This window comes from Saccostrea cucullata, unplaced genomic scaffold (genome assembly GCF_032062105.1).
Source record: "Saccostrea cucullata isolate Sc308-1 unplaced genomic scaffold, CSIRO_AGI_Scuc_v1 ctg4233, whole genome shotgun sequence".
Lineage (NCBI taxonomy): Eukaryota > Metazoa > Mollusca > Bivalvia > Ostreida > Ostreidae > Saccostrea > Saccostrea cuccullata.
This window is the reverse complement of record NW_026936610.1, coordinates 1-72,089: the sequence shown is the minus strand read 5'-3', so window position 1 is coordinate 72,089 and position 72,089 is coordinate 1. Positions and strand designations below refer to the sequence as shown.

Sequence of the window (72,089 nt, the reverse complement as noted above, 5' to 3'; positions counted from 1 at the left end):
GGGGGGGGGGGGCTAAGTCAATATTAGTATATTTTTGGGAAAAAAAGGGGGGGGGGGGGCTAAGCCCCCTCCCCCGGTTCCTCGCCTATGATTTGCATAACATTCGATGCCAGTTGTCATAAATTATCTCACGTATAAACTGTCGTTGATGTAGAGACAAATAACTGATTGAAACTGATAATTATGTATAATAGGCACTCGACTTTTCACATGGCAATATTCATTCAGTTACAATTATCGAGTAATAAACACGCCTGACATTTGGGAAAAGAATATTGTATTTTTTATTTCTATCAAAACATGTATCATTGTGTTGTGAGGTGTGTATTTTGTATTGTTTCATCATGTTATTATTAGTAACATTAAGTTTCTTGAACATTCCAGAGTGGTAAACATTTTTTGAGAACATTCCTGAAATTTGTGTATGTCCAGAACTTTCCAGTAATATCATGTACTTACAACTTCTAGAATATTCTAGATTTCTCAATACTGTATAAATACCCTGTCAATTCGATGCATAGATATACTTTGGTCGTACAAGCATCATTGAGGTATTACTGGGACATATTTTCACTGGGACATTGTGTGCAGTAACGGACACTCTGATGTATGTATATTTAGATTCTTGCTAAGTTTGTACTTTATGTTTCATATACTTATAATATATTACTGTAAATAAATTATTGTTAAGTTTAAATTGTGTTATTGATCTCAATCTAATTAAAATTAGATCTTTGATCTGCATTTCAGGTGTAGCGATCAAACTGGAGCGGATCAAAGATCAATAACAAGAGAATTGGGGGGCTCGTCTTGCAGTTCATTGTCAGAATTTTGTTAACTAAATTGTTAAATTTGATTATAAGCCAGCAGAAATCAACATGGTATTTTCGGTCACAGACTTTCTTAATTCGCCAAGTGTTCAGGTTTTTGATACATTAAAAAAGGATGACTTGATCGCGTTAGGTTTGCATCTTGGGTTAGAGGTTAAATCTTCACAGAGAAAGCAAGACATTAGAATAAAGGTTGCAAACAAACTAGTTGAAGAAAACATCTTTGGAAAATATGATCTTCCAGATTATACACTTAAATCAGAATCTTATAATATGTCAGAATTTCAGTATCAAGTAGAGTTGGAAAAAATGAGATTTGAAGAACGAGAGCGTGAACGGAAATTTGAATTAGACAAATTAGAAGAGAGAGAGAAGAGCGAGAAAGAAGAAAGAGAAGAGCGAGAAAAGAGAAAGACAAGAGCGAGAAAGAGAGCGTGCAATGAACTTTGAATTAGAGAAATTAAAATTACAAAAACAACCAGAACCATCAGTTGTCAAAACTGAATTTGACGCAGCAAAAAATATCAGATTAGTTCCAAAATTTCAAGAAAAATCTGTAGACAAATATTTTCCCCAATTTGAAAAGGTCGCAGAGAATCTTAAATGGCCACGAAATGTTTGGTCAACAATGTTACAAAGTGTACTGGCTGGAAAAGCGGCTGAGGTATACTCTGCACTAGGGGTAGTTGAGAGTCAGACTATGAGAAGGTCAAAGCAGCAATATTAAAAGCATATGAATTAGTACCTGAAGCGTATAGACAAAAGTTCAGAAAGTATAGAAAGTTTGATAATCAAACATTTGTTGAATTTTCACGAGAGAAAGAAGATTTATTCGATCACTGGTTTAGATCCAAGAAACTTGATAAAACTTTTGCTAATTTGCCGCCAGTCATCCTGGTAGAAGAGTTTAAGGAGTGTGTTCCTCAAGATTTGAAAACACATTTAGAAGATAAGAATGTGAAAACTCTTGAAGAGGCAGCAGTCATATCTGATACTTATGCTCTGTCTCATAAAAACAATTTTGTATCAAGAACTCAGACTAGCAGTAATTCTACCAATTCAGACACATATAAAAAGAGTGGTTCAGGGTCTCAGTCTTCCACAAGTTCCCAGTCTCCATCCCAAGGTGGTTTTATGTCCGGTCCAGGACGTGTTGAAGGATCGTCTGGAATAGGGTCGCTTCCTACTTGTAGTTATTGTAAGAAAAAAGGTCATCTGATCAGTGAATGCTATAAACTTAAGAGAAAAAATGATTTTGATAAAACTCAACCACATGCTTGTGCGGCAGTTAGAGGTGATAGAGAAGCCTTAGTTTCGATTTGTTCTGACACTCCTGATGTCCAGGGTTCACAGTCCAGTTCTATTGATTCTATGGAGGATTCTAAGCCCTTTATGTCTCAGGGATTTGTTCACTCGGTGACTTCTAGCGAAATAAAACCTGTCCAGATTTTGAGAGATACTGGTGCTGCACAGACGTTATTGTTAGAGGGCGTGCTTCCTTTGTCTGAGCAGACTTCTACTGGTGGGTCAGTTTTATTACAGGGTGTGGAGCTAGGCGTCATTGATGTTCCCTTGCATAGAATTAGTTTGATTTAGTTACTGAACCTGTTGTCGTAGGTGTTCGACCTACTCTTCCCGTTCCAGGCATTTCTTTGTTGCTAGGCAACGATTTAGCTGGTGGAAAAGTTGTACCAGATCCTATAGTTTGTGAGAAAATCACTCCAGATGTCATGTGCGATGATGAAGATGATGACATTTATCCAGCCTGTGCTGTTACTAGAGCGATGGCCAGAAGACGAGAAATGGAGGCAGACCATACTCAAGCCTTTGACGAGACGAATTCCTCTGTTGATATTGATTTGAATGACACTTTCTTATCTGACCTTGATGGCACTCAAACAAGCATGGAACCACACAATATCAAGAAGCAAGAGAAGAAAGAACTTTTACCAAAATTTGGTGGTGAGGATGATGAGTTGCATCCACTAGTTAGCCAAGGCAAGGACATCCTCAGCCGAGAACGTTTACTCTCTGAACAACATAAAGACCCAGATATCATTCAACTTAGTAAGAGGGCACTTCCACCAGAAGAGGCTACTAAAGTTGGAGAATGCTTCTATATGAAAGATGGCATCCTTATGCGAAAATGGCGACCACCTGACGCTTCCCCAGATGAAGTGTGGCGTGTTGTTCACCAGATAGTGGTCCCAGCTGCTTATAGTCAGAGATGTCATGAGTTTAGCTCACGATACACCTATGGCTGGTCATTTAGGTATCAATAAGAACTTATAACAGGATTTTGAGTCATTTTTATTGGCCTAAGCTAAGAAAGGATGTTTGAAGTTTTTGCAAGTCATGCCATGTCTGTCAGATGGTAGGTAAACCAAATCAGAAGATACCATCTGCTCCTCTCCAACCCATTCCAGTTTTTGAAGAACCGTTTAGTCGAGTGTTAGTGGATTGTGTAGGACCTTTGCCTAGGACCAGAACTGGAAACCAGTATTTACTTACCATTATGTGTACATCCACTCGGTTTCCTGAAGCCATACCTCTACGGAATATAAAGGCAAAGAGCATAGTTAAGGCCCTAACCAAGTTTTTCAGTTTTGTAGGAGCACCCAAGGCAATTCAGTCCGACCAAGGCTCAAATTTTATGTCGGGGTTGTTCCAGCAAGTCATGCATGAGTTGGGTATTAGGCAGTATAGATCAACTGCTTATCATCCTGAGTCCCAGGGAGCGCTAGAACGTTTTCATCAAACCCTAAAAACAATGCTGAAGACCTATTGTTACCAGTATGAAAAAGAATGGGACGAAGGTGTTCATCTTGTGCTGTTTGCTGCACGAGAAGCAGTCCAGGAGTCTCTTGGGTTCAGTCCTTTTGAATTGGTGTTCGGACATACAGTTAGAGGTCCTTTGAAATTGTTAAAGGAAAAGTGGCTGACTGACACTAGTGATCTTAATCTTTTAGATTATGTGTCTGATTTCAAAGAAAAACTTTACAATGCTTGTAAATTAGCACAAGAAAATTTGAAGAGTTCTCAGTTGAAAATGAAAATGTGGTATGACAAAGATGCTAGAAATAGGGTGTTTAAGCCAGGTGATAAGGTTCTTGTATTTTTACCTATTCCTGGTCATCCTTTACAGGCCAGATTTTATGGCCCTTATGAAATTGAAAGCAAGATTAGTGATGTAAACTATGTAGTTAAGACACCAGGTCGACGTAAAGAGAAACGGGTTTGTCACATTAACATGTTAAAAGAGTATTTTGAAAGGTGTGACCGAAATTCTGTAAAACCAGTTTCCACTTTAGCCAATGCTAAGACTGTTCAAAATTGTATTGAAAGTGATATGAGTGTAGAAATGAATGAGAAAGATTGTAATCAGAGTGTTCGTTTGAAAAACTCAGAAATTTTGGCTGATTTTGATGCCAAACTTGGACATTTGAACATTCATCAAAAAGAACAAGTTAAAAACTTGATGAATGAGTATCATCAAATCTTTTCGGATGTTCCAAAGAAAACTAATGCAGCTTGTCATGATGTCATAGTGAGTGACGTTCTGCCTATCAAACAACATCCGTACCGTCTGAATCCAATAAAATTGCAGTACCTAAGAAGGGAAGTGCAGTACATGTTGGACAATGACATTGTTGAACCTAGTAAAAGTGATTGGAGCTCACCATGTATTCTTGTACCAAAACAAGACGGTTCGTACCGATTATGTACAGACTTTAGAAAGGTGAATTCTGTTACCAAAACTGATTCATATCCAATACCTAGAATCGATGACTGTATTGACAATATTGGAAACGCGAAATTTGTCAGTAAATTTGACCTGTTGAAAGGCTACTGGCAAGTGCCGTTAACAGAAAGAGCAAAAGAAATATCTGCTTTTGCTACACCAGATGGACTTTACCAGTATAAAGTAATGCCTTTTGGCATGAAAAACGCACCGGCTACATTCCAAAGGATGATTCACTCCCTTCTTCAAGACCTTGAGGGATGCGAGGCCTACATTGATGATGTCATCATATACAGTGACACATGGGACGAACATCTTCGAATCATGCGTGCTTTATTTGACATTTTAGCTAAAGCAAACTTAACTGTGAATCTTGAGAAGAGCGAATTTTGTCATGCTTATGTAGAGTATTTAGGTCATAAAGTAGGTCAAGGTTATGTTACACCCATAATGGCTAAAGTGGAAGCTATTGCAAAGTTCCCGATTCCTACAAACAAGAAAGAATTAATGAGGTTTTTGGGCATGGCTGGGTTTTACAGAAAATTTTGTCCAAATTTTTCCTCAGTAGTTAGTCCACTTACAAATCTTTTACAAAAGAGGGTTAACTTTGAATGGACAAAGGACTGTGAAAAATCCTTTCATAAAATCAAATCTGTCCTTATGAGCAACCCAGTTTTGTCAACTCCAGATTTTTCTAATCAATTTAAGCTTACTGTTGATGCTAGTGATGTTGGAATCGGGGCAGCTTTGTTTCAAGAACATAGTGATAATGTAGATAGAGTTGTTTTCTTATTTTTCAAAGAAACTTACAAAATGTCAACAAAACTATTCCACCATTGAAAAGGAATGCCTTGCTTTGTTGTTAGCCTTACAGCATTTTGATGTTTATTTGAATGTTACTTTGCATCCAATTCTTGTATATACGGATCACAACCCCCTGACATTTTTGCATAAATTGTCAAACAAGAATCAAAGACTGACTAGATGGAGTTTGTTGTTACAAGAATACAACATAACAATTAAGCATATCAAAGGCAAAGACAATGTTATTGCAGATGCCTTGTCAAGAGTATCGTAAACATACTAGATTTTGTACATATGTTTTACAATTTAAGTTTTTCATTGACATTCAAACTTTTTAAGGGGGGAGGTGTGTGAGGTGTGTTGTATTTGTATTGTTTCATCATGTCTATTATTAGTAACATTAAGTTTCTTGAACATTCCAGAGTGGTCAACATGTTCGGTCATTGTTTCTAGAACATTCCTGAAATTTGTGTATGTCCAGAACTTTCCAGTAATATCATGTACTTACAACTTCTAGAATATTCTAGATTTCTAATACTGTATAAATACCCTGTCAATTCGATGAATAGATATACTTTTGTCGTATGAGCACCATTGAGTTACGACTGGGACATATTTTCACTGGGACATTGTGTGCAGCAACGGACACTCTGATGTATGTATTTTTAGATTCTTGCTAAGTTTGTACTTTATGTTTCATATACTTATTATATATTACTGTAAATAAATTATTGTTAAGTTTAAATTGTGTTATTGATCTTTGCTGGCATTTAGGGTAATTCTGACCCATAACAATTGATCAAATTAACACTGTCTCATTTTTCCAACTACATGTATAAATTCTGAGTGCTGATAAGTGCGCTTGCAAAATATAAAATATCGGCAATCACAATTCGTACATTTTTTATGTTTGAGGTGCCATCTTTTTGCTGTATATATCATGTCTATGTATTTTTGCATATATATTGTTTTAAATTTTAAGGATCAGCATATTGATATATATTGTGCAAATACTTTTTGCTCTGATCCCCTATCATGTTATGTATATGTATATGTAGGACTTCCGAAGTGAAGAGCGACTGAAAAGTCCGATGGTCTGCGCCAAACCGCGATGGTTCGATACGCCAAAGTCCAACGTTGCGGAAAGCAAAAGAAAGTTTATGGCTTCATAAGTACTACTGCTCCATATTGCAATGCCGATGTAACGTTGAATATTGACCCGAGTTGAATATTGAACCAGGGATATTTTTTCTCCGTTGAAAATTGAGACATACCCGGGTTCATTTTTCAACAGCTTGATAACTTTTTTTCTTATCCCTGATGACCTCAACAAGTTGATAATTGACCCTGTTGAATATTGACCCAACCTCAGAGTTTAAACATTATTTGAAATTGGAGGTTGTTTTACGGTAATTAGCAGTATCTCTAAACATGTACTTATATTTCGGTTTCAATTTTTTCCATTTTCCAGATCTAGAGTAATAGAAATAGACATATCATCCCGTGTTTATATGTACATTTTGATCAGTGCACGATTTCAGTAATCTTCAAGCATGGAAAGTTAATTTTTTAACAATACTTTCTAAAATCTATCGCATCCATAAAAAAAATATAAAACTATGAATAGGGCATAAAACAAAAAGTCCTGGAAATCTGGTGTGAAAATAAAGATATCAATCAGCCAAACTTGTTCATGAAATTTATTAGGACCCTAGACTCAAAATCAAACTTCTAAACCAGGCATTCCTTTCTGTTGGAAATATCAGTATTCATTAATATACTAGTATATAGAAATACAGTAAAGAGTGTTAATTAAACAGGTTTTGTAACGGGTACTTGTCCTAATGCCTGCCTCATCAGGGGTCCAGTGTATTCTTGTGGTAAGCATGATCTAAAAATTATATCATAATCGCCTTAGCTTTTGTCTTTGCTATAAGCTTAATTGGTTCCGAGGTAAATTTTTCATTTGCATCTTGTGTCTGTTTTCGTTTCGTTCCAGTATTTCACCATGCGTTTTTTGTCCGTTGACTCTCGGATTAAATTTTGTAACCACAACCAATTTATTGTGGGGTCTGAATTGGCCGTTACTTTTATTTAGGATATCATTTCTGTCTGTTCCTATTATTCCTGTGATAATAGGATCTACTTCTGTATCAGAGAAGCCTCCTTTTGACAAGTGTCTTTAAAGTCTTGTAGAATAATACTGAGAGCAGTGTCATTGGTATTTCTCACATGTCTTTTGCATTTAACTTTAACGAAACCTTTGAATACTGCTGGGTTATAAGAACTATCTCTGTGTAGATATTGGAAATTGATTGTTGGTTTCATTTTTAAGATTTGATACCAAGTTAGTTTGACTCTTGAAATTTTCTTCCTTTATACACTTTTGTGTCTAAAAAAAAGTATACTGAATCAACAGAGATTTCAAAGGTGAATTTTAAGTGCGGATGACACTGATTGCCAAGTTCAAAGTGTTACGGATTTTCCCCACAACCAAAATAACCCACAGATTGGATGACCCAATTTATGCCCTGTATATTTATTCTAGGAATCGTAAATTTATTTTCAAGATATCATGGGATAATTACCAATCATCGTATGTCATTAATATATGCTTTTAAATTCATTGTATATGTTTATTTCATGAATATCGTTTCGTTGCAATGTACAAACCCGAATTTCCTCCATATACCAGCCCAATCGTAATAGAAAATGGCCGTCTGGCATTATTATTCAATCAAGGTACCCAAATCCAACTTGGTATCGTTACCAAAACAATTCCAAAACAGATCATCCCTTTTCCCCCATTTGTAATGATTGTGGTGGTCCTAGAGGTATTGGGCACGAATTGCCCTGCTACCTCTGATCACATGGTATACGTCACAGCACCTGTCGTGACGTATTCTTTTTTTTTAGACAAAATTTTGTGCAGACGATTTCTCGTAAACTTTTAGCTATTTGCCATGGATTTTTTGTACTTTTTATTATGTAAAGTATTTTTGTAAGGTTAAAGTTTCGGTGGATTTCAATGAAAATTTCAGGAATTATAGGTCATTATATGAATTTTATATAAAATTCTGTTTGTTGGAAAATTCGCTACCAGTGCCAAGTTATGGGCAATTTCCTGATTTTAAAATGCAATTTTGTCTTCGAATGTTCTCGAAAACGGCTCAAGATATTAACTGGAGACTTGTTAGAGATGATAGACCATGAGTTATAGATGTGCAATTTTGCCTTCGTTTGCGTCGTCAGTACTTCCGGTCGCTACAGGAAGTGAATTAAAAATGTACACTTTTTCAACTTTTTTTGTTTTTCAATATTTTTCTTTGATATAATTAATAGCAATTAAGACCCTACTGGAAAGGCCAAATATATAATTTATCTAAGAATTGATCAATCCACACACTAGATATTCGCATTTAAAAATCTGAAGCGTGTTCAAGATGGCGGCGGTCTCCGTAAACTCCGCCATTAAGCAAGTCGGGTTCTAGAAGGTCAGCTGAGCGTTTAGATGAACGAAACTTCTACCAAAAAGATTTATGAAATGTAAAGGATTCTTTTGATTGCTACATCGCAATTACGTTGCATTGAGTATAGTTTTTATATGAGGTTTCCTCAAACTTCTATTGAAATTGCTTTTGTCTGCATCTCATAGTAGAATACAACATGACTACAAGTGGAAATACGATGACTACAGTCTTTTGTTTTGCACCAGGGAAAACTTATCCTAAACCATGGTTATAAGTAATAGCTTTTCAAGAAACTTGCCTGACTTAATATTCACTATGTTTCTGAAGTATTACTTGACTTCTGTTCATTTTTCCACGCCTGCTTGTGACATATTAAATGAATAGAAAAGACAAAAATAAGAAAAACATTTTTAAAAAAGATAGTTTATTAAAGGTTATATGAATATTCTTGAAATAAATGCAAGTTATTGAACATAAATAGTATCACTTTCCTTGACCGTCGGAGGGCGAGTGATTTTTTTTTCAGTGAAACATTCCAGTCTTTTCATGAATGTGTAACTCATCTCCACTTTGGGGGTAAACAGGATACAAAATTCGTGGAAAATCTTACCGAATTCACAGTTTTTGTGTTACTTGGCCGTATACGATATTATATTTGTATAATGGGATATATATACTTTCTAACGCTCGAAATTCTGGTTATAAGAACATACATTTCTAATTTTCATTGAAGCTATCACATCCATTAAATAGATCAAACATCTCAAAGGAATAGCGTTAAGAACTACTTGTGACGTTTGGCACGAAATAGTGTATCATGACCCGATTTAAGTAGTAGACAAATGGCGACAATAGTGCAGAAATATAAAACATTGGCATGCCTGTATATGGTTTTGCATGGAATAAAAAGTTGAATACATATCGAAAAAAGGAAAGAAAACTGTATCATCTGTTCATCATTAATAGATTATCTATCCTAAAAATTACTGTTAAAATTCAAGTTACAAATTCCGATGTGATCATCTTGACAAAAGTTTGGCGCAAGCTGGCTGTCATTTTACAAAATTATGAAACTGAATTTTTAAAAAAATGTAATGTGTTTCAGAAAAGCAATATCGCAATATTCGATGTTAAATTTGAAGCATGTTCCTAAAGGTGTAATGGGTACAGCGCTTTATTTTCATGCTGGCGACCCGGGTTCAATCCCCCGTGTGTCCGATAAAAAGTTTTAAAATCACTTTTTTTTAGTTTGATTTTACGTTGGGGGGGGGGTCTGAATCGGACGGAAGACCTCTCGTTGCTCGCAACGAGTTTCTTTCTAGTTATTAGGGTCTTCCGTCTCAACGGAAGACCCTACTATTATTCTATTGTTTCTTTTTCACTTTTATTATTCTTTTTTTTTTATTACAATTTTTGTGCAGAAGATTTCTCGGAAATGGCTCGACCGATTTACTTGAAAATTTCAGGAAAGGTGTATCTTTATCTAAACCTTATACGTTTTTTTCATTTTTTGAAAATCACTTCCGGTCGAGAGTTATGGCCCTTAAATCAAAATTTTGAGGACCTCTTTGTCTGCGATAGAACTCAAAAACGGTTAAAGCTAGAGCGCTGAAATTTTCTGTGATAATAGAGGTTATGTTCCCATGATGCAACAAGGTTTCCAAATTTTCCGAAAATGTGTAGTATGGAAACGGCCAAGGGTTGAAAGTTAGGAAACAAATCAAGAGTGAATTTTCGAGACATTTTGTATCATATCTTTAAAAGTATAGTCATTTTGTTAAAAGATACTGAACAATATTTGTGCAAAATGTCAAGTTCTTTCAAATGATGTCAATCAAAAAGTGCTGACTCATCAAATTAGGGATAAAAAGGACCCCAAACAATTTGTTGTATAACTCTTAAACGATCGATATTTTGTGATTAATTACATAAACAAAAATGTTCCTCTTAAAAATCTTCAACTATATATTATACTGTTGACGTCATATATTACGTATTAGGGGAAAAAAAGGGGCTAGTAATATTTTTTCCAACACCGATATCTCAGTGACGGTTCAGTGGATTTTTGTCAAACTTTTAGAGATGATAGGGAACGATGTTCTCTTGAATATATTTTTATATTTTTTATCAATTTACTTCCGTTCGCTAAATATGACGTATTTTTGACGTTTTGCTGCAATGCTGGTATGTCCTATTCTGAAAAAACTACGCAAAATAGAGATTTGAAATTTTCAGGAATGATTAAATGTAATCTTGGCATGTGCACATGAGTTTTGAAATTTTAAGAAGACGTTTTAATTTTTTTCAATTTTAAATTTAAATTTTTCAAAAAATTTTTTTGGTTCCAATTTTAAAATTTCTTATACCATCAGATAGATCTTGACAAGAGCTTTCCAAAAATGTATTTGTTTTGTGTTTGAGTACAATAATAAACGATATATACGCTCAGGTGTGTTTAGGACACTTGAGTGCAAGTGTACTCTTAGAAATTTTCTTTTAAAAAATCATAACTCTTTTATTTATTGACCGATTTTCAAATTTTTTTTTTGCACCATCAAATAGATCTTTTCAAGACCTTTCCAACGGTATCTTTCTTTGTATTGTACGTGCACTAATAAAGAAAATATAAGCTCAGGTAAGTTAAACCTTCATTTTGACAGGACATGTCAAATTCATTATCAAGGACATTTGCAGATGGCCGCGCTCTTTGGTGCTCTTTGATCTTTGGTTGATATCGTTTGATTTCTGTAAAAAGTCATTTCTCTTTTATTTCTTGACCGATTTTAAAAAATTTTAATTCATTGAATCGATCTTTTTAAGAGCTTTCCAACGGTATATTTTTTTGGATTGTAAATGCAATAGTAAAGAAACTGTGAAATCAGGTATGTTAGCATATTGTTTTGACAGAACATGTCAAACTCATTATCAAGGACGCTTGCGGTCAGTGCGGCTGAATGAACTTTTCGATCTTTGGCCTACATACTTCGATTTCAAGAAATATTACACAATTTATTGGGAAATTCTCGAATAAGGTCAAAAGCGTGAGATTTTATCGATTCAATTTTTTGTAAAAAAAACTTAAATTGCTTCCAAATGAAAAAAAAGAATTTTATTTATTTTATAAGATGGAGAACATAAGACCATGTGTTTTGAGATCGTTTAAAGGTCAAATAGAGTAAAATCAAATCGATTTAAATTTTTCAAATAAAAATTAAATGGCTCTTAATTGTTTAAACATGGACTACATCCGTATTTAAAAGATCGAGAACAACATATCAGAGTTTTTTAAAATCCCACTAACTTCAAATAAAGTGAAATTTAAACGATTTTAAATTTTCAAAAAAATTTAAATTGTTTTCATATGTCAAATCAAGAACGATAATCGTATTTTGACAGATGGAAAACATCATACTACGTGTTTTGAAATCTTTCAAAGGTCAAACAGAGTGAGAATTAGACGATTAAAATTTTTCAAAAAATTTATATTGATCCCAAATGTAAAATCACTTCCGCTTACTGCCCTTTAATCAAAATTTTGAGGACATAAAGTACTACATTTGTATTTTGACAGATGTGGAACATCATACAAAGTGTTTTGAAATCTCTCAAAGGTCTAATAGAGTGAGATTTAAACGATTAAAATTTTTCAAAAAATTTAAATTGCTCCCAGATGTAAAAATGAATACTATATTTGTTTTTTGACAGATGGAGAACATTATTCAATGTGTTTTGAAATCGTTAAAAGCTCAAATAGAATGTGATTTAAACATTTTAAATTTTTCAAAAAATTTCAATTATTGCCAAATGTAAAATCAAGTGATACATCTGTATTTTGACAGATGGAAAATATCATATATGTGTTTTGAAATCATTCAAAGGTCAAATAGAGGAAAATTTAAACGATTTAAATTTTTCAAAAAATTTAAATTGCTTCCAAATGTAAAAACGTGCCATATCTGTACTCTGTTATATGGATTACAATGTGTTTTAAAATATCTCAAATTTCAAATAGAGGGAGATTTAAACGATTTAAATTTTTCAAAAAATTTAAATTGCTTCCAAATGTAAATCAAATATTATAGTTGTATTTTGAAATTTCATCCCTAACAAAAAAATACTATAGTAAACTATAGTTAACTATGTTTACTATAGTATAGTACCAAAGTTGTTTAAACTTTGGAACTTTAATTTTCAAAAAAATTTGGAACTTTGATTTACTATGGTGAAAACTTTTTTGAAAAATTTTTTGAAGAACTTTCCAACGTACTTTGATTGTACTATGGTGAAAACTTAAGCTGGAACTTTTCATTTTGACTATATGTGAAAACTTTCAAGGAACTTTGATTAAGTACTATATAAACTTTGTGGAATTATGGTTTTGATTTTCTCTTTCATTTCTTACATTTTAGGAAATTTCAAAATTTAATTAAATTTTCAAATTTTTTTAAAATCCAAATAAAATAAGAAATGAATTTTAATGAATAAATTGTCCTTGCACCTTCGATTTCGCATATTACATTATTAAATTTATGGAGAAAAAATTACTATAAAATAGAAATTCCGTCATTTAGAATCAAAATATTTGCTTTTTTAACAATAGTCAACCTGTTTTTTTCTACCGTTATATGTAAATGATTTTAAATAAATTACTTTGCATATTAAAATTGAAATCAATTGTTTAAAAATCATCCGAAACAACCCAAAATCATCATCCTTGAAACAGATTAATAATTAAAAAAATTATTTTCAAAAACATACAAAAGCTTTGTAACTTTGATTTACTTTGGTGAAAACTTTAAACTTTGAATTACTATGGAAAAAACTTTTTTTATTTACTATGGTATAAAATTTAAACTTTGATTTACTATGGTGAAAACTTTGCAACTTTGATTTACTTTGGTGAAAACTTTGGAACTTTGATTAAATATAGTAAAAACTTTGGAACTTTGATTTACTATAATGGCAAAAGCTTTGAAACTTTGATTTACTATAGTGAAAACTTTGGAACTTTGATTTACTTTGGAAAACTTTAAACTTTGATTTACTATAGTTAACTATAGTAAACTATAGTTAACTATAGTTTACTATAGTATTTTTTTGTTAGGGATTATACAAAGTGTTTTGAAATACCTCAGAGGGCGAATAAACCGAGATTTAAACGATTTAAAATTTTCAAAAAATTTAAATTTCATCCAAATAAAAAATTGAAGATGAAATCTGTATTTTGACAGATGGGGAACACCATACAATGTGTTTTGAAATATCTCAGAGGTCGAGTAAAGCAAGTTTTAAACGATTTAAATTTTTCAAAATATTTAAATTTCATCCAAATAAAAATTCGAATATGAAAACTGTATTTTGACAGATGGAGATCACAATAAAATGTGTTTTGAAATCTCACAAAGGTCAAATTGAGTGAGATTTAAACGATTTAAATTTTTCAAAAAATTTAAATTCCTTCCAAATGTAACAAAATGCATTACATGTGTATTTTGACAGATAGACAACATTAGACAATGTGTTTTGAAATCTGCTATAGCGCTTGATTTTACATTTGGAAGCAATTTAAATTTTTTGAAAAATTTAAATCGTTTAAATCTCACTGTAATTTACCTTTGGGCGATTTCAAAACATATTGTATGATGTTCTCTATCTGTCACAATACAAATGTGGTACTTGATTTTACATTTGAAAGCAATTTAAATATTTTGAAAAATTTAAATCGTTTAAAGCTCACTCTATTTGAACTCTGAGAGGTTTCAAAACATATTGTATGATGTCACAATACATATGTAGTACTTGATTTTACATTTAAAAGCAATTTGAATTTTTTGAAAAATTTAAATCGTTCAAATCTCACTCTATTTGACCTCTGAGATATTTCAAAACACATTGTGTGATGTTCTCTATCAGTCACAATACATATAGTAGTACTTGATTTTACATTTGGAAGCCATTTAATTTTTTTGAAAAATTTTAAATCGTTTAAAGCTCACTCTATTTGACCTCTGAGATGTTTCAAAACACATTGTATGATGTTCTCTATCTGTCACAATACATATGTAGTACTTGATTTTACATTTGAAAGCAATTTAAATTTTTTGAAAAATTTAAATCGTTTAAATCTCACTCTATTTGACCTCTGAGAGGTTTCAAAACACATTGTATGATGTTCTCTATCTGTCACAATACATATATAGTACTTGATTTTACATTTGAAAGCCATTTAAATTTTTTGAAAAATTTAAATCGTTTAAATCTCACTCTATTTGACCTCTGAGAGGTTTCAAAACACATTGTATGATGTTCTCTATCTGTCACAATACATATGTAGTACTTGATTTTACATTTGGAAGCCATTTCAATTTTTTGAAAAATTTAAATCTTTTAGATCTCACTCTATTTGACACTTGAGAGGTTTCAAAACACATTGTATGATGTTCCCTATATCTCTCAATACAAATATAGTACTTGATTTTACATTTGGAAGCAATTGAAATTTTTTGAAAAAGTTAAATTGTTTAAATCTCACTCAATTTGAACTCTGAGAGGTTTCAAAACACATTGTATGATGTTCTCTATCTGTCACAATACATATGTAGTACTTGATTTTACATTTGAAAGCAATTTAAATTTTTTGAAAAATTTAAATCGTTTAAATCTCACTTCATTTAACATTTGAGAGATTTCAAAACACATTGTATGATGTTCTCAATCTCTCACAATACAAATATAGTGCTTAATTTTAAATTTGGAAGCAATTTAAATTTTTTGAAAAATTTCAATCGTTTAAATCTCACTCAATTTGACCTCTGAGAGGTTTCAAAACACATTATATAATGTTCTCTGTCTGTCGCAATACATATTTAGTACTTGATTTTACATTCAGAAGCAATTTAATTTTTTTGAAAAATTTAAATCGTTTAAATTTCACTCTATTTGACCTCTGAGAGGTTTTAAAACACATTGTATGATGATCTCTATCTGTCACAATACATATGTAGTACTTGATTTTACATTTGAAAGCAATTTAAATTTTTTGAAAAATTTAAATCGTTTAAATCTCACTTCATTTAACATTTGAGAGATTTCAAAACACATTGTATGATGTTCTCCATCTATCAAAATACAAATATAGTACTAAATTTTACATTTGGAAGCCATTTAAATTTTTTCAAAAATTTAAATCGTTTAAATTTCACTCTATTTGACTCTTGAGAGGTTTCAAAACACATTGTATGAGGTTATTTATCTCTCACAATACAAATATAATGCTTGATTTTACATTTGGAAGCAATTTAAATTTTTTGAAAAATTTAAATCGTTTAAATCTCACTTTAATTAACATTTGAGCGATTTAAAAACACATTGTTGGATGATTTCTATCTGTCACAAAACAAATTTAGCCATCGATTTTTAGAAAAATTTAATTGTGATAATTTATTTGACCTCTGAGAGATTTTGAAACATATCGTTTTATGTTCTCCATCTGTCCAAATACAGATTTCAGAAACGACTTGAGCTAGAGCGCTGAAATTTTCAGTGATGATAGAGGACATGTCCCCATGTTACTGGGAGTTTGGATAGTTTCCGGAAGTACCTAGTATGGAAGCTCGGTAGGGGTCAAAATTTAGGATACAAATTATGAGTGATTTTTTAAGACATTTTTAATGATATCTTTTAAAAAAGGGTTATTTTGTTAAAACATACTGAACAACATTTGTGCAGAATAAAAAGATCTTTAATATGATACCATAAAACCATTAAACCATGTGCTGACTCATCACATTAAGGGCCAAAAGGGGCTAATTTTTTTTTTCGATTAATCTTTTACAGTCAATATTTTGTTATACATTACTGAAGCAAAAATGTTTATCTCAACAATCTACAACTGTATATTATGAATTAAATGTCGTATATTACATAATTAGGGGCCACGAGGGGCCAGAAGGCTAAAACTTTGACGCTTTATATCTCGAAAATGAGAAATATTTTGACAAGTAATATTGAACAAAAGATGTTCAAAATCATGTTCTGAACAATATGCAAGCTTTTATTTTTCGCTAAACGTCCCCATTTGGGAGTTGAAGGGTTGGCCCCTAAATATTTCTTTTGCAAATAACTCGAAAACAAAAAAAAAATCCCTGAACAGTTGTTGAACAAAAAGTTTTCAAAATCCCGAGAGCTTTAAGATGAAATCCAAAAAAAGGGCTGGGCACTCAAATTAGGGGCCAAAAGGGGCCAAAAGTATTTTTTCGATAACTCTTTTACAGTCAATATTTTGTTATACATTACTGAAGCAAAAATGTTTATCTCAACAATCTACAACTGTAAATTATGATTTTAATATCGTATATTACATAATTAGGGGCTACAAGGGGCCAAAATGCTAAATCTTTGATGCTTTATATCTCGAAAGTGAGAAATATTTTGACAAGTAATATTGAACAAAAGATGTTCAAAATCATGTTCTGAACAATATGCAACCTTTCATTTTTCGCTAAACGTCCATATAAGGGAGTTGAAGGGTTGGCCTCTAAATATTTCTTTTGCGAATAACTCGAAAATGAAAAATAATCTCTGAATATTTGTTAAACAAAAAGTGTTCAAAATCCTAAGAGCTTCAAAAAAAAAATCCAGGAAAAGGGGCTGGGCACTCAAATTAGGGACCAAAAGGGGCTAAAAGTCTTTTTTCGATAACTCTTTTACAGTCAATATTTTGTTATTCATTACTGAAGCAAAAATGCTTATTTCAACAATATACAACTGTATATTATGATATTAAAGTCCTACATTACGTGTAATTCGGGGCCACAAGAGCCAGAAGGCTAAATCTTTGACTCTTTATATCTCAAAAGTGAGAAATATTTTGACAAGTAATACTGAACAAAAGATGTTCAAAATCATGTTCTAAACAATCTGCATTCTTTTATTTTTCGTTAAACGTCCCCATTAGGGAATTGAAGGGCTGGTCCCTTAATATTTCGTTTGCGAATAGCTCGAAAACGAAAAAGAATCTCTGAATAGTTGTTGAACAAAAAGTGTTCATAATCGTAAGAGCTTAAAAATGGTATGAAGAAAAAAGGGCTGTTCCATAATTCTAGGGGCCGTGAGGGGCCAAAAGTCGATTTTAGAAGTCTTTATTGTTCAATGTCTTTTTACAGATTATGGAAAATCATTATTTTAGAATGAAAATCTCAATCAGAATCTGATCTCATCTCATCAAGAATCGAACGGAAGACCCACTCGTTGCTCGCAACGAGATCGTATCTAGTTATTATTATTATTCTTTTTTCTTCTTATTTCTTCTCCGGTACTTTTTTGTCCGGAAGTGTTCTCAGAAACTGTTCACCAAACTAAGTTAAAACCTTTTTAGGGTTAGTAGGCATGTTGTGTAGATGTGCCGAACGAAGGTCATTTTGCGCGCATTCGCATGCACGTGCGGGCGCGTGCAATGAGTAAAATGACTGATATATTTAATATGGTTGTAACTTTTACATTTTTTGATAAAATGTTTTGAAACTCATTATATAAAGATATATAAGTTCTGTAGATAAGATGACATGGTCAAATTTGCATGAACTCACGCGCATGCACGTGCGCTTTGCTCTGATTGGCTGAAACAGAAATCTAAATATCTTTTTTGTTTTATGATGAAATGCTTTGAAATTTATAACATAGACATGCATTAGGATGTACTACAACATGATATATAAAATTTTTCATGAAATCACGCGCATGCGCGTGCACTACAATCTGATTGGCTGAAAATTTAAACGAGTATAACTCCCTTGGTTTTCAACCAAACAGCATGGGATTTACAACATCGATAGACATAAAGGACTCCTACAGGATGGTATGGTCACCATTCACATGCATGCACGTGCGTGCACGTGCGCTTTGCTCTGATTGGCTGAAACATAAATCTCGATATCTTTTCTGTTTTTTTACAAAATGCTTTGAAATTTAAAACATAAGCATACTTTAAGATGTCCTACAATATGATATATAATAATTGTCATGAAAATACGCGCATACACATGCGCTGCAATCTGATTGGCTTAAACTTTAAATGGCTATAACTCCCTTGTTTTTCAACCAAACAGGATGGGATTAAGAACATAGACAGACGTAATGGACTCCTACAAGAAAGTATGGTTATCATGCACGTGCGTGCACGTGCAATGAGTATGGAAAATCATTATTTTAGAATGAAAATCTCAATCAGAATCTGATCTCATCTCATCAAGAATCGAACGGAAGACCCACTCGTTGCTCGCAACGAGATCGTATCTAGTTAAGGTCTTCCGTCTTCAGCGGAAGACCTTCTTGTTATTCTTAGGTTTCTTTTTCACTTTTATTATTATTGTTTTTTTTTCTTACCGATTTTGTGCACGCGATTTCTCGAAAACGGCTCGAGGGATTTCCATGAAACTTTCAGGACTTATGTTACATTACTTGAACCTTATGCGTTTTTTCCTGTTTTGATGACGTCACTTCCGGTCTGGAGTTATCGGCACTCTAATGGTTTTTTAAGGGTCGTTTTGTCCGCACAATTTCTCCTAAACGGCTTTAGATAGACACATGAAACTTTCAGGTATGGTAGACGTATGTCTGTAGATTTGCGGAATGTATTTCGTTTTTATCGATTGTGCCGCACGTCGGCGCTCGCTATGGCCCGAAAAAAGTCCTATCGTGAATTTCAAAAATTTTAACACCTATTCTACGATATCTTTTTACCTGGAAATATTTTGTTAAAACATATAGAACAAAAGAAGTGTAGAATTCCAAGATCTATTAAATGATATCTGACAAAAAGGGCTGGCCCCAAAAATTAAGGGCCTAGAGGGGCCGAAAGTATTTCCTTTATATCTCAAAAAGTATTGAGAATTTGTAATACGTCAAAGAAGCAAAGTTGTTCAAAATGTCAAGCTAAATCTATTGGGGTCATCAAAATACGTCCGGCGTCGTCGCTTCCGGCCAAACCGGAAGTAGTCGAAAAAAGCGTATTTTTGCCGTTCTTGACAAGTTTTTGGGTAACATATGTCTCTGGAAGCATGAAAATTAATTTTCCGTCCGTCGTCGTCACTTCCGGTCAAACCGGAAGTAGCAGAAAATAGCTTATTTTTGCATTAATTAACATAGCTTTAGAGGATTCAAACCATTTTTGCGTTATTTCTCATTTTTGTTAAAAATGAAAGTTACTTCCGGTCAAACAGGACGGAAGACCTACTCGTTGCTTTGCAACGAGCTTTGCTCTAGTTATTATTATTATTCTTTTTTCTTCTTATTTCTTCTCCGGTACTTTTTTGTCCGGAAGTGTTCTCAGAAACTGTTCACCAAACTAAGTTAAAACCTTTTTAGGGTTAGTAGGCATGTTGTGTAGATGTGCCGAACGAAGGTCATTTTGCGCGCATTCGCATGCACGTGCGGGCGCGTGCAATGAGTAAAATGACTGATATATTTAATATGGTTGTAACTTTTACATTTTTTGATAAAATGTTTTGAAACTCATTATATAAAGATATATAAGTTCTGTAGATAAGATGACATGATCAAATTTGCATGAACTCACGCGCATGCACGTGCGCTTTGCTCTGATTGGCTGAAACAGAAATCTCAATATCTTTTTTGTTTTATGATGAAATGCTTTGAAATTTATAACATAGACATGCATTAGGATGTACTACAACATGATATATAAAATTTTTCATGAAATCACGCGCATGCGCGTGCACTACAATCTGATTGGCTGAAAATTTAAACGAGTATAACTCCCTTGGTTTTCAACCAAACAGCATGGGATTTACAACATCGATAGACATAAAGGACTCCTACAGGATGGTATGGTCACCATTCACATGCATGCACGTGCGTGCACGTGCGCTTTGCTCTGATTGGCTGAAACATAAATCTCGATATCTTTTCTGTTTTTTTACAAAATGCTTTGAAATTTAAAACATAAGCATACTTTAAGATGTCCTACAATATGATATATAATAATTGTCATGAAAATACGCGCATACACATGCGCTGCAATCTGATTGGCTTAAACTTTAAATGGCTATAACTCCCTTGTTTTTCAACCAAACAGGATGGGATTAAGAACATAGACAGACATAATGGACTCCTACAAGAAAGTATGGTTATCATGCACGTGCGTGCACGTGCAAATGAGTAAAATAGTGTAGACAAGATGATATCGTCATTACGCTCATGCAATCACATGCGCACGCCTGCATTGCTTAAATTTGAAATACTTGGTATACCTTTTGGAAAACGTTGTTTACGTCTTAAATGCATAGATTTTGCCTTCTTTAATAAACTTACAGGGAATATGGCACGAGAAGGGAGTTGGGGAGCGTTTGGGGAACATCTGTAACGGTTCCCGTTACAACTAGCACTAGTTAATCTTGTGGTTTGTGTGTTGGTAATGGACCGTGAGATTAGTTCGTTTGGTCTGGGCAGGGGGAATTTGAGACCCGAGGGGGGCTGGTACGCTCGCGGAGGGGGAGGAGACCGGATTGGTCTGATAGGTACCCCGTTAGAGTGCAGTCCAGGGAAAGTCCCGCCTGTTAAGAGTGTCAAGTTTGCCCCGAGTGTTGCTAGCACACCGATGCCCCAGGGGGGAGTGCCCCGTATAATGTCACCCAGTATGGGGAGGGGGACATAACACTCACTCAGGGAGCTATTTCAGAGGGTCCAGGTGACACACCCGGATGGTCCGCATTTTATTCCCTCCTCCAGGAACGACAGCATATAAATGGAGGGAGCGGTTGACCGTATCCAAGGGGAAATGGGTCAGTTCCGAGGGGATATTGGTCAGATTCAGGGTAATATTTCCCAAGTTCAGGGTTACCTTGGTACAGTGAACAGAAGGGTGGATACCCTTGGTCAGGATATGGGGGCCCTGAGGGGGAATATTGATGCCCTAGGGACCAGTGTGTCAGCGCAGCTGGGGTCTATGGGATCCAACATTGGGTCTATGGAGACAACTATGGGGGGCCAATTAAGTAATATTACGCAGATGTTGGCTGGCATGATGAAGGCTAGTCAGCCCCAGTCACCCCCACCCACGCAGGACATTAAAGTTAGTCAGCCAGTAGTGACTAGTAGCCAGGGGAGTCCTTGGGTCCCTAGCGCACTAACCGGACATCAGATGCCTGCAGTGACCCCAGTTGTGACCGCACCTGGCGGAGAGTCCAAGTCTGTTTCTGTTGGGGGGACACAGTGTAAACATGTCTCAAGGTCATTCCTTATCATCGTTTGGCAATAACAGTTTAGACTCGGGACTTCCGAGGACTATTACTTTAGGTTCATTCGTGTCAGGGGGGGGAATTACCCAGTGCTTCCCAGCACGGGCCCACCGGTCCCGGGTCATTTTGCATGGTCACCCGAGTGGGTACTTCCGCGACCGTGTCCTTAGCGTCCGCGCATCCTAGTGTTGCTAACTCGAGTGGTCAGGGCGCTGGTCACTATGGTAGGTTGGTTGAGCAGTCAGCTACATTAGGGGGTAGTCCGTCGCTCGTACCTAGTCATGGGGGTTTGCCTGGTGCCAAACTGGGTCATTCGCTAATGACCACCGCGAACCAGTCAATTGCCAAGTTTACTTCCCGCTGGAACCCGTAGCTGTGTCACTAAGAATATTCCGGCCGAGGTCAAAGGGGTGAGATATAACGGGGATGATGAATGGGGTCCGTTCTATGCCAAGTTCTCCACTATCGCCGAATATCATCAGTGGAGCGATCCCGACTCTCTGTTTGCCCTAAGTTTTACGCTAGAGGGGGCAGCTCTTAAGTACTTTGATATCCTCAGACGACGAGGCGCGCTGTTAAGTTTCCGAGAAGTCGTTCTCCGGATGGAGGAGAGATTTGGTAAAACTTCCCTTAGAGCCGCCTCACAGCTGGAATTTAATTCTATCTGCCAGCGAGCGGACGAAGCTATAGAGCAATGGGGGGGGACCGAGTAATGGACACTGCCCAGAAAGCGTTTGGTAGCGGAACTTCGCCGGAAGTTTTCCAATAGCAAATAGTCGTCCGTTTTGCTCTGAGGTGTAATGACGGCGAGGCGGGGCAGCAGTTAATTAATAATTCCCCGGGGACTCTACGAGAAGCGATTAAGCGAGTCAAAACCTGTCAAGTTAATCGCAGAGCTTTAGCCCGCCGGCCGAGAGCGGTAAGATCCCTATCTAGAGACCGTCAAAATGACCGAAGTCAGTCGCCCAATCCGGGCCATTATCGTGCAAGATCAGATTCTGAGTCTCAAGATCTTTGCGTCGCACACAGGGGGCGTCCAGAGTCAAGGGACCGATTTTGCGTCGCACACAGAGACGGACCTGATCCGAGGGACCTTTGCGTCGCATGCAGTTACCCTATGAGCCCGTTGATAAGTTATGACAAAAGCACCTCTATGACGGATCGACGTACCAGCAGGGACCGTTCCGATCGACGTGCCAGCAGGATCGGTGCTCGTATGGAAGTACTATTCCAGCGACTCGGAGGACAGCACCCGAGGATCGAGTCCCGAGCGAGGGTCCTCGAGGGACCCGTCATCAAGTAGGGGGCATTTTCGTGCGCCGAGGCCTATTATATGTTTCGAATGCCAAGAGCCAGGGCACTTGCGTCGCGACTGCCCGATCCGCCAGCGTAGGCGTAGATCGGGGACCCCTAAGCCTTGTCTTAAGTCGACGAGTAACAAAACTAAAGACAAACATAGTGCGTCAGACCATGAGACTAAAGTCAAGTTCTATGAACCGAATGAAACGCGACCCATGTAATTCCGTCTGTTAGGTCTGGTAGTCAAATCATCGGTTCAGGGGCGTGACGTATTCCGAAAAGAGTAGGAGGCCAACAAGTGAGAGCAACAATTGACACAGTATCCGAAATAACGATAATATCGTGCGAAGTTTACGAGTCTTTGAGGACGCAGCCCGAAGTTGTGACACTAATGTTAAGCTAGCTGGCGAGGGAGCTGGTATGACCGCTCAGTACCTCGGTAGTCTTAACTTACGCATCGGGGATTATGATTTTGCTCACCCGATCTATATTGGTCCTCTGCAAGATGAGATGCTCTTGGGAATCGATTTCCTGCGCAAGCATGGAGCAGAAATTTCATGTGAAGCTGGTACTTTAAGGGTAAAGGGCATTGACACTACATTTGCTCTGAGTGTTGATGAGTCAGTACCAGTACTCGATGCGGTTTCAGTCCGCAGAATGCGGATTCCCCCGCACACTGCCCAAGTTATCGAGGGTATCCTTAGTTCCGATATGCCAGAGTTTATGCTGGAACCAGCTAGCATATTTCCGCCTGGTATTGTAGCTTCGCGGACATACAACACTGCAGAGAATAGAACCAAGCTGTGCATCTTGAACTTGACAGACCGAAGTCATATTGTTAAGACTGGCACGAAGGTGGGGAAAGCCGTTCCCGCCGATCTAGTCAACGATACTAAGCCCACAGTGCGTCGTGTAACCTTTGAGGGGGGGTAAGAACTATGACAATATCGCCCCACTCTTAGAGCAGTTAAATAAGACCGCTCCTGTGGAAGTCAGATCTCAGGCAGCGAAGCTAGTCAAAAAATTTGCCGACGTCTTTGCTGTTGATGACCTTGATCTCGGAAGTTTTTCCGAGATCGAACACCGAATAGACACCGGTAACGCGTCTCCCGTCAAACAGCGGATGCGACGCACCCCCGCTGTATTTCAAGGGGAGGAAGAGGGTCATCTCGATAAGATGTTAAAAGCCGGAGTCATCCAGCCGTCTTCCTCGGACTGGGCGTCCGCCCCAGTTCTGGTCCGGAAGAAGGATGGCAGCGTCCGTTGGTGCGTGGACTATAGAGCCCTGAATAAGGTGACAGTCAAGGACACGTACCCTCTGCCACTCATCGAGAGTACATGGACACGCTAGCGGGAAACCGCTGGTTCTCCAAGCTTGTCGCTAACGCGGCTTATTGGCAAGTTAAAATAGCTCCGGAAGACCGGGAAAAGACTGCCTTTATAACGAAATATGGTCTATTCGAATTTATTAGAATGGGGTTCGGTCTGTGTAATGCCCCCGCGACCTTCGCTAGGGCCATAAATTTGGTGTTGCACAGAATTAACTGGAAGATCGCCTTAGCTTTCTTAGACGATATCCTAGTCCTAGGATCTTCGGCGCAAGCTCACCTTGATAACCTACGACAAGTGTTTGAGCGATTCCGAGCGTATGGTCTCAAGTTCAAGCCTCGGAAATGCGAGCTGTTTAAGACTAAGGTCGAGTACCTTGGTAGAACCGTTAGCGAGCACGGAGTTGAGATGGGGGATCAGTACATTGAGTCTGTGCGTGACTGGCCTGTTCCGCGTGATGTCAAGAGCGTAGAGCTTTTTCTCGGGTTCGCCAATTATCACCGTAGTTTTATCCCTCACTTCTCCAGAATTGCGGCTCCGCTGTATGCGGCTACCGGAAAAAGCGGTTTCCGGTGGGGCGACGAACAGCATAATGCTTTCGAGGAACTAATTCAGTTAATGACTAAACCTCAAGTTCTAGCGATACCGAACAGTACAGGTCATTTCATCCTGGATACTGATGCCTCGGATCATGCCGTAGGCGGGGAATTACGCCAAGTCCAGGGTGGGAAAGAAAGAACAATAGGGTATGGGAGTGCTGTGCTATCCGCAGAACAGTGCAGGTATTGTACTACTCGAAAAGAGCTATTGGCGATTATTAAGTTTACAAGACAATTCCGCCACTACCTGCTGGGTCGCGAGTTCACGGTCAGGACCGATCACCATAGCCTGGTCTGGCTAATGAACTTCAAGCATCCGCAGAACCAAATATCTCGATGGCTCGAAGAACTGAGCCAGTACAATATGCGGATCGTACACCGCCCGGGAAAGAAACATGTCAATGCTGACGCGCTATCCCGGGACATACTCGACTCATGCCAGGGGTACTCGACGAGAATTAGGGTCGAAGACTTGCCGTGCGGCGGATGCCGGTATTGACGCCGAGCCCACGAGCGCTGGCATGACTTTAATACCGAAATCGACGATGTAATTCCTTTGTCCCAAATCTTTGACGAAACGCCTATGCCAGCGGAGAGTCCGTCTGCTGAGGGGGATGAATGTGGTTTGTTAGATCCCACTCTTCGTCACGCCATTGTTTCCAGTTCTTGGGATGATACTCCCTTGACTGTAAGTGTGTATGCACTTCCCAGTTTTCAGATTAATGTCAGTGGGTGTCGAGTTTAAATCCCAAGATTGAGACAGTTAGTCCTCAAGTCTGTCAGTTAACAGGTGACACTGCGAGAATTTCGCTATCCTCATACAGTTCCGCAGATTAAGCTCAGAAAAAGAGAAGGATGGAGCTATAGTATACCTGAGACAGTACTTAGAGTCTGGGGCCTTACCTACCGAAAGCGACTTAATTATCTGCAGCCCGGAAGAGAAGTGCTATCTTCTGGAGCGAGACTGCTTTTATCTCGACGAGTCAGGTGTTGTATGGCGAGAACCCGATGACTCGGATGCGTCCCGTCGGCTCCTCATGCCGCGGAGTCTAAGATCCGAAATCATGCACTTGTGTCATGACATACCGTCCTCTGGTCACCAGGGAATCCAGAGAACTAAAGAACGTCTTAAACAACAGTTCTACTGGTGGCGCATGACTAAGGACATTAAGCTATATGTCAATACTTGCGATGTATGTGCGAGAAACAAGCGAGGTTCATTGCCGAACAGATCCGAGCTTAAGAGTTATCAAGCCGGAAGCCCAATGGAAAGGGTAAATCTGGACTTTCTCGGGCCACTCCCCAAAACTGATAGCGGAAACGAATACATTCTTATGATGATAGATAACTTTACCAAGTGGGTAGAGTGTATTCCGCTTCCATCTCAAACAGCGGAAGTTACTGCCCGCTCCGCTATCAATGACTTCTGTTCTCGATTTGGCTATCCTTACGAAATCTTTACAGATCAGGGCAGTAATTTCGAGAGTGAGCTGTTCTGTAAGATTTGCGCCATGTTAGGGATACATAAAGCCAGGACCACACCCTACCGTCCGTCCAGAATGGCCAGGTAGAGTGCTTTAACCGCACTCTAATGGATGCAGTTCGCTGCTACGTCGATGACCAGCCCAAGTCATGGGACAAGTACCTAGACCCATTGGCTGGAGCATTGCGGTCCGCGGTAAATCGCCATACTGGGTATACCCCAAATCGTTTAATGCTGGTCGTGAAGTAAATATACCAGCAACCTTGATGTTTGCCCCACCGCCTTCCACGTCTTTTCAAACTGGGGAGGAGGGTGAGGTGGACAGATACCTAAGGGACCTCGAAGAGAATGTTCAAGGCGCGCACGACATTTCCCGCAAGAAACTTGAAGACGCGCAGAAGGCAATGAAAAGGTAGCATGACATTAAGATCCGTACCAGCAAGTTCAAGGTCGGAGATTTGGTTTACTGGCGCCGCAATGCGGGAAAAAAGGTAGAGTTTTGGAGGGGTCCTGGGGTCATAATTGAAGCCAAGTCAGACACAATATTTGTAGTCAAATCTCGGCGCGAGGTCAAGGTTTTATGCGCCATGACAAGCTTAAGAAGTGCGAGGCCAGGCAACTCCCTAAATGGTTAGTCAACTATCAGAATAAGTTGCCCGGACAGTCAGTAGACCGAGATGGGGATAGTTCTCTTATACATGACGTGGTTGCACCGCTGGGGACCGCGGAATCGGGAATAAGTCCTGAGAGCCCGGGTAGTGGGGGTTACTCGAAAGATAGCCCCAAGCCAGCAGAATCAGCAGGTCCGTATACGGGAACTCGTAAACGGGTTAGGGAAAGACTAGATCAGTCCATAGAGCCCAAGTCGCCCAAACGACCTAGAGCCACTAAGGGAATTAAAACCAGAAAATATTATGTTTGTTTGCAGTCTAATCCCAAGGGGATGTGCAGTGCGACAACTGCCGGGACTGGTTCCATCTTGTGTGTTTGGGGATTGGTGAGGATTATGCTAAGACAGTGCCTGAGTTTATCTGCTCTGAGTGCAGTCCCGTCGATCTTGGTCGCGATTAGTTTGGGGAATTCTTTCCCCGCAGGGATGCGGGGTCAGGTGCAGCTATTTTAATTTTAGTTTTCTTTTATAGTTTGTCCCATTGTAACTGGCTGGGACGCCTTTTTTTCAAAATGGGGAGGAATGTGGTGGTCCTGGAGGTACTGGGCACGAATTGCCCTGCTACCTCTGATCACATGGTATGCGTCACATCACCTGTCGTGACGTATACCTATCCTTGCTCTCCTTTCTGTTACATGCTGCAGAGGACGGGCGTGTCTCTGTTAGCTCCTTTTATATGTAATACCTGCGGGCACTAATAATCATCAATTTTATCATAATGTGTTCTCTATTCCGCCATCACAGTAGATAATATATAGAAACGCTATATGATAAAGCCTTTACTTGAAAGTTATGCAAAAGTTATTAGTGTTACCATACAAACGTTGCGCGAATACTGGCGGTACCGCTTGTTATTCGCGCGTGAACTAATTCGCATCGATGTATGAAAAGGTATATAAAGAAGGCACTTTGGACTTTTTCTTAAGTTTGTGACGTTGGTCAGTCCCATTAACATCTGACCAACTCAGAGAATCCAAACTCCCCAGAAGTGGGTAAAATCTGATGCCCCCATATTGGGTAAATTAACCCCTTACCAATATTAGGTAACCCCCCAGCAGATCCATACCCAATTGATTTAATGTTTATAAATTCATCCGGGTGACCCGTTAGACCCGGATACCTTTTCCAATCCCCGGCATATCCATACCCCGTTGATTCATTTTTATAAATTCATTCGACCCGTTAGACCCGGATACCTTTTTATTGTCGGGTAACCCATAATTTATTATCGCCTAATTGCCAATTATTTTATTTTTATTTGTTATTCATTGTTTTCACCATAATAAATTTTATAAATCTACAACCTGACTTATCATTTAGAGTTAAGGGGTAAAATTCAGAAACAGGAGACCCACAATAATTTATTTTCATTGTAACAAACCCTGGAACAGGCGGAAACGTTACAAAAGAAATCAAGAATCTCAGTCTCAGAACCATTGAAAATGATGAACTCATCATCTCTAAATCTGCCATGAAACAAGATTATTCGCAAATTGAATTATCCCAAAAAGGGGAGATCAAACCCCCCCTTTCCATCCTCTACTTAACAAAATAAATATGTATTGTGGGGTTCGTTCTTGAACTTTTTGATTAACTATGCCAAACAGATCACTTAACCTTCTATTTTGAAAAAAAATCCGTTTTTCAAGTTGGACATCATAAATTATTAATGTTGCGCATAACTAAATAAGCATTAAAACGTACGTGCATCATGCGTTAAACTATCACTATTTCCCAATTACTAATATTACGAATTTTAAGATTGAAATAAATGAAGTGTTGCTAGCAAAAAGCAAATATAGATAATTAAATTTCTGAACTAATTTGTATATTATTTGTATATTGTGTAACTACGTATACTAATACGATTTACATATACAAATGATTTTTTAAATTAAATAATACACGAAATATTAAAGTTTTAAACCACATGTAACTAAGAAATCTAAGATATTTTTGTTAATTTTTAATTCTAAGAATACAACTGAATTACTGAATTAAGTGTGTGTTGATTACATTGGTGTCGGGAGCAAATTGAAAGTTCGGGGGGGTAATTGAAAAAGAAAAAAAAATCAAATTTTAAAAATAATTGACAAAAAAGAAAAGAAAAAATGAAAAATGTACTTTGTCAAAACTTGTGGTCCAAACCCGAAACCGAAAATTCTATTTCAATCATCTAAAAAATATTTATGATATCAATACCTCTATCTGGATATTTGAAATATACATTATAAGTAGTGCTGTATTGAAATCTAAACTGTGGATGTAATGAGCCACATTAAAGTCAAAGGAATACATGATCGGCATATTGCATCTTAAAATCATTCCTAGGGTTTGAAGCAGTCTATCCCAAAACTCTATGCACTCTTGCTCTCGGGTGGAAATCCCCTATTTAGAATTACCGATAGAGGTATATCTCTTTTCATTACATTTAGGAAGACAAGAGATAAAAGAGAAAATGAAATCTCAATGAAGTTAGATTGACCTCAAAATGCAAATACTACAGGCATTATTTCATGAATCTTACCTTTCCCCCATGGTTTGCCACAATCAATCCCTTCTCTTCAGACTGCACTGACAAATTTAGTAATGGAGTCATATTTCACATTAGGATTGCCTAATTATTCCCATGCTAGCACAAAGACTAAGGAGTTCTAAAAAGTAATTCTACAAGTAGCTATTTTGATCAAGTTCCGTTTATTACAAATTAACCAAAAGTTCAGCATCACTTACCACATAGGCCAACATTATCTGCAAGTCATAGAGGACAATGGACTCTCACTCATCTGTTAAGCTGCCTTAGACTCACTGTGCTTAGCTTGATTGTTATGAATCTTCCGATGATTTTTCCACTTGAATTCAAGACGTACCCCTTCTCCACATACTAACATATAAATACTGAAAACCAAGGGTAAAAGGAAAACTATGAATGACCAGGCATGTTCTCGATGGCTTAACCAACAAAAAAAAGGTAAATCCTAATTTTCAATACATAGAAAATGTCCATCTTTGCAAAATAAGTGTGTGTGGGGGGGGGGGGTAAAGCCACCCCTAGCACACACACCCCTCCCCCCGGGCTCCGACGCCTATATGCTTAAAAACAGAATTTAATTAATGATGTGAATTAGATTTTAAAAAATGTTTTGCTCATAATTGGAACCTTGTTAAATTAGATTATCTCCCCCAACACAACACACACACACAAACCCTCACGGTTTATTTTAAATAGGCAACACATGTAGATGGAAAAGTTATGTTAAAACATAGTTTGTTATGAATTAATTTATTAAAATTTGTTCTTAAACTTTACAGTCATGTTTACACGTAAACACCTTTTGGAAAATTTCTACATTACATTGGGTTGCGTCACCCATTATCGTATTTTTAGATTAGGCACCACTCGGCACACCTCGGCCGATTCGTACTTCATCTGATTTAAGCGACGGAATCATCCAAGGTTTATCGAATGTGAAAGCATGCACATGGTGCATATGTGTATTGAAAATATTCGTTTTGTATTATAATTGAATTATATTTCATATAGTTGACAAGACCTATGACAGTCGGTAAGTACAAGTTTAAGTATAGATTGGGGTAAAATAAACCGAAATGCTAAAGATTAGGTTAAAGTTCAAAGATCATCGCATGCCATAGTAGTCGAATTTCACATTTTGAAGTTATCTCCCGTTGTCCATGTGACATTCAGTTACTGGTGCAGATCGAGATTTTTTTTCAGGAGGGGTGAGGGGGGTTCACACTTCAGTCATAAAAATGCTAGCCCAGAATTTCCTCACAAGCAAAAAAAAAATTAAAACAAGATAAATCAAATGATAGTGGGGTCAATGTTTTATAAGGGGGATGATGTCCAAAGTCATTTTTTTATTTGCTTCAGTATATAGTCTTATTTAAATAACAAAGAAAATTCCAGGGGGGGGGGTCCTGAAGTTTGACCCACTTCAAAAACTTTAACCTTGGCAATAAATTTTTGAAGAGGAAGTACCAGGGATTTCTTATTTCACATTGTGTATTCCTTGTGACAAGATTTCCATACCAACAATTTAAACCCTTTGACCTTGACCTTTGAGTTTGACATACATTTGAGAAACTTCAACCTTCGCCATTAGCTGCCATACGTGGGCATCAGTGTTTAACAAACACATCTTGTATTCATTATTTTAACTGGCGGTGTCTCCATATGAGGGTAAAATTCCAGAGAGAGATGTTTTCACAACAAACAAACAAATTACTAACAAGAGGCCCAGGGGCCACAGCGCTCACCTGAGCACATCGGGCTTAAATTTACTCCTCCCCCCCCCCCCTCCAGGCGTTCATCATTTGAACAAACTAGAATTTACACTACCTGAGGATGATTCCATATAAATATCACTAAGCATAGCTTTGAAGTACTTGAAAAGAAGATTTTAAAAGGTTTCCCTATATATCCCTATGTGAAACTTGGGTCGGCCATTTTGGCCCCACCTTTGCCCCGGGGGTCATGATTTGAACAAATTTGAATCTACACTACCTGAGGATGATTCCACATGAGTTTCATCTTTCCTGGCCCAGTGGTTCGGGAGAAGAAGATTTTTAAAGATTTTCCCATATATTCCTATGTAAAACTTGGGTCAGCCATTTTGGCCCCACCCATGCCCCGGGGGTCATGATTTGAATAAACTTGAATCTACACTACCAGAGAATGATTCCACATGAGTTTCATCTTTCCTGGCCCAGTGGTTCTTGAGAAGAAGATTTTAAAAGATATTTCCTATATATTCCTATGTAAAACTTGGGTCGGCCATTTTGGCCCCACCCATGCCCCGGGGGTCATGATTTGAACAAACTTGAAGATACACTACCTGAGGATGATTCCACATGAGTTTCATCTTTCCTGTTCTAGTGGTTCTGGAGAAGAAGATTTTTTAAAAGATTTTTCTTATATATTCCTATGTAAAACTAGGGTCGGCCATTTTGGCCCCACCCTTGCCCGGGGGTCATGATTTGAACAAACTTGAATCTGCACTTCCTGAGGCTGATTCCACATGAGTTTTATCTTTCCTGGTCCAATGGTTCTTGAGAAGAAGATTTTTAAAGATTTTTCCTATATATTCCTATGCAAAACTAGGATCGGCCATTTTGGCCCCACCCTTGCCCCGGGGGTCATGATTTGAACAAACTTGAATCTATACTACCTAAGGATGCTTCCACATGAGTTTCATCTTTCCTGGCCCAGCGGTTCTGGAGAAGATTTTTTAAAAATGCCATTAATTTTTAACAAATTCATGATTATCTCCCCTTGGAAAAAGGGCGTGGCCCTTCATTTGAACAAACTTGAATTCCCTTCACCCAAGGATACTTTGTGCCAAGTTTGGTTGAAATTGGCCTAGTGGTTCTTGAGAAGAAGATGAAAATGTGAAAAGTTTACGACGACGACGACAGACAACGGACAAATTTTAATCAGAAAAGCTCACTTGAGCCTTCGGAAGACGGGGTTTTTGGCATAAAAAATATCATTTCTCGACTCCCATTTGACCCCAGGAGCAAAATGAAAATACCGAAATCTTACTGCACATCTTCATGACACCTCCAACTATCGATCTCCCAAAAGATGATTAGGCTGCTGAGTAAAATGTAGGAGTTCAGGGAAGACAGGGCTATTAGCATAAAAAAAACATCATTTTTCGACCCCCAATTGACTCCCCGAGGCAAAATGAAAATACCGAAACATTACTGCACATCTTCATGACACCACCAACCATCTCCCAAAAGATGATTAGGTTCCTGAGTAAAATGTAAAGGAGTTCAGGGAAGACGGGGCTTAAAGCATAAAAACACATTTTTCGACCCCCATTTGACCCCCCGGGGCAAAATGAAAATACCGAAACCTTACTGCACATTTACATGACACCACCAACCATCTCCCAAAAGATGATTAGGCTGCTGAGTAAAAATTAGAAGAAGTTCAGGGAAGAAGGGGCTTTTTGTATAAAAAGAAAAAACGTCATTTTTCGACACCCATTTGACCCCCCGGGGCAAAATCTAAATTCCGAAACTTTGCTGCACATCTTCATGACACCACCAACCATCTCCCAAAAGATGATTAAGCTACTGTGTAAAATGTAGGAGGAGACCAGGGAAGAAAAGTGTGACAGACGGACGGATGGATGGACATGAGTAACAACAAAATACTTTCTTTCTTTAGAAAGTGCGGGTATAATGACAAGAAAACAGTTTTGTATGTAACCTTCAAGTATTTAATCTTCCAGTGTGTTCCTTGAAAACAGTATTCAAAAAATAATATAGAAAAGATTTGTTTTAATGTAATATATAATATTAATATAAATATTATTATGAAGGTCCAGATCAGCCTCACAAATTAGAGGATTTATGTTACAAACTGAAGAGTATGTGCACTGTTCGTGTACTCGTGAATGCTGAGCCAAACAGTGACTGCAAAAAGAACATAAACTGTCAAAGCAGCATGTGACAAAAAAATCCAGACAGGATCTATATAGACTTTATCACATGAATCTTACTATTTTTTCTCTGTCATTAGTTAATTTCCCATCCTGCCCCCCCCCCCCTCCTTCTGAAAAACAAGGAAGTTGTTCCTAATCTAGAAATTGAGTAGAGATATTAATCTTTTTTAAGAAACACCAGAGGTAAACCGTTTGCATATAATATTTGTGTCTGCATATGAGGTAAGAGGTAAAGAGAATTTGTAATGTGTACAGGCATGGGAACAAGTAACTTTGCTAAACTTCATTTCTATATTTTTCTACATTTTCATATGTATTACTCTAAACATTTTTCTGTAAATTGAACAACAATAATTTAGCTAAGTGATTCACCGGTTTCATGCTCACTGTATACAAAGTGCTAATCGAAAATCTACTTGATTTGGATCACTTGCTATATTGCTTTGGGTACTCTGATGCATTATGGGTAAAAAAGAAAATTCTGCGGGCAAAATATGGGTAAAAGTAACTTTAAGAAATTAGGAAACTTATTAAACCTTTATAGAATCAATATAAATTGATTTGAGAAAATTTTTCAGTTGAAACATGTTAGAAATTCGATTCCGTTTTCACTTACTTTGTTAAAATGGGATTTTCGCTCATTTTGAATAATTTCAATTGTTCTTAATTTTTTCAAACTATATTCTGATGTAAAAGTTATTGTATCTAAGTTTTCGCCTCAATTCACACACGAAACATTATCTGATTTCTATAAATTACGCTTTTTAGAGAAATTTAGCTATTCTTGTTTTGAGTGAATGCTATACTATGTTTGCAACATATTTTTGCGATGGCTATACTTCTTTCGGATCCTTTTTTTGATTTGCATGAAATTAAGATTTATTGTTTTTTGATAAAATTATCGCGATTTAAACAGTTTTGAAAAAATATTGGCATTTATTATCACAAGAGAAACATTTATCAGTCGAAAGAAGTTAAACAGAAATAAATAATGATAGAATCTGAGGAAATGCGCTAGCATTGCTGGTGTTTGTGCGATACTTGATTTGCGTTTTGTCGCGATTGATTCAGAAATGCTATGTTTGATTTGAGTAGTATACTTCTTGAAGAATGAAGGCTTATATATGGGGGAGTATAATACAAAGACACTGTCTCAAGTTTATGTCATTAAATAACTTAATGATAAATACACGTAATATATTTTCACTTATGTTTTAAAGGTATGTAAAACGGAAAAAAAGCTTCACAAACTATTCTAACTTTTTCCGAAGCTCGTGATAGGCGTAAGACTGAATGCGTTAACCACGATATGCTATGGTGTCATCTTGATGTTTGTGTGTCAGTTTGACTTAAAGAAACGAATTTTTTGAGACAAATAATGTTTTTTAACCTATCATTTAATTTATTTTAGGTTTTTTTTTTGGGGGGGGGGGCTTACTTCTTTCACCCAACTGTTTTTATACTAAATTTGATTACGAAATACTCCGTTTACTTGATCAATACATAGGGCTCACAGCAAGTGTGACCGATCAACAAGGAATGTTTACTCCTCTTAGGTTCCTGGTCCCATCTCTAAAACTTCGCGTTTCATGAAATATGCCTACGTGACAAGTCTGTGTGATTCACACACCAATAACTCACACAAAACTAAAAAACAATCCTTAATTATAGAGTTTTATTTCTAAAATACTATCAATTTTTTTTATTTCTACAATGGTATATCTTTCATACCTCTTTGTAGGCTCTTGAATGGAAATAAAGTAAATGTTTTTGTTTTTTTTTTAATCGTCTATAATTAACTTGGATAGCTTTAAAACAAAACTTCTGTTATCCTTGGTATTAATTTAGCAGGCAAACTTAATATGGATTATGATACTACCTAGAGAAGGTATTCCTCTTTATTATCCACCTCTGGTAACAATAAAAAGAAAATTAGAGGCCCATGGGCCAAAACGATCACCTGAGTAACTTTAATTTTGTTCTTAAAACAAATACTAGTAATAGGTGTACATATAAGATTTTCCCCCATGTGGCCCCACCGTAACCAACCCAACCCCATTGCGCATTGAGGCATGATTTCAAAAATTTCGAATCTAAACTATACCGCAGAATGCTTCCACATTAGTTTCATCTTTTTGGTTTTTGAAAAGATTTTAAAGATTATTCCAATATGTGTCAATTTTGAAAAATTAATGACAGTTTTATCCTCACCCTATACCCAGGGGACCATGATTAGTACAATTTTAAATCTACGTTACTCCAGGATGCTACCAGATAAGCGTTTCAACAGAAATAAGTTAAGCAATTTTTACAGCATTTTTTTAGGTCAGCGGAACTGAAAGCTCAAGTAAGCTTTCTGATCACCAGTTGTCCGTCATCCGTCTGTAAGCTTTTCAAATTTTCAACTTTTTCTCAAGAACCAGTGGGCTAATTTTAAACAAACTTGGTAGAAAGTATCCTTGGGTGGATCATCTCATATTATTTACAATTATATTTATAAGGACAAATCATACCCTTTTCTGTGATTTTAAACATAGCCTGCCCTACATTAAGTACACATCCTTATTGAAGAGCACTCAGGTAAGTTAGGTTTTTTTATCGATTCTTTTCCATTTCTCTTATGATTTTTCTTTTAATTTTTTAATTAATTTTTTTGGTCTACAGTCGTATTTCTAAACATACATCAGTTGTACATGTATTTTCGTTTGAAAGAATGTTTTAGGCCAATATTAAATAAATTGAATAACAGATAGAAACTAGGATTGATTATCTGCGCATCAAGATGGACTGTAACAGGTAGACTAGAAAGCAATGAAATGGAGAATTACTTATCAATTGAGTTTAACTCTCGATGTTTGCCAAGAAGTATTGTTCGTTAAGAATGCAGTTATTTCTTGCTTATAAGATAAATCTTTTTTAAAAGAAAACACTGGCATATCCTTCGTTATAGTCCTTTTATGTTCCTCTGTTATTAATGAAAGACCGAAGCCAAGTCAACTGAGCTAGTTTTTTGATGGATTAAACATAAAATAACAACAGTAGTGAAAGTGAAAAAATGTCATTTATTGAAGTAAATGAGGCAAGACAAAAATATAACAAGCGCACTGCCAAGCGGAGCATCCCCTCGCGACAGGAACTTCAGTGGTAATGGCAGTAGCTCATAAGAGATAAATTTTCTCGAGGGACGTTAAACATGTTAAATATTGATAGAACGATGTATTTTGTTTAATGTCCCTCTCAGGAATTTGTTGATCATATGAAGGCTTTCCGGCGGAGGGCTGCACATTCTTTTCTAAAATAGGAACTGATGACCATCGGGCAATGAGTGATCTTTTTGTACCAGCATATATTGGGACATGGGCCCTTAATTTACATGGTCTCCACGTCCCACAAAGGGATTCAAACCCGCAACAATAGGATCAACTCCCTCACTTTTGACAAAATTATTGGTGGGATGTTGTTGATGAACCATTTTTTTTTACAAAATGCAAAGGGCAAAGCGTCTTGGCTTAAGTGGGGGGGGGGGGCATAACATGGATACCTAATTTCGGGTAGTAATGTTTATAATACGAGTATATCAAATTGTTTTTCAGCACTATTTATTTTTTTTTTAAAATTATCAGGAGTGGAGGATGTTTTTTGAAACAAAAATCAAATTGCATAGCATTTTCGTGGGAAAGAGGGGGGGGGGGGCATAATGTGCATACGTAATAATTGGGCGGTTTCCCTTATGCCTAGCAGAAACATATTACGTATGCAATATGTATGTTTCAGTAATTTTAATTATACCTAAGTATATCTCACGGTTCCAGGCAATATGCATTTTTTTCGTAGTGAAAAATAACAATGTACATATACATCGAGATGTTTACTTAACTTGTGGATTGTATTTACAGCTTTCAGGAATAACGTGCACCCCAAATTCACAAACATCTGTGGGAATTTGATCGTTCATCAAAGTCTTTTAACTCTGGTTCCCGCAGACTTGAACTGGTTCCCTAGCAGAAATGATTATTGTGAACTCGTACATAAAATGTCAGGGTTTCGATATTGTGAAAACGCGATATCTAAAGAAATATTTCAACAATGAACTTGAAAATGAATAGGCTTCATCTTTTTATACTGCCACACAAGTATGTAAACTCTGAGGGTGGTTAATGCACAAGTTTTCTGTTAATCTTGCCCACAAATGATTATTGTCAACTCGTACATAAAATGTTAGGGTTTCGAGGCAGTAAAAACGCAATGTCTGAAGAAATATTTCCACAATGAACTTGAAAATGAATAGGCTTCGTCCTTTTATACTGCCACACAAGTATGTAAACGCTGAGATTGGTTAATGCAAAGGTTTTCTGTCAATCTTGCCCACAAGGTGTAACGAACACACACTAACACACACACATACGCACATTCGCGATGCTATATCCCCTCCGCAACTAGTTGCGCGAGGGCTAGTTGCGCGAGGGGATAAATATATTATGATGGGGTCAGACAAGACAGACTAGAAAAAACTGAAAGGAATACAAAAGTCTTTGGTATCATATTATGCAATCTGACCCCCTAAAATTAAATATAGCATAAAACAGGCACTGATCTGATTGCCTGTCATCAAAAAAGGATGGGATAAAAGAAAATAAACGGGGTGGGTGGATCCAATTTTCAGTTGGATTGTGGCGTTTATTTTCTTCTATTCCACCCTTTTTTGATGACAGGCATATCAGTTCCTGCTTTATGCTATATTTAATTTTATGGGTCAGATAGCATAATATGATACCAAAGACTTTTGTATTCTAATGAGTTTTTGAGTAATTGGTGTAAATAATGACAATAATGTGAAGATGATAATGCGTAATAAATAATTACCAAAAATTATGTAACTGGAATTAGAACTCTTTAGTGTATAAATTACCAAAGTTACTAGACAACTTGGCTTAAAGGAGTAAACTATCTCCAGTTATCAATGATCAACCCAGGTAAGGGGATTTCTGAACTATGGTCAACGCTATATGAAAACACAGTTGTAAGTTTTATCAATTTAATAAAGTGAAAATAAATCGTTGAAAATGATAACAAATAATAAATAATGATCAAAATTTAACAAACAGAAAAGTCTTTGAAAATTGCACAGGAATAAATGAAGTTTTATAAAAAAAAAAAAAAGTTTAATCTGGCAAGTGAATCACAAAACTCTCTATAAATAATCTCAATAAATAAAGAAGTTGTTGTTGAAAAATGAAATAGCAAATGGGAGGAATGTGGAAGACTATGATAAATAAATTATGTCCCTATTGAGCTTATGAAAATGGTCAAAAATCTTATAATAATCAATGAGATGACAAAAATGTAAAAGGGAATGAGCTACATCACCCAATATGACTACTTCATGTACATGACAGAAAGATCTTAGAATTTGTGCGATCTATAATCCTAAAGCATCCGAAGACCTGACAGCTTTTGAAACATCAGTTCAGCGTGCATGTAGCCGAAACTCACAGATCTTGATTGGGGGAGATTTCAACTTGTCAGGATGGAATTGGAAAGATAAATTTCTAAAACCAGGAACCCAGCATACGAAAAATCTCTACCACCCAGCAGATATATTGGATGTTAACGGACTGACACAAATGGTGGAGATACCAACCAGAAACGAAGCAATATTGGATCTATTTATAACAAATATTCCAAACAGGGTTCAACAGATAGAAACAACACCAGGTATATCTGATCATGATATAGTGTTCATGGAAATAGATACTGACCTGAAAAGAAATTGACAGAAACCCAGAAAGATACCACTCTACAAAAAAGCCAATTGGACAAGCATGGCAGAAGAAATGAAGACACTCTATGAAAACATCAAAGGAGAGGATGAAAAAGGTGGAGATATAGAGCATTTATGGAAGATGTTTCGATCAGGATTAGAAAAAGCAATAGATACAGATATTTCAACTAAGTTAGCAAGACAGAAAGATAAATTACCATGGAATACGGGAGACATCAGGAAACTCATAAAGAGACGTGACAGGGCTTACAAGCGAAAAAAGAAAACACATCGTAGAGATGACATCTAGAAGTATAAGGAATTAAAACATCAAACCCAAAAACAGTCCAGGAGAGCATATAGGTCATACATTGAGAGTATACTCATTCCAGAGGATGAAGACAGCACAGCCAAAGGGGTATCTAAGAAATTCTGGACGTACATCACGCATAAGAAGAGTGATATAGGCGGAGTGTCATCATTAAAACAGAATGGCAAACTTGAAACTGATCCTGCAGAAATGGCTAACATCCTAAATGAACAGTTCAAGTCTGTATTCTCGGACTCAGAAAGTGTAAGTAAGGAAGACTTCAAAAGAGGCAAATTCATGGAAGGTGAATCATCAGATTACCCAGAAGCAAGCGATATTAACATCACTGAGGCAGGAGTTTTTAAATTACTCAAAAATCTAAATGCACATAAAACTGGAGGCCCTGATAATATCAAACACACCGTCCTGAAAATCCTTGACAGAGGGAGAAGTACCATCTGACTGGAGAAAGGCCTGCATAACACCAGCATTTAAAAAAGGAAAGAAATACACACCAGAGAACTATAGACCAATATCCCTTACATGTGTGTGCTGTAAGATCATGGAACATATTGTAACAAGTCATATTATGAATCATGCAGAGAAAAATAACATCCTACATCCACTCCAGCATGGATTCAGAAGTAGAAGATCATGCGAAACCCAACTGTTGGAATGCGTGGACGATCTATCGAGGAATTTGGAAAATGGAGAGCAAACAGATCTTCTGGTCCTAGATTTTTCTAAAGCTTTTGATAAAGTTTCCCACAGTCTACTTCTCCATAAACTACATCATTATGGTATCACAGGAAACACACATCGTTGGATCGAGGCTTGCCTTTCAAATAGGAGCCAGGTAGTAGTGGTCGAAGGGGAAGAGTCAGACGTCGGAAGGGAAAGTTTGGAGTGCCCCAGGGATCAGTACTAGGACCCAGCCTTTTCCTATTCTACATCAATGACCTACCAGGCCACCTAACCTCTACAGTACGGCTCTTCACTGACGGTACCATAGTATATTTAATTATTTCAACAAATTCAGATTGTCATATCCTTCAAGAAGACCTAAATAAACTTTCTCTTTGGGAAACAAAATGGAAAATGAAATTTCACCCACATAAATGTACAGTACTCACAGTTTCAAAAAAGAAAAACCCTATTATTTTCAACTACACATTTTATAATCATGTACTTGCCCATGAAGAGTCAACAAAATACCTAGGCTGTATTATAACATCTGATCTGAATTGGGGAATACATATTTCAAATATCTGTAAGAAGGCAAATAGAACTTTAGGATTCCTACATTTTTTTGATATTCGGTTCAAAATGAGGAAAAAACATAAATATGACAGAGGAAATTCGGACAGCAATAATTATTATAGTTTATGGCCCAAACTCTTATCGTTTCTTTATATGAAGCAAAGCTGTTCTGTCGCTATAATATTTTATTATTTAAGAGTTGTGTTGCTTATATTTTGTGAGAAAAGAAAAAAATGGTCATTGTGTTAAAAATTGAGGTATTTCTCAAGAAACACTGAGGGGCCACTAGCATGAAAGGTAGGTCATTGACTTAGTTATTTGAAATTGAAATTTAACACAAGAATCATAGATGTACAATGTGCAATAGGTGGTATTTCGTTCTAATCAGTGTAATTTTTAGTCATCTGAGAAATGGTATAATTATACTTCTTGGTAAGACATATAAAACTCGGAAAAATATTTTAGCGTCCATGAACAGAATGCTTTAGAGAATGTCATGTGAACGCCTGGATAATGTGATTTGCACATAGGCAGAACAATGGTAGATGTTCAATAAAATCAGAGAGGGATACTTTAAAAAATAATAAACACTAAAAAATAATAAACACTGTAACCTTTTTTTATTTGTTTTATGTAAGTTATTCAATTAGTTCGCGAACTTTTTGATCACCTCATAAAATTCGATTATTTTTTTTTCTATTGATAATACGTTGTTCAGTAAATAGTCTTATGTATGTTTTAAATACTTTTAGAGAGAATAAGGATGCCGATTTATGTGCAATTGCTATCGTCAGCCTTTGGATTGATTTTATGCATCGTTGCCACGGCCTTACCTGGATTCTACACTGAAAAGGTAGCTGAAACCTTTAGGAAAGATTATAACTTTATTGGTTTCTAAATTCATAATTGAAAAATTAAATGAGAAAAAAAGGAATCATCGTTTGTTGTGTGACAATCAAAGTTAAACAATCATGTATTTTTATAATAATACAGGATTTTTTTTATTTTGTAATGTCGTAGACAGGCCAATTGAGCATCTTTTACGGCAGGTTTTGTGTAAACGATAAATGCTCGACAAGTTCTTACGTTGCTCGTAATGAGGAACATAATACTGACGGGGAGTATTAACTCGGTAAATAAATTTCTATTTCTCTCTCTCTCTCTCTCTCTCTCTCTCTCTCTCTCTCTCTCTCTCTTTGTGTGTGTGTGTGTGTGTGTCTCGCGGCTATGCAAATCAAAGAACTTACTTTTGATGCTGATTAAATTCTCGCAGCGGTATCCTATACTACATGGTCATTAAGAATAGAAGTGAGATACATTTATTTGGACATAAGTTCTTAGAGGACCGTTACCAATAAACGTTGTAATAAAATTAATTTTATTTATAACATAACTGCCCTTACCTTCAGCAATGATAGATGTGCAGATAGAAAGTCTCCTTGCTGTCGTTTTTGGGGGAGTCGGATGGTTGATTCTTTTTTGGAATACCAAGAGGAAAGCGTCGATTCCATCAAAGTTTGTGACTGGGGGAATTTTACTACTTGTGGCAGGTGAAAACTTTGTACCTTACCGCTGATGTGCTATAAAATTTGATAGCAGTTAATAGAATATTATCTATTCAATGAAAAAGAAATAAATGTGAATGTGGATCAAAACGTTGTGGTAAAATCAATACCATGTTTAGGCTATAGTTTAAAAAATAAATATAATTTGTCTTACGTTAGCTTTTTTTCGTTCATAGTTACATCTGAGTTCGCTGTCTTGCTTCGATTTATCGCCACAAACGAATCCAGAAAAGCATCAAAAGGAGAAAACAGCTCTATTGGAGTGCCATACTCACTAATATTTGTCGGTTTCGGTATTGTATTCATTCTTTTTGAAGTTGTAAGGAGCTTTAGCCTCCATATCAGCCAGGAAGGAACTAATCACCAGATGGTGGGTGGAGTGGAGTTGAATAACAATGAAAACAATATCTAGAGTAAATCGACATCATGCTTAGTATTGATACAGGCGCATACCATATATGAATTAAGGATGATTTATATTGCATATTATATACGCACTATGTGTTCTAATCTTAATCCACTCATTACCTTCAAATAAAATTACAATTTAAAACAAGAGGCCCAGGGGCCACAGCGCTCACCTGAGCACATCGGGCTTGAATTTATCCCCCCCCCCTCCAGGCGTTCATCATTTGAACAAATTAGAATCTACACTACCTGAGGATGATTCCATATAAATATCACTAATCATAGCTTTGAAGTACTTGAAAAGAAGATTTTAAAAATTTTCCCTATATATCCCTATGTAAAACTTGGGTCGGCCATTTTGGCCCCACCCTAGCCCCGGGGGTCATGATTTGAACAAACTTGAATCTACACTACCTGAGGATGATTCCACATGAGTTTCATCTTTCCTGGCCCAGTGGTTCTCGAGAAGAAGATTTTTTAAAGATTTTTCTAATATATTCCTATGTAAAACAAGGGTCGGCCATTTTGGCCCCCCCTTGCCCCGGGGGTCATGATTTGAACAAACTTGAATCTGCACTACCTGAGGATGATTCCACATGAGTTTCATCTTTCCTGGCCCAGTGGTTCTCGAGAAGAAGATTTTTAAAGATTTTTCTAATATATTCCTATGTAAAACAAGGGTCGGCCATTTTGGCCCCACCTTTGCCCCGGGGGTCATGTTTTGAACAAACTTGAATCTACACTACCTGAGGATGATTCCACATGAGTTTCATCTTTCCTGGCCCAGTGGTTCTCGAGAAGAAGATTTTTAAAGAATTTTCCTATATATTCCTATGTAAAACTTGGGTCGGCCATTTTGGCCCCCCCCCTTGCCCCAGGGGTCATGATTTGAACAAACTTGCATCTACACTACCTGAGGATGATTCCACATGAGTTTCATCTTTCCTGGCCTAGTGGTTCTGGAGAAGAAGATTTTTAAAGATTTTTCTAATATATTCCTATGTAAAACTTGGGTTGGCCATTTTGGCCCCACCCTTGCCCCGGGGGTCATGATTTGAACAAACTTGAATCTACACTACCTGAGGATGATTCCACATGAGTTTCATCTTTCCTGGCCCAGTGGTTCTGGAGAAGAAGATTTTTAAAGATTTTTCCTATATATTCCTATGTAAAACTTGGGTCAGCCATTTTGGCCCTACCCTTGCCCCGGGGGTCATGATATGAACAAACTTGAATCTACACTACCTGAGAATGTTTCGACATGAGTTTCATCTTTCCTGGCCCAGCGGTTCTGGAGAAGAAGATTTTTTAAAAATACCATTAATATTTTACAAATTCATGTTTATCTCCCCTTGGAAAAGGGCGCGGCCCTTCATTTGAACAAACTTGAATCCCCTTCACCCAAGGATACTCTGTGCCAAGTTTGGTTGAAATTGGCCCAGTGGTTCTTGAGAAGAAGATGTAAATGTGAAAAAGTTTACAACGACGACAACAACAACAACGACAACGACAACGACGACAAACGACGGACAAATTTTGAACAGAAAAGCTCACTTGAGCCTTCGGCTCAGGTGAGCTAAAAACACACCATTTGGACAAGGCAACAACATGTAGCAGCTTTACTGTATTATGTACATAACATATGTAAAATATGAAAATCAATCTTAATGTACATGTAGATGTTGGAGTGAATAAATAAAGATGGAATTTTAACTTTTATTGTGCTCTACGTGTCTTCATAAACTACCATTGCAACCAATATTCACGTAGGAATGTTAATTCGGCGAATTTACACATTTTTTGTAATATCATATATGCAACGCTGCTATAACGGAAAAGTCTTGTAAAAAAAATTTTTTGCTATCATTAGCGATTCTATAGTCTTCATGTGACGTATATAAATGGTAACATATGCCTTAATAAAAAAGTTAAAAGTTCAACACTACCCGGGAGATAATTAATTTCTATTTGTAATAATAGTTATGTAAAATAATCTCTGTACAATAAAAAGTGCTACTAGAATCCTACTCTCCTATCAGTCTACAGAGATAATTATTCAACACTTTCGGATGAAACCCTACCAAATTTTTTTACATTTTGTACAGAAGATTGAAAAAAAATCACCAAATCCTGTGAACCATACGATTCTAGCAGCACTTTCCAAAAATTGTAGAATAAGGAATTTTTAATAGGAATAAAATTTATGTTCAAAGTATGCGGCGTAGTGTTGAACTTTTGCATCTTTTTTGTTGCGAACGACAGAGGAAAGGCTGGTCGGGAGGAAAACATACTGTCTGCTTTCATTTTATGAAGAAATTGAAGAAATATTAGCATACCTTATTCATAAGTTTTATTACCGCATGAATCACACACAATAATCATGCTAAATGCTTTCACGCCTTTTAACCTCCAAATTCTTGTGTTACTGATCAAGTTATGACGTCACGGGTTTGGTATTTAACCCCCGTGACAAAATACATAGATATTTATACCACCCAGAAACGACAAGATTGTGTCTACATTAATTTGGGTCTACTGAAAACTATCTATAGGCAAGAAGAATATCTGGTTGTAGCCTTGACATACCCGCGTACCTCTTATATCGCCTTGCTAACGAGACTCTAAAGAACCACGTGATTTTCGAATGAAAATGTTGCAATTCCGAACAAGTCATTCATTATCACTCAAAGTAGAAATTGATTTCTGTCTAATTCGTCCCTCAAACGAAAGAAATCATATTATTCACATATGTAGTGATTTCAGGCAATTGATCTCGGTCATATTGAATACTGTAAAACGAGAAAATTTGGCGCATACGTATTTTAGCGCAAACGCAAGTGGGAATGCATTAGCGCAAATAATTAAATTTTAGTGCTTTACACTTGTCATTAAAATATATAAATGTGATATTGTTTTTTATCCTCGCCCGTATTTGACTTTTTGGTTAGTCAAGCAAACACTCAAGTATATAAGTCAACTTTACCGTCGTGTTGCAATCACATGGACGTGGCACAATGTTAATTTTATTGTAATTTTAAAAGAAATAGAGTATTTACGCAATTTATTCATAATCAAAGAAGGCCATGCATTGAAAGAAAATAACTCTGATAAACGGAACTGGGAAATCATACAGGCACGTGGCATCGTTTTTGAAAGTGGGGGGGGGGGCAACTAGAGATTTTTTTTTCTTACCTGAAAAGGCTGACAAGCAAAAAAAATTTAAATTTCTCCAAACTCGAAAACTATTTCATGTGTTTGTGTGTGTATGGGGGGGGGGGGGGTGATAGTGGCCAACTTTTTTCAAGGTAAAGTTCCTTTTACTTCCTATCTTTTTGCTACATTTCCTTGATATCACTATACTGTTGTCAAAAGTGGGGGGCCAACCATCCTTTCAATGGTCATTCTCCATAGTGAAGGTAATGTTGGCAAAAAAAGTGGGGGGGGGGGGGCAGGCCCCCTGCCCCCCCCCCCCCCCGGTTGCTACTTCCCTGTCATAATTAGGTATGTCTGCAAGCTCAATCGCCATGCTTGATTAAATTGTTTATCTCGAGGCGATGGATGATTGACACGCCGAGAAGCCAAACTTTGACGGTACTAATATTAGGTATCGGGTAACAACTAACAATAGTTTAATCAAATTATAATTTGGCAGAACTTTCTCGATCGATGCTACCATGTACACTGCTAGTATGTATATAAAAAAAATCCAAAGCCCCTTCGACATTACGTAGTCGCGCGTTCCGGTATACATGTACTTTTGTGAAAGCTTTGAACACACACAAAAAATAATATTTAGAAATCTGTTAGAGCACAACAAATTTTAGCGTTCAGGGGCTCTTGCGCCAAAGGCGCTAAAATTAGTATTGCGCAAAATATTCTCGTTTTACAGTATGACATCGTTTACTTATTTACTCAAAAATCTAGATGTGATGACGTGACAGTGGTGTCTGCATAAAAGTAGATTCTTAGTTTATTGCGATTAAATGCAAAAATTATTGCGATTAAACACAAAACGCAATAAGTATTGCGTTTATTCGCAAAAGTATTGCGTTTAAACGCAAAACATTATTGCGATTAATCGCAATGTTTTGCGTTTAAACGCAATAATTATTGCGATTAAACGCAACGTTTTGCGTTTAAACGCAATAATTATTGCGATTAAACGCAATAAAAAATATTTCTCTCTGCGAATTGGCCTCAACTGACGTCCGTAAGTTTAAACTCTCTATCAATAATTATTGTATTGACAAAAAAATTATTAAAATTATGGTAAGCAATGGAATGTTAATTTTCTTGTTGATAACTCGCACATTTTGTCATCAATTATTTGTGTAAATACATAAATATTTCAACTTACATATGTTATTATTTAGTCATGTATAAATGTCTATACTACATTTTAAAGTAGTTTTTAATGTTCCAAATTGTCTGAAATAAAACAAATTGATTGATGGAATGTTTAGTTATGTAAAAAATATCAAACAAAAGTTGTTTTTTTTAGTACGTGAGGACGAGGTAACAATCAAAGTCACTATTCCTGTCCATGAGTCGAATTATATATTTGGTATTTTCATCTTTCTTTGATTTTCAGGGGGTAACTCTTGCTCATGAGTTTACGGCTAAAATAAGATCTTTCATTCATAAAGCATCCGAATTATCGCCTGAACCAATAGATCTAAAGATTTTTATTAAAATCTATGCATTAGGATATTATGAATCAGCCTAAAGTTCAAAGGTCTGCCTTTGAAGCTATGCAGAAAAACAAGAAAAAGTGCATTGGTTTGAGCGATCCTTACACTTTCCTAACATAAATTTATAGGCCAGATTTTTTGAAAATTTATAATTATAGACCAAATCAGAAGCTGTATAATATCCTAATGCATAATTTAGCTGTATTTCAAACTCGATTTTGAAAGATTCAGACATGGCTTTCTTTCTTTTTTCGATAATTTGGAGAATTAAAAAAAACTCCTCTACTGTTACATGTATATGACTGAGAAGAAACAAACATGTATTTTTATTTCTGCCATTTTTTGATATGTTATTTCATTAAAATGGTAGAAGACACGTTATTTCATTAAAATCTCAGACTGTTCTTAGGCGGTTTAACTCTAGATAATTTTAACAGGTTTAAAGACATGCATTTAAAAACCGAACAGTTGTCCAAATTAACAATTTATATTGATACAAATTTGTACTGTTAAATCCTCTTTTTAACTGCGCAGTACAGAAATTTGCCTACAATAAAGGATCGAATTACCAGGTAAATAAATAATTCTTGAGATTCTTGCGCTCTCCTGGCTAAGTGAAGGTAAATAATTCTCGAGATTCTTATGCTTACCTGGTCAAGCAATTTTTTCTACGATTTATCTCTCCCCTTATATAGCAGCACTCTTGTTACACGTTGTCCAAGAAATATAATGACTGGTTTATTTGTAGCGTATATTTGTGTCCCAGTTACATGTAAATAATGTTTTGTATACGATTTTATAGTACTACTAGTGAACTTTTGTGAGGAGCGTTGACTTTTACAGTTTACGGTTTACTTTTACCTCAGGACAATGTATGGAAGCTCTTCTACGATATTAATGTTTACTCAGCAATTAATTACTTGAAAATATTTTTTTTTATTTTAAATCACAAATATATTGCCCTTGAAGGGGCATAAATACGGACCCCTGGAAATTCCACGAGTGGGAGTAGGTGTCTGGGAAAAGTAGGCATCCCCTATCGACCGATCCCACCCACCGTGGACCATGTATTGAGTATAAAAACAGAGGTTTAACAATTGATATGAAAAAAGTCAGACAAAATACGATCCATTGATAGGTCTCATTTGCATACAAGTTCATTTTAACGACCACAGATTTAACGAAATGCCGGCGTTTAAGGAGGTTGTTGAAATCCCTGTCACGCCAACTTATCAGTTTGTAGACTGCTCTTATTAAAAAAACGATCGTACATGGAACAGTTCCTTGAGTATTGAATACAGTGAGATGTACACACCATATGTAGGTGATAGCGGGATATAACTACCTACGGTAGGTAAGGACAGTTAAAGATGGAAGAATTGAAGATTTCTCTTTTGTTACACAGTTTAGTTGTTAGTAAGCCCTTTTCGTTTAAAGTCAGAAAAACATACGAATATGAGGCAGATGTGTCAGACACAGTGATGTCTTTAATTGCAAGATCACTGGAATATCGAACATGAATAAAAGTAACTATTGTTAACTGATATGACATCGTCAATATATCTTATTGTTGAGTAGAAGGTCGAAATCTGTGTTTTCTTCTTCTCATGTAAATTTGAAATAAATGCTGCTTCAAAGGAATATGAAAGTTAGCTACTAAAGACGCACACTCAACAAGGCCAACAGTTGTTGGAAGATCTTTCCACCTAAGACTACATAAATCTTGTCAATGAGGAACTCCAGCATGCTTTTAATATCATCTCCAGAGTACTTGTGTAGAACTAGAGTGATCTTTAACAAAACAATTTGGTTGATGACCAAACAAATTATAAGAAAAATACCTACCTACATTTTTACCGAAGAAGCAGTTATCAATGATATCAATTTTTTTTTTTCGATTTCACTTGAATGATGGTTGTATGAAGAAGGATATGTTGATAATGAACAGTATTCAATATCAAAGTCCATAAAACAATACAAAATAGGAGCAGAGCAAACATGGACCTCCGAAACATCAGAGGTAGGATAATTGTATAAAGTGTAAGGAAGTCGTACCTTTTGATGTCACCTACTCTCAATAAAAATTAATCAATTCCCTTTTATCTTGTTTTCGGACAAAGGAATACATAATAAAAAAGATCATAAGGGGTGGATTATGAACTTTCTTGAGAGGGGAGATAACATATCCAGTCATAAAACTCCAGGGTAGAGACTTTCTGAAAAGGAAAATTCATAAAAAAAATCTTCAGATACAGCAGAGTGTCTTAAATCCCGTTTTCAATGGTTCAATAGTGCAAGTATTTTGTTTTCATCTTTATACACTAGCACCATTATCACCAGACTTCTTGATAGAAAGCTTGTATGATCAGGTGAGCTATAATTGTGAGGGACCCCTCTTTTAAAACGGTTTAAACTACGCAAAATAACCTATAACAACACCCGCTGAAAAGTCGAGTCTACAAATATATATAACTTTTGAGAATTTTAATTTATGGATAATACCATTTTATTTACAAATACAGAGCTAGGGATATATCACGTCGTTTTCTTTTATATTATACATCAATATAAACTGCAGTTTCATATTACACATCCGTCCTGAAGAGCTCTCGTACAGGTAGGTCAATACACATTTTATTTTTAAACAAACATTAGTAACGTTCTTACACGAAAGAAAGTTTTAATTCGAAAAGTAAAATAGATTTAATGACATACATGAAAAGTGGAATTGGTTTTCAGTATATATCAAGATCGACTGCATTATGACATAAAAAAAAAATATACTCTTTACAATTGTATCGTCGAGCCTAGGTACTTTCTGCTTCTTACTTTAAAGGATATTTTCTTTACTTATTCTGGTAACTTAAAGGCAATCAAATGGAAAATTTCTAATTAATGAACTTTTCAAAAACTAATCATTTTTAATTACTATTGTGAATTTCTTTTTAAAAGAAAACACTGTTTGGCATATCCTTCATCAATATAGTTGTTTCTCTTTTAGAATTTGTCTGAATATTTTGTTTGGATTTGAGAAGAAAAGAAAAAAGGGAAAGAAAATAAAGGTTTCTTTATGCATGAAAATATAGTATTGGGTTAATAACTTTTTGACTGGGTTGGAACCACCACCCTCTCCTTTTAGAAAAAGGAATCCCGCATCCACGCCTTTTCTCAACTTTATTTTTATCAGTCATTTACATGAATATGGTGTTCTTCTTTTTATGATATTCAATCAGTATTTCGGAAAATGTATTGTCTTGAAAAGCCTTTTTTTTTGGGGGGGGGGGGGTATTAGTTTCATAATTACCTTTCCGAATTCCTCAATTTTATCATAAAATCAATTTTAGATGGAAAAAGAAAAAATATTGCAGAAACAGCAAAAATATGTATAATTATGCATGAACTATGATCTTTAAAATACGATGATATATTTGTTGTTTACATTATTGTCTTACGTTTATTTAGATACTTTAAGAAAGAACAAGGATGACATTTTATGTGGAATTGCTATCGTCAGCCTTTGGTTTGATTTTATTCGTCGTTGCCATGGCCTTACCTGGATTCATAACTGAAGAGGTAACTGTAACCTTTTTGAAAGATTATATGTTATAATTGATTAATTGAAAATTCAATAACAGAAAAAAATCTTTTTTTGAGAGAGAGAGTCAATCAAAGGAAATAGTCATGAATTGTTATGATATAAATATGGGAATTTACTTAGTGTATTATGCAATGCTTTAGAGTATCAAAATGGGCATCTTTTACGCCAGGATGTGTGTTCCCAATCAATGTTCAACAAGCTCTTACGTAGATCTGGATGAGAAGAATGAAACCAAAGGGCAGCTTTAGCTCTGTAAATCAATCAATCTCTCTCTCTCTCTCTCTCTCTCTCTCTCTCTCTCTCTCTCTCTCTCTCTCTCTCTCTCTCTCTCTCTCTCTCATTTTTAAAGGCTTTGTTCATAGTTATTTAATTAATCTCCGATATCTGAAAAAGGGATTGTAAATAATGTCTGATGGAGGAGGTACATATATATGTGGAATATTATGGATGTCCTAGACAAGAAACCCTCACAAAACAGTGTTTAAAATAACCATACTTTTCTTCAGCAATGATAGATATGCAGATAGAGAGTCTCCTTGCTGTCGTCCTTGGGGGAGTCGGATGGTTGATTCTTTTTTGGAATACCAAGAGGAAAGTGTCGATTCCATCGACGTTTGTGATTGGGGGAATTTTACTACTTGTGGCAGGTAATGACTTTTTACCTTAATACTGATTTATTTGATATCAGTAAATAGCTGTAGAACATTAATCTATCAAATAAAGAAAACCAAAAATATGTTGTGTCATCAAAACGTTGAAATCAATCCTTATTATTGTATGCTTAAAACAAAATTATTTTTAAAAATATGTTTTCATCTATAGTTACATCTGAGTTCGCTGTCTTGCTTCAATTTATCGCCACGAACGTATCCAGAAAAGCATCACAAGGGAAAGACAGCACTCTCGGAGTTCCATACTCATTAATACTTGTCGCCTTTGGTATTTTATTCATGCTTGTTGCTGTTATAAGGAGCTTTATGTTCTTTATCAGAAATGAACATAATGAAGATAAAACGAAGACTTATCAACAGACAGGGGATGAACCAGGGAGAAATATCAAAACAAAATATAAAACTAGAGCTTAAAGCTAAAAGACATCATCCTTAAAATATGTTAAGAATTAAAGTTTGCTATATTAGAATATGTTATTATGATATTTTTTTAAGTAATTTATATCTTTATGATCAATTAGACGTACATTAAGTACTAGTATTTTACATTGTTTCAAAACTTAAATCGTCTGTACAATCAAATATATATACATTATTATTTAAGAAAACAATATTGTACGTAGAAAAACATCTCATTTTGTGTGTTGGATGAGGGGATGGATAAAACCATACAATGAAACATATAACGCTTTCAGTGTTCGTGCAGAATCACTGAAGCAAACGGTTTGGTTTAATCAATTTTTTTTCAAGATTGTAGTTTCTAAATTAAGAAACATTCAGAGATAACGAAAAAGAGGATAGGACACCAAGAGATAGATAGGCAAACGTACTTCAAATATTAGGATATAAAGTTTTTAAAATTGCATCTTTTAGCTGTGTTATTAATGAAAGGATTTTGCCACCTAAAATAATCTAGTCTCTTTTTTATATTTCACGAAAGAGGGTTAGGATTGCTTAATCCAATCTCCTTTTTTCTATCGTCTTCCAATCATTTGAATTTTTAGTTGATGTAGTTTATGCTTAAAACAAGGTACGGTTTCAAATATTGCCTTGTGATTTTCTTAAAAAATGAAACTGATGTAAAATTTGAAAACTCATGCTTTGAAATTCCATGCGGAAAAATCAAGCAGATCATTTTCCTCACACACATTTCTAAATGCTTATTGTGGTGAACATGCATATTTTCCTTTATTTTCTGAAGAAGTTGAGGAAGATACCAATTTTCAATGCAATTTTCTGTCAGATAATATTGTTTCCAGGTATCGACCACAAAGATTTTGAGATATGTGAACTTTAAATGAATTTTACAACATATCTAAAAAATAAAAATTAAAGCTGAATATGACGTATCTGATCTAAGAATAAAAATACAAGAGTAGGTTTAGATTAAGATGATATTTGTTATTAACGTTCAATTAAATTCAAATTTTCACCAATTTTGAACTTAATTATCCCCACGTTTCTTTAGTTAAATTGATTTTAAACTGTGTCTGCTACTCAATTTCGAGCCTGAAATAAATCGGTTATTGTTGTAAAATTGTGATTTCTATAAACCGCTATTGATTTATATTGTGTACAAGTAATTTGCAGGAAAGTCCTATCTTGATATAAAGAAATAAAACTGATAGAAAGATCTTTTTAATTTTGGTTAGTGTGATATTATCTTTTTAAAAAGCCATATATGACGTTAAATTGGGAGACAGCTGAGGACACTATTTTCTTAAGGGAAATTACTCTTGAAATGGATCATTTTGAGACTTTCCTTAAAATAAAGAAATGCATCAAATTAACGACGTCATATTCCCAGAATGATACCTTTATGCTAAATACCTTCTTTATCGATAAAAGCCATGTACACAACTAATATTTGAGACAGTTTCAAAATTTAAAAAAAAAAAAAAACATTTAATTTTTAGGGCACAATTAAGCAAAAAACGTACCTTCTTTTGAAATATTGAGATTAAGATGTTTTTCTTTTTCTTGATTAATTAAATAAATGAAATACCACTTGTCTGTAATATGGCTCCAAGGAAAAGTAAACACGTATGTTCCTCGCTATTTATGTTGAAGACACCCAATTTTATTAAAATAGCAGGCTATTATTAGACACAATTCAGTTCTATTTTAGACATTTTTTTACGCAATGTCAAAGTTTGGGATTTAAAGCCGATCAATAACGATTCTATTCATTTAAATCTTCGTTTAACTGCGCATAATCGACAAGTGCCAAAAATAAAGAATCGAATTACCATGTAAACATAATGCCCAAGATTCTAACGCTCACCTGGTCAAGTAAATTTTATAAAAAGTGATGTTTTTCTCACCTTTTTCTACACTATTAAAATACTTCAGTCCAAAACTTTCCACAAATTTCGTAGATGATTAATAACTGTTTTAAAAACATTTATTGGTAGGTAATATTTACTTACAGGGTCATTATAACGACCACAGAATTCACAAAATGCTGACTTTAAACGAGGTGGTTAAAATCCCTGTAACATAAACTTATCTGTTCTTAACCTGCCTATGTTTAACAGCTTATCGTACTCGGAGCATGCTCTTGATTGTTAAATAAGTTAGGAAATGTAAAGGTGATAAGGTGACCAGGTGATAGGAGGATATCTCTACGTAAATAAGAAAAGCTTACAATGGCAAAGGGTGACCTCGTTTGTCAAAGGAGTAAAAATTGGAAGGCCGCGATTGACATCAGCGGATGAAAATTAGGTAGGGACTGTTTCTTTACCAATTGCTCGACTTTTTTTAAACAAAATGTTGAGGTCCTTCGGATAGGCCCTGGAAAACTGAGGTCCCGTCTCATGGCAGGTGCTGGCACTATAAAGATACCTCATTGCCCGATTTTCAATTTCAACCTGCAAAGGACTAAATTTGAAGACCTTCATTGATAAACGTTGGCGATTCTATATGAGTGAAACATTCTCCAATGATACGTCAAGCAACATTCAATCATTTAATCAATCATTTATACATATTGTAAGTTGTTTGTTGACCCTTATGGTCAACATCCAGATATGAAACAGATGAGATAGACATTAAGTGTCATTGAATTCATGTCCACTGGGTTAAATATCGAATCGACATATCAATGAAAGTTTACCGACTGTATACAAGAAAGCATCACTAAAACTAAACTGCATGGCTCTACTTCGGCATAATAATGTTATCCTAATGTCGAGTTGAATAATATTTTTTTTAAAGACCGTTTTTTCCGTGTTTTCTTCTTCTCATATAGAAGTTTTGGAATAAATTCTGCTTCACAGGAATAAACGTTAACTTATAACGTATATTTCCATATGCTAGTATTTCATTAAGTGCCTAATCTTTACCTTCATTTACTAGCACCTTATATATTGTTGTTAGCATCATACTACTGAATACAAAGTTTGTCTGTTCAGGTGAGCTATAAAACTAATAGGGGACCTCCTCTTTGAAAACACTTTAAGTGCGCTTTAAATACGCACAATAACAAACCAATATTAGAATCTATTTGCACGTTTATTTTTAGAATCAAATATATATAGTTATTGGGACATGTTACGCTGTTTTCTTTGATGTTATATATAAATACAAACTGTTCCATATTACACAGCGGTACTGAAGAGCTCCCATATAGGTTGGTCATCACTCAGCTTTTATAACTGATTCTTTTCCTTTTCTCTAATGATTTTTCTCTTCATTCTTTGTTTAATTTTTCTTCTTTTTTGTCTAATTTTAATACGTTTGTTCGTTCGTTTGTTTGTTGTTTAACGTCCCTCTTGAGAATTGTTCACTCATATGGAGACCATACCACTTGCCGGTGGAGGGCTGCAAATTTTGACCTTTACTCAGGCCCATAGAGCAGGGAGATATCTTTTTCGTGCCAGCACCTATTATGATGCGGTTCCTCGGTTTAAGCCAAAAAAATAATGCATTGAATATAAAATATGGAAACTGGGATTCATTATCAGCGCATCAAAAATGACTGAAATACTTTCTTTAAATGAATTACAAGTATAACTTCTTTTTTTAAACGACAATTCCTCGCTTAGTAAATAATCTTATGTTTGTTATGGATACTTTAAAAGAGAATAAGGATGCCGATTTATGTTGAATTGCTATCGTCAGCCATTGGTTTGATTTTATGCATCGTTGCCACGGCCCTACCTGGATTCATAATTGAAGAGGTAACTGTAACTTATTTGAACGATTATAATTGTATTTAAACTCGGTAGAATATTAAATAGAAGAATAGAAACACCATTTGTTGTGCAACAATTAAAGGAAACAGTAATGTATTTTCCTTGTAATAGCAATTTATACTATTCAATTTTGTAGGTTAGCCAATTGAGCATTTTTTACGCCAGGGATTGTGATCGCCAGGAAACTGACAAATGCTCGACAAGTTCTTACGTAGCTTTAGATGAGAAATATAAGTTCAATGGGGCGCTTCAGCTCTGTAAGTCTCTTTCTCTTTCTCTCTCTTTCTCTCTCTCTCTCTCTCTCTCTCTCATTTTTTCTAAAAGTTTTCTACATAGTTATTTGATTTACTTCCGATTTTGAAAAGAAGTATTTTTAAATATTTACATTTACAATAAAGAACAAGGTTCACGTTTGCCTTATTTGGCCCTGTGAATTTCTGAAAAACTGAAACTACATAGTTTTTGTTAACAATGCATCTAATATCTTTTAGATCTTTGGTGATTGTGTATATATAAAAAAAATGACGTAATTTACTGGCTAGTCAATGCATTATAACGTCACGAAATGCGTCCTCAAAAAAAGTATACAAAATCGGCCAATTTTAAAAGCTATTTTTCGATATTTAATATAGAGCGCAATCTCTGATCTAAGATATCCAATCAGTAAATGAAAAACTGTTTCTGAGGATTAAAAGACATGTTTTATTTTTTTAGACAAGAGAGTGCGCTCATATGATTTTTCTTCATTAAAAATATACTCAAATATACCTGTTTAGCCTAAAATTCAAGAACATTGAAATTTTATCAAGTCAGTTCTCCGAGACCTGGCCTTTTAGGAGAAAAATTTTAATAGGATATGAAAACATGAAGTCTCTAATTTATTTAAATGCTTCATATGAACAATCAAGTGTTTATAAATCAATTGGTATATCTACAGGGCTATTTTATGCATAAAGTGAACCGACTTCTTTCCCCTATATATGATTCTTTACAAAATAAAATGCAGTATATTTCCTCATGAACTACATTACATATGTACTACGAATAAGCATGAATATCTCCTTTGTTACGCCACTTGACGTCAAAAAATATAGTGCACACTGTTTTGCGTTAAAAATAACAGTTGAACGCTTCACGCCGGCATATTTATCGAAGTCTTAAAAAAACCTTAACAGAACATATATAAAATAACCATATTTTTCTTCAGCAATGATAGATGTGCAGATAGAGAGTCTCCTTGCTGTCGCGGCCGGTGGAGTTGGATGGTCGATTCTTTTTTGGAATAATACCAAGAGAAAAGCGTCGATTCCATCGACGTTTGTGATTGGGGGAATTTTACTACTTGTGGCAGGTAATGACTTCCTACCTTAATAAACGATATCAGTAAATAGCCGTAGAACATTATCTATCTAAGGAAGAAAACCATAAATATGAGCGATAATCTACGCGTTCAAACCGTTTAGATTAATATTTAGATTAAGGATATGCTTTAAATATAAATGAGATAATTTTAAGTGAACTTTTTTTCCATTCATAGTTACATCTGAGTTCGCTGTCTTGGTTCGATTCATCGCCACGAACGCTTCCAAAAAAGCGACACATGGGAAAGAATTTTCTTTTGGAGTTCCGTACTCATTAATACTTGTCGGCTTTGGTATTGTATTCATGCTTGTTGCTGTTATAAGGAATTTTTACCTCAATATCAGACATTAAGATTTTTCGATGACTAATCAACGGACGGAAGATGAACCGAGGAGTAATATCACTGAAAACAAAATCTAAAGCTAAAAGACATCATCTTTAAAATATGTTGAGAATTAAATTTTATTTTGTAAGAATATGATAAATTTGTAATTTTTCCTTTATGATCAATTAGACTTAATTATAAAAAGTAGTAGTATTTAAATTATTTCAAAACATAAAATGTCTGTACAAAAAATATTTAGTATTTTTTAAGAAAACAATATTGTACAGGACGACATATTTTTGTATCATTACGACAAATAAAATATTACAAATATGAACAACAGAAGTTTATGAGTATTAAATAAATGCTCTTTTCCTCTGTCTTTGAAGTAAGTAATAGCAAATTTGCAACAAACATCAAAGTAGCATCTCATTTTGCTTTCATGTTGATTTTGGCACATATTGAGAATGCTTTACTTTGACATTTACTTTCAAAATGTGATGACTTTACAACAGGTTTTGTTTTAAATTTGATATCATATTTAAAATAATTGAAAAAAAAAACAAATGATAGCTATGTGTAAAAGATGTGACATTTACAAGAATTCCCCATGGTTTGAAATTTGAATATGTCTTTTATCAAATAAAGCAAAAATAAATTAATAACATTGTCTGAATGATGCCGTATTTATCTTTTAAATATCAAATAAGGGTATACTTTTGAGAATGTGAGGATGTTTGCTCTCTATATATACATGAACTACAACTGCTTTTGAAAATTGTTTATTACTGCTACAGTGTCATAACTAATTAGTAGGTAAATTGTTTTCTTCTATTGGATTTGAACTTGGATTTAATTTTAAAAGTTGTAATTCAACTTATATTCATAGACCATTTCTATGAGAAAATTTCAAAATCATATGTCAGGTTTTCATGTTTTATAATATTCCAACACAACCAAATTGAATTTAAATTGATGTCAAATATTTGATTTCAAAATACTTTTGAATTTGTTTACAAAAATTATACATAGCAGGTTGAGGTAAATGGACATACCATCTCTTACAAATACATTACACCTCTATAAGATGATTAACATTTGTGATTTACAAACTTCAAAAGATTGTTCAACATTATTTTAAAATTCATTCAGAAGTGTGTAAAGCGATTTTAATTTTATAAAAAATTCCAAGGAACTTTTAGAACATTTGAAATCACAAAATTTTAACAAAATCAATAACATTAAAAGGTACATTGTGGCAATTTGAAAGACATAATGAATTTCCCATGACAAATAAAGGTCCAGGCTTCACACATCATTTTCATATAGTTTCTATAAATAAAAATTAAAGTGTTTTCTTTTTAAACAAGAAGCCAATTGGCCACACTACCATCTGAGCACATGATTTTTAAAAACACAAATCAGCTCAGTATTGAAAAACTAACTTGTCAGAAATTGATTTTTTATTACTTGAGAACATTATATCAATTAAATATACACTTCATAAAAAGTACAACATTCACTAAAAATGTATTTCTTTATGACTATAGGTGACTCTCGATGTATTTCATTTAATATGAAAATAAAAAATGATTACATATGATGTGTTTCTTTTTAGGCCAACAGCAGACTCTAAATCTAAAGAACCAGAAAATTGTAACAAATCTTGGCCATTTAATTTTGAAATGGTCAAGGTAAGTAATTTGTAATTTAAAAGTTTTTTTCTCTGGATATTGATTTTTAACTCAGAGAAAAAGTAATCTTGCTTGAAAAACCTGGAATTAATATACATTACATCTTGAACCCCCCCCCCCCCCCCCCCAGGATCTTTGGACTTTGTCATATTTTTTCTTGAACTTAAGATTATGTTTCCTACATCTTTGAAAGAAAAAATGTATTACTTGGTTTAGTTAAATTTCTTGCATTGAGTGACTGATACTTCTTTTACTTTTTGACCAAGGTAAGGTAAATGAAAAATTTCATATGCTGCAGTAAACTCAGCAAGAAAATTTTGAAGTGTAAATTTCACTTTGAGTGGACTTACATGCATATAAGTGATGGTGTTAAATGTGACCCATTTTAGGGGGTTTTTTTTGGAGGGAGGGGAAGTAGCATGTACACTAACAGAGGTTTGACCTCTACTTAGGACACTGCTTGAAAATTTGAATTACTCTTCTGTGTGTCCATTGATATTCACTGTGACATGAAAAATCAAAACAGTAAAATTATTGAAAAGTTTTTAAACTGTAGGAGCTCTAGGAAGACAAGCACGACATTTATTTTGGGTAACTTTGTCTATCTGTCTGTTCATATATTTGAATTCATGATACTCTGATCATTAAATTTTACCCACAGGAACTTTAAGATAAGAATTAATATTCTTATAAATGTATGGTTTTATCACTATGTTTGTATGCATGCCTAAATATCACCATCTTTTAATATTCATTAGTGAGACCTCTGACTCGGACTGTGTTATTTATTTCTAGTTAAAGTACAGGTATATACATGTATACTCTCAAATATATACCGTTAATTTACATCAGTGAAGACAAATCATATATTTCAGTAAAAACAACAGAAGTCTTATATCATCTTTATTTTGTTCATTGTTAATATATCTGTTAATGACACATTTGTTTATGACCCCACCCTAAAGTCAAATTTTGGGTATTTTTTTATTACCCTCCCCCCCCCCCCCCCCCCCGAGTCAGTCAGTAGTTTGTAGTTATTTTACTATCACTGTGTACAATTTTTTGTTTGTTTCAGCCACTGGTGCCAGATTTGAAGAGATTTTGGCCAAACCTCTATCCAGATACAGAAGCAAACAGTTTCTGGTAGAAAAATTTAACTTTATATCAGAGAATATTCTACAGTGATGAGTAAACTGTATGTGACATTACATTAAATAAAATCCTTGATGAAGAGTACACCTATACTTTAATTTTAGGGAACATGAGTGGTCAAAACATGGAACCTGTGCTACCTCAGTACCTGCTACCTCTAATGAACTCAAGTACTTCCAAATGGGACTCAAGCTTCATGCTCAATACAACCTCACAAAGTAAATGTTTTCAGTTATTAAATCATTAAGAATAAGGTTTTCCTATATTTATATGTTTGTTTGTTTTTTCAAAGATATGTTGTATTTAAGTAATGTTTATGTCCCCCTTTCACGAAAGCGAGGGGACATTAAATCTCATTCGTCAGTCTGTCCATCTGTCACAAAAACTTTAACCTTGCCCATAACTTTTGATTTAGCGAAGCTATGACTTTCATATTTCAGAAGCTATGACTTTCATATTTCACATGTGTATTCCGTGTGACAAGACCTATCTTTGGATACCACCAAATTTGACCTTTTGACCTTGGAGTTTGACCCACTTTTACACAAAATCTCCCAATGTTTACTTTGGCCATAACTTTTGAATGGTAGATACTAGAACTTTCATATTTCACATATATATTCTATGTAATAAGACTTTTCATTGGATACCAACAACTTTGACTTTTTGACCTTGACCTTGGAGATTTCCATACTTATGGAAAAACTTTAACCTTGTCCATAACTTTTGAATGGTAAGGGCTAGGGCTTTCGTACTTCACTAATGTAATCCATGTGAGAAGACCTTTCATTGGATACCAAAAATGTTGACCCCTTGACCTTGACCTTGGAGTTTGACCTTCTTTTCAAAAACTTTGACCTTGGCCACAACTTTTGAATGGTAGATACTAGGACTTTTATATTTCACATATGTATTCTTTTTGGCAAGACCTTTCATTGGATACCAACAACTTTGACCTTTTGACCTTGGAGATTTCCGTACTTATGAAAAAAATTTAACTTTGGCCATAACTTTCGAACGGTATGGGCTAGGACTTTCATTTTTCACATATGTAATCCTTTTGAGAAGATCTTTCATTGGATACCAAGAACTTTAACGCTTTGAAGATCTTTCATTGGATACCAAGAACTTTAACCCTCTCCTTGAGTTTCTTATTAACAATATGGTGTTTTTTGGTGATTATGTCTTCCAACAATCTGTTGGAATTCCCATGGGTACCAATTGCACTCCGTTAATAGAAGACCTCTTTTTTATTCATATGAAGCAGAATTTTTTATTCATAAATCTACAACTGGAAAAGAAGAAAATATTTGCTGTGGCCTTCAACTCGTTATTTAGATGTAGCAACATTGTATTGTCAATTGACAATGGTTATTTCCATTCTTATCTCGATACGATATATCCCGGAGAGTTTGAAGTAAAGGATACCACAAAGTCAGACACATCTGTTTCATATTTGGATAATTTACTAAAGAAAGAGGATGCTCATCCCTCCATGGCACCTGATCCCACTTCTGATGTTTTAAAGGTCTGTATTTGCTTTGCTTCAAATTTTGTATTGTTTTATGGACTAACGAGCTTGAATACTGTTCGTTATCTCCATACATTTCATCCAAAGTCGGCCAGAATACGACCCATTGATCGTTTATATTTGTTTGCTAACAATGTCATTAAACAACTTTAGAATTTACAAATTGCTGACATATCATCAATTTATCTGTGATGTGTATCCGGATCATATTCAGAGCATGTTCTTAGCAAATAATTGGGAGGAATATATACAATAAGCAGGCGACAGTAGAAAAAAAAAAGTTGACTCTAAAATCATCTCGTTTTTTTATACACCCACAATTTCATTCATAATTATTTCTTTTATTATTAAAAGCTGATGCAAGTTACCCAATGTTTGTGAATTCAGAAAACTGCAAAACAGGACACATTTTCATAAATTTACACTACTACAACATAGGTAATCTCAAACGGATGAAGTTTGTCCGGAGTCGTACTTATAAAATCTCGTGTGTATATACATGAATTTAGTTGCATTTCCTTATGACAGAGTACTTTAAATTCATATTCTTATTAAAATGCAGAGTGACGGTCTGAATAGAGATGATTGCATAGAGTGAGTACTAAGTCAAATATATACATAAATACTTTTAATTAAAGATAACGACTTTTGAAAACATATATCTATTTACTTTACAGCGGCCGTTGGTATAAAACATATAGCTGGTTGCCAAACGACGTATTTACAGGCAGACAAGAAGCAGACGGCAAAACACTTTACGTAGTCTGCGCCTACATTGGTGGCGTCTTTACACCTGGAAAATTCGGGCTGCATTTTTAATAGTGGAGCCTGTATTCCGTACGATGGTGAAGAAAGGATTTGCCCAAGTTTTTACCATCTGTGCAATAAGAATTCTAATAAATGGATGTATAGCTGGGAGCGCGCCTCCAACGGAAACGTCCCTCATAACGCTCTAAGGGTGGATGAGGGGCTGTACGTGGGTCGAGTCCACCACGAGGGGAGTCTTATTCCATGTAAAGTTCACACAACGGATGGATGTGCTTATTTTGGTTATGCTGGGAAAGAACACAAAGCCAAGAGGTGCTCGTCTCCACATTGAATCTGTGGTCAGGCAGAGGAGGGGAAGGGCAAAAGAGGCCAAGGAATAGTCTCGCCAATAAAGCCGAGAGGGAAATAGACTTTAATAGATTGTTCACTCTAGGAAAATATCAAAGCATTTCTGACGTTTAACGTAATTTTTTCTAGTTCAGATAGTTATCAGTTTGAAATATTTCTGGATCATTACCTTTGAAAAAATATTGATAATTTACTTCAACTTGTAAATAGTCCTCGAATCTTATGTAATATTTTAAAGCAATAACAACTTGCTTGTGTGTGTTTTAGATTATAGAGTTTTATTTCTATAATTCTTATCAATTTTTTTTATTTATTTTTACGATGGTATATTTTTGATACTCCTCTGTAGGCTCTTGATTGGAAATAAAGTAATTTTTTGTCAATTGTTTATAATTAACTTGGATAACATTTTAACAAAACTTCTGTAATCTTTGGTTTTCAGCAGGCAAACTTGATACATGATTATTATAAGCAATTAAGGATGGTTCATGTAGTAAAATTAAAATGTACTACTACCTAAATCTGCTCTGCTACATGGCATTTAGGAGGCAGAGTACAGAAGCTGTAAAAGGAAAGGGAGTTTGATCAGATTTGTGAAATTTGGACCAGTTGATCACTTCCCTGCGCTCGATCTGTTGGGAAATGTATCCTTATTCATCTTTGCTATCCACCTCTGATAAAGGGAAAAAAAGAGGCCCATGAGCAACAATGATCACCTGAGTAACTTTAGCCCTGTTGTTCTTCACCATATCCTCCCCCTTATTGCCCCACTGTACCCAACCCCACCCCCATTGCACATTGAGGCATGATTTCAACAATTTCGAATCTACACTATACCCATGCTTCCACATTATTTTTCTGTTTTCTGGCCCAATGGTTCTTGAGAAGATTTTAAAGATTTTTTTCCAATATGTTTGAATGTAGCTGCAGAACTGTAGCTCTCCGAAAAAAAAATATTTTGACAGACCGGACAACTATCAATATATTTTTCCGGAGAGCTACAGTTCTGCAGCTACATGTTTTAATGTAACAAAAAATTATTGGCAGTTTTATCCTCAAGCTACGCCAAGAGGCCATGACTTGAATAATATAGAATCTACATTACCCTAGGATTCTTCCAGATAATCGTTTCAGCTTTTCTGATTCTTGAGAAGAAGACTAAAGAAAGACACCAGTCTTTTTCGAATTTTCTTGATTATCTCTACTTGGAAAGGGGCTTGACCCTTTATATTAAAATTTTAAAAAAAAAGCCCTCCTTTAGACAGGGATGCTTTGTATCAGATTTATTTAGTTAAAATTGGCCCAGTGGTTCTTGATAAGAAATTGAAAATGTAATAAGTTTATTTACAGACGGACATAAAGACAGCCGCCGGACACCGGGTGATCAAAAAAGCTCACTTTACCTTTAAGCTCTGGTGAGCTTAAATGTAATTCGTAGTTTGATGAAGAGAAGTATTTTGCGAGAATTGATAATGTATAGTAAAAACATACACGTGTAAACAAAGATTAAGAAGCTCAATTCGACAGAAATAAGTTAGGTAATTTTTGGCTCACCTGAGCTGAAAGCTCAAGCACAACTGTGAGTATGAAGTTTATATTGTCGAAAAAATGTGGGAAAACAATTCCTACCCTTAACTATAAAATCACCAGGATTGCAACGTGTTTTGGGTGCTAAGAAATAGATGTGGGTTTGGTCAAAAACATTTCGCGACCAATTCAGTATCCGGAGTGTTTGGTGTTTGTACTATTTATTCAAGTTGCTTGATGCCATGCATGCCCCTTTCTTCTACCTTGACGGCTCATCCTGGAAACCATGCCACTAAACCAGAGGTGAATCCCACAGTGTAAATTTGACGTCTTCAAAAACATGTTTAAATAAAATTCAATACGCAATTGTTCATAGAAATTTGATTCAGTTACTTTAGATATATTAAGAGAACTTTAAAAAGTTATCAATTCTTTTTCGTACTTATATAAGAATATGTACCAGGAACAGATAATTCAGTTTTTACAAGGCGCCACATTTAAATTATTGAAAAGACCAAAACAGCTAAACTTGGCGACCTGATAAGTCATTATTTTGTTTTAAGAAATACATTTTTAATTTAATCACATATGGTAAAATAACATTGTGCATGAAGTTTTACACGCATTTTCTTTCTTTTCTTCAATAATGTCAAATTTTCACCGCGGGTTTTTCTTCTGTTTAAGTGGCATGGAGTCCGGGATGAACTGTCAAGGTGGAAAAAGTGCCATGCATGCAAGGCCCAATCAAGATTGATTGTTTTTAATAAAGAGCTCCGGATACTGAATTTTTCGCGAAATGTTTTTCACTAAACCCAGATCTATTTAATTTGGTGGGTCCCCACAAAAACACATTGCCATCCTGGTGTGTGTGTGTGTTTATTTTTATTTAGCTGAGGGTGGGAAATTTTTTGCGGGGGTAGGGTGACAAACAAAAGGGGAATCTAAGCTTTACATTGAAGTATATGGGAAAGAACAATGACAATATTTGATTCCATTGCATGCAATCAACCATTTTCATCAGTATAGTATTTAGAGAAGAAGAAGAAAAGAAATAATTATTTTCACTATATAATCTATTAAGCCCCGCCCTATCATCAGAAACCCTGACCCTAGAGCCATGTTTTTCACAATTTTGGTAGAGGACGACTCAATGCTGATTACAATCATACCAACAGTTTGACTGCTTAATGTCCAGGAGTAAAGAAGATTTTAAAAGATTGCATGGATTTATGGCCCCATCCCCCTGGCCCATTGGGGTAAGGACCATGAAATTCACAATTTTTGTTCCCTCTCTCCCATTGATGCTTTGTGTCATAATTTGTTGAGATGGGTAGAGCGGTTTCAGAGAAGAAGCTGAAAATGTTCAAATGTAAACGCACGACGAACGCCGGCGGACGACAACGGATAGCAATAGTCACCTGAGCTTACTCACCTGTTATTTCGTGGCTAGAAATGTTCCCAATGCGAAGGAAATATTTCTACTGATAAGAAAAATGGGGGAAAATGTAAAAAAAAAATCATACATTTTTTTTCTTTATACCCAGTTTTAAATATATGTCAAAATTATGTTTTAATGTGTCAAAATGAAATATTTGATAGAAATCTATGGGAGAGTCGACTATTTGATGAAATTGTACATTTTTCATGTTTAAATACATACTATAATTTATTGTAAAAATATAATCCTGTCCCATCAGTTTAAGACTTTGTCCTTTTCCCCCTTTAGTTCGATAATGACAACGCTGTACGTCGGCTTATAATTTGCTTAAAGATATTCCGATTGATTCATTCCTTTTCCTTATTTTGTGTCGGAGTTTTTTTTTTTACAGAAAAGTGTTTTATGAACGGATTGCACATGTGTAAATTTTTCCATTTTATGTCAGCACGATATATCCCATATGAGCTTGAAATAAACATATCACAGAGTCTGAAACCTCTGTCTCATTTAAGGATATTTTACTATAAAAAGACGTCAATAGTTCTCTACTCACAAAGCTTTATTTAAAATGTTTTGACTTTTACTTTTCAATCGTCAATTTCCCTTACTTTTGCAACGATACACCTTATATAATATACAATATACATATCTCCAGTTGATTTGATACGCAGGGCCATGTTCTTTTAAACAAGGTAAATAATTGACAGCTAATTATAAATTGCTGAAAAAGAATATCAGCAGTCTCGTCTAAAGTCATTATTTCGATATAATGACCTTGTCAGCATATACAATTTATGATAAAGTTAAATGCTGACTTGCGTTTTTTTACTTATTTTTAAGCCGTTATATACATACTGAATTGTCGACGGATTTTGTCGTAGTTTCATGATCATGACAAGAAGCACATGGCTGTTGTGACAGGTCGGCAGGGGATGCATACTCCTCTATGGCACCTAATCCTACCTCTGATCCTTTTTGGTGGTCAGTGTTTTATCTGCTTCAATTTTGTATTTTTCATGGACTTTTGAGCTTGAATCCTGTTATCTCTATATGTTTCAGTCTAAAACATGGAACACAAAAATAATGAAATTAAGTGTTTCAAGAGGATAATCATGCACACATTCATACAAAAAGAGTAGGTTTCTTCAAAGATTGAAATATTCGATCTTTTCCATTTGCATTGAATAATGTTTTCTATTATGCCCCTGGATTGAGAGATCCTGAGGGTATTTTGTTTTTGACCTGTCTGTAGTGTAAACATAGTCTGCAGTCAGATTAATAATACCACCGCTGCCACCAGGTTGTGTTGGATAATAACCTAACACAGGGTTCTTTATATACATATATTTATTCTACTATAAACAACGTCCAGCTACATGAGTTACAAGATATATTGTGTGTGTTCTCTATAGATTCTCACACTCCCCAACTCCCATACTGCACCCATATCAAATATCATCAGCTTTCATTCATTCATTGCAGCCAGCGTGGGAATATTAATCTGACTGCAGACTATGTTTACACTACATAGACATACTTGTTTGTCTGTCTGTTTTTCTGTCTGTCTGTTGTCAACTTTAACCTAGCACATACTATTGAGTGGTTGGGACTATGGCTTTCATATATTTCACATGTCTATTCCTTTTGACTTGGCATTTCTTTATCATGTTTGACCTCTTGACCTTGACCTTGGAGCTTGACCTACTTATACAAAGAAATTGCCCTACTATAACCTTGCCTATAACATTTGAACTGTTATTACTAGGACTTTCCTACTTTACACGTGAATTATTAATATGTGAGAAGACCTATTTTTTAAAACTTTAACCTTTGTCATAACTTTTGAACAAGTAAAACTAGGGTTTCCTATTTCACAGGTTGATTTCATGTAACAAGACCTTCCTTTGGGTACCAGATCTTTTGATCTTGACCTTTCGAGTTTGACATTTGAAAGAATTCAACCCTAGCCATAAGCTGTCATACGGGGTATCAGTGTTTCACAAAAACATCTTTTTTTATTCTATAATTTTCCATTTGTGGACTAAAGTGTTCCATTTGTATTGTAGTTTTTTTGTATTCTATAATTTTGGATTTGAATTGTATAATTTTTATGCCCCCGAATCGAAAGAATTCGGGGGTACATGTGTATATTGCTTTTGTCCTGTCTGTTTGTCTGCCTGTCTGTTGTCATCTTTAACCTAAACCATGACGATTTCGCAGTCAAAAGTAAGTTTATACCTCTTCCATCTACGTCCTTCATTAGAATTGTGATACCATCGAGGGCATAGTGTTTCAGAAACACATCGTGTTTATTTGTTTTTTTTCCATTTGTAATGTAAAGTATTTAAGAAATAAAGTCCGCGTTTTCGTGAATGTTGCAGAATAACCTCTGAGGTAGAGAAATGTCGTTTGAAAGATAAAAGCCGAGGCTTTTATATTTCAAACAACATTTTGAGACCGTGGAGGTTATTCTGCATCATTCACGACAACAAGGACATTATTTCTATTCTACCAAGGGCGATAAATACGGCTGATCGTTTCCTCTATAGAGAAACGAATTAGGTCACCATGTCTCGATTACGCTGTTTTATTTAACACCAGAGGTACAATTTGTTTGCTTACCTGTGTTAGGAATGCAGACGATCTGAGCTTTCTTTACATTGAAAATAGCCTTTTTTAAATTACAAATTTGTTCGTTATATGTATTGATCAGTTAAAACGAATACAGTGGACCCTCATTTATCCGGACGCTTTTGTTACCAGTCAATTTGTCCGGATATTTGAAGCATCCGGATATCTGAATCACTAGTTAAACAAGACAGAATAACATTAAAAAAATTCGTTCCGCTGAAAAATCGTCCGGATACCGAAGCATCCGGATATCTGGCGTCCGGATATCTGAAGGTCCACTGTATACGATAACAAAATTATGTTCCTGTTTTACTGCTAAAATCACGTTGTTTAATGTGTAGGGAGGTCCGTGGAATAGCCCCGCTTAGCTATAAAAACCGACTTCATCAGCAACTTTATGAAATTTACAGTGTTTATTTCTTATAAAGACGACACATCGATGCGGTCTAAACAAGTATTTCATTCTACAGCCAAACATGCATTTGAATTTTTTTAATTTGATACATGTTTCTGATCTGATAATTTTTTGATGAGGTTCGTGATTTATTGGAGAATAATGTCCGGCGGCTTCCTTTCATGTTTTGAATAATCGTGGTAGAAATTTGAATAATACCGGTATTTAGTTTGCATTCTATACTTTACATTTGCATTGTATAGATTCTTATTTGTATTGTAAAATTTCTTATTTGTATTGTAAAATTTCGTATTTGTATTCGAAAAGATTTCATTGTATCCGAGGATAGTTTATTTATTTCGATACGAAGGATTTTCATCGGTCAGGATTAAGTCTAAATCGTGTTGAAAATGAGTGAGATGTTCTAGGTGCTCTTGAAGAGCAAACTAGGCACTTATATTTATTTGCATACAATTAGAATTAGCTCCGCTATGGTACCGTATGTTAAATCTGTGTTTTCACAGGTTTGCTTTGCTTGTTCAAATTGACTTTCGAACATGATCGTAGTTTATTTTCATTTAAAAGTTTTGGTAAAACCATTAACTTTTAATGCCTACACTTAATCCTACACTTAATAAAATAAATCATTTTCTAAATGTGTACGATTAAGAAAATGCTTTTCAAAATACTCCATGTGCTTTATATGAAAATAAATTCTAGTGTATAATAATAATAGTTGACTGTAACAAATTTTGGAGAATGGGTTCAAAATGAATGACTGGTGTAAGTTCGGGAAAAGTATGTTGGATTCTCAAACTCAAACAGATTTGAAATGATGTTTTGATTGCTCTTAATGTGACATCTATCTATAGATAGATGAGGTGACAATATATGGTAAGTGTTACAACTACTTTACAAAAGTGATATTTACGATACTTAGGAGCACTGAACCGTCAAGAGCACATCTGGGGTAGTATTGAAGACATGAAAACATTTACTTTACAAAATCTGAGAGAAAGGAAAAAAATTTTACGTGGTGGAGATCAACTTTAAATTTTGAATTTATATCTAAAAATATTCATTATTTACTAATAAAATAATATCAAATGCCTGTCATTTGTTTAAAGTTACAATATTTCGATTGATTATCATTGGTATTTACATAAATGTCAATAAAAAAAATTGTAAAGATCAGGATTTATAGCGTAACACCAGTGTGCAATTCAGAACAGCAATAATTATTTTAATGCTCGGGTTTAACATGCCACAACAACAATAATGCGTAAGATTTTAGTGCTCGCCTGATCAGATGGCACATACATGTACATACATTCAAGGATTCCAAGTTTGTGAATTTCTAAAGGAAAATAACACAAAGCGAAAATAATATTTCTTTGAGAGAAAATTGTACAAAACTTACCCTTAAAGGTCTTATAATGTTCTAGTTATAAAGGTGTTAAGAACAATTTTGTGTAGTAAATCATATAGCGGGTATTCTTGCCTGCTCAAAAGTATGCCAATAAATTTGACGTAATTTATTTTTAGCGACACATGGTTTCCAGCTTTGCAGCCAACACTAAGAAGAATACTGACTATTTTAGAGATTAAGATTTTGTTGGCTACCATCAAAACGTCAAAATGAACTAAAATAATATCCCGATAAAATAGCCCGTTGTACAGTATTATGTAATTCTAATCAAATTATAAATCGACATTCTGGGCCTTTTGGGTCCTAGTACATTTTAACAAATATAACTTTATTCAGTAAAAAATAAATTGGATGCTTCACTATTCACCTCAATTCTGTTGACTTTGTTCATTTAGTTCATGGTTTTTTTTTTCTTTTTTCATTTATACATTCCTTTATTTATTATTATTTATTTTGTTCCTTGACCTTAATGTAGGGAGAGGGCTAAAGTAGGCTGAGCCTGTTGCCCAATTTTATTCCCCATAAATAAAAAATATTTGAAATTAAATTAATTTAAATGACTTTATCAACACCCAGCCAATAAAATTATTAATTTTTCGACATGGGTCGCTGTTAGTTCTATCTTCACATTTTTCAATTTAAATTCTTTGTGTTTATGAACCGACTGATCGGGCAAGCTCAAATAAGTTTTGACTTCCTCTTTGAAACAATGGACTGTATTACATGATAAAATACACCGTTGAACCCATTGAAGATTACAGGTATTTATTATTTACGGATTATATTTTAATTTTTGGATCATTTTTATTGATTAAGAAAAATACAGTAAAGCAATAGGGATATGTCTTGCATGTTTGTTTAGATTCTACATGTTATTATAAACATATCATGGTCTACAAAACACATTGTACACTAAAAGAATCTAAATTAAGTTTTAAAAAAATACACTTTCTGTTATTTTTTTACATGCATGTACCCAGTATTATAGCTCTGAGTTTTATTGTCCTTCCTTTCTGCTCATGACATTGACATCCATTAACAATTACAACATATTCTCTTTGTTATTCTTTAA

The 72,089-nt window shown here is 35.3% G+C and overlaps 1 protein-coding gene and 3 long non-coding RNA genes across 5 annotated transcripts; all 4 read left to right on the top strand.

Annotated features, from left to right (window-relative positions):
- The first annotated feature begins 42,031 nt into the window (after positions 1 to 42,031).
- On the top strand, positions 42,032 to 43,404 carry LOC134245924 (uncharacterized). Its single transcript, XR_009987548.1, has 4 exons — positions 42,032 to 42,142; positions 42,310 to 42,421; positions 42,699 to 42,839; positions 43,031 to 43,404. It is a non-coding gene; the product is annotated as an uncharacterized LOC134245924 (long non-coding RNA).
- A 6,029-nt stretch (positions 43,405 to 49,433) lies between these two features.
- LOC134245923 (uncharacterized) lies at positions 49,434 to 52,732 on the top strand. Of its 2 annotated transcripts, none has more exons than XR_009987547.1 (5): positions 49,434 to 50,236; positions 51,416 to 51,526; positions 51,692 to 51,803; positions 52,058 to 52,198; positions 52,374 to 52,732. It is a non-coding gene; the product is annotated as an uncharacterized LOC134245923 (long non-coding RNA). The 2 variants fall into 2 exon arrangements; XR_009987546.1 differs by lacking the exon at positions 49,434 to 50,236 and adding an exon at positions 50,368 to 50,570.
- A 2,094-nt stretch (positions 52,733 to 54,826) lies between these two features.
- On the top strand, positions 54,827 to 58,131 carry LOC134245925 (uncharacterized). The gene is made up of 5 exons (XM_062728159.1): positions 54,827 to 54,946; positions 56,305 to 56,403; positions 56,555 to 56,675; positions 57,626 to 57,769; positions 57,956 to 58,131. The coding sequence occupies exons 2-5, from the start codon at positions 56,314 to 56,316 to the stop codon at positions 58,129 to 58,131; spliced, it is 531 nt and encodes a 176-aa protein (XP_062584143.1). The 5' UTR covers positions 54,827 to 54,946; positions 56,305 to 56,313.
- Positions 58,132 to 59,712: 1,581 nt separating this feature from the next.
- Positions 59,713 to 61,180, top strand: LOC134245921 (uncharacterized). The gene is made up of 3 exons (XR_009987545.1): positions 59,713 to 59,799; positions 60,875 to 60,942; positions 61,056 to 61,180. It is a non-coding gene; the product is annotated as an uncharacterized LOC134245921 (long non-coding RNA).
- The last annotated feature ends 10,909 nt before the right edge of the window (positions 61,181 to 72,089 follow it).

Bases quoted from the DNA above. Each gene is read 5' to 3' on its own strand.
- LOC134245925 (XM_062728159.1), top strand. From the start codon at position 56,314: ATGCCGATTTATGTTGAATTGCTATCGTCAGCCATTGGTTTGATTTTA. The intron at 56,404-56,554 runs GTAACTGTAACT...TCAATTTTGTAG, and splicing joins CTGGATTCATAATTGAAGAG to GTTAGCCAATTGAGCATTTT. The intron at 56,676-57,625 runs GTAAGTCTCTTT...ATTTTTCTTCAG, and splicing joins CAATGGGGCGCTTCAGCTCT to CAATGATAGATGTGCAGATA.